Here is a 72,089-nt window from a genome sequence, read left to right as displayed (position 1 = left end):
ACTTTGTGCCAACTTTCATGAAAATCGGCCGAACGGTCTAGGCGCTATGCGCGTCAGTCATCCTAACAGACAGAGATCCGGACAGAGAGAGATCCTGACAGACAGAGATCCTGACAGACAGAGATCCAGACAGAGAGACTTTCTGCTTTATTATTAGTAAAGATTACCTACTTTACATTATCATTACTCATGTTTCTTATGATGATAAAATTTGTTTGTAATTTAAAAGTGAAAAATAAAGTGATTTTCCAGTTCTATTAACATGTGCCAATTACTGGATCACAAGGTGTCATACACTGGGGTATGAGGTGTCAATTACTGGGGATTTTGGTAACTTTTTATGTGCATATTTTTATAAAAGTATCGATTCAAATAATTTTGATTTTAGTGAACCAAATAGATACACAGATGTGCACTCTTTGAGACAAAAATATTTGCAAGAGAGTATTTTTTTTCTAAGTACTGAGAAAACAGACGTAAGTTTAAGGACAAACTCTTAAAGTGCTAATTACTGGGGTCTTTACCCTAGATAAAATTAGTACCAATCGTGCTTGGGAACTAAACCCTATGGGTACCGCGTTAGGCTGGCCACCTAACCGGAACATATGCCTAGCACCCCAGAGCCTTTGTTCAAGAAGACTGAGATGGGCTATGGGGGGGGGGGGTGCCCAAAGCGGGTAGGTTTTCAAAGAACGCTCAAAAACTAGTTTTTGGCTTTTTATATTAACAATTTTATTTTTTTTCCTAGCAGGGTTCTTGAATTTCAAAATAAAAAGAGAATTTTGTATTATTTTAAACCCAATGTTTATTTATTATCAAACTTTACAAACATTTCAAAAAACCCGTTTGCCCTACCAGGCAGCCCAAAGCGGTTAAACTTAACCAATCGTTGTTTGGTACATTTGCCAACCAAATATGAAGTTATAAATGACGAAAATAGTTGATTAGTCACCTGCAACTATATAAAAAAAATATAAAACTTATCCAATTTAATTTCGGCACATTTGTTTATAAAATATAAAGAAGAAAATGATTAAATTAATAGACTAATTAATTGCCATCCTAAAAAATAACTTTTTAAAGTTATACCTATCCTATTGAAATAGAATATCTAAGTCAGCACAAGAGTCAAGAAATTATAAGTAAATATATGATTAAATTCTATACCCGCTTTGCTCGACCCGTTTAATCCAAAGGCACGTTTTTTTATTACAACAATTATAACCTTAAATTGAAAAAAAAAAAATACACACGAAGTGACTATCGTAGTTTGTAGGTGGATAGTGTCAGAATGGCGTATTATTATTGACATCAAAAAAATATGCTGGTCTTCGACTTATCTCAAGTTACGAAACTTAATTTTTTTTTTAGAAATGTATCTTTTTGTTTTTTTTTTTTAAATTTTACGCCATGCTGCTTCACTGCTTCTTCGCTGGGACTGATTTCAACTCGGGAGTGTTTATGTAAACACGACATGCGTATGAATCGTCGCTTACACACCATGGGGGGGGGGGAGACATATAAAGGCTTACCCATTTTGGGCCACCCTCCCCTAGTTGTTCTGCAAAAACTGCAAAAAATGCTAACTATGTATTTGTTAAACCCGGAGCAAAGAAAACCATTAACTATTACTTAACTTTTATTTTGGAAGTTGATGATACCAGTGGAAACACAAAAAAATTTAAAATTTTCGACCCATTTTATTAACATTATGCAGATGATGTTGGAATTGTAATTTTGAATGAAATCATAATGATTCTCCTTCAGCCAACGTTAAATAGACACTGCTGTATTCTGTTCCCAATATCATCGTTAACTTTATACTTAATACCATTTTCAACGTAATGATTTCTAATTTACCAAAATTTATCTTTTTCAACTGTGTTATGTTTATTTAACAATTCTTTATACGTAAAAGTAAATACAGTCGGACCTCCATATATCAAAGTAGCAAATTGGCGGAAAAAAATCGATGTATAGAAACGATTTTATTTTATCCTAAAAATCTCCTAAAACATTAAAATTAAAGCTAATTTTCGTGTATGAAACCTAATTTCTAATTTGGATTAATTGAAAGTTAATTAAAAAAATAACAGAAATTACATTTTTGCGCCTTCATACATCTTCATTCTTTGTCAATTCAACTTGATCCGCAACATTAAGGGATTTTCGTTTTGACAAATCGAGAGAAAAGTAAAAAATTAATCTACTTAACTTGAATGATTTTCACTGCAGCTAAAACGACTAGGAACGATAATCAACAGACAAAAGGGATGACTTGAAAATGATTTTACAATGTTACTGGTTACAACTAAGATATTTGAAATAAACTTGAGGGAATTTAAGTGTTCTAGAACGAAACAACGACCTAGCTACACATTCTTCAACCCCAGATTCCTTATGAGTTTCGTAGCAACCTTTAGTGAACATAATTTTCTCCCCTAACCTTTATTTTTCATGAGACAAAGTCTAAAGAGGAAAAAAAATCTACGAATGTCTCGAAAAAAAAAGCGATATGTAGAAATGTTTTCGATTTATAGAAACAATTTTTCTATGTAATGAACATAGAAATTTGCTAGAATTTCGATACATAGAAAATTTCGATAAGTGGAAGTTCGATATATGGAGGTTCGACTATATATGCATATAGTTTTGTATCAAATTTTACGGATAAAAAAGTTCTTTTTTAATGATTTTCCGTCATTTAGATTTAAATGTCAATATATATCTCATAAATGGAGGCATATTTACAAAAAAAAAAAAAAAAAAGCTGAAAACACTAAGTAAGACCCCTTTTTTAAACGTGTTTGCTTAAAAAAAATATGGGTGGTCCAATGCCCAAGTATTTGAATAGTGAGTTTTTTTTTCTTTTTTTAACCGAAGAAAACAATATTTTAAGATTATTTAAAGCAATGTTTTAGGAAATTATTATGATGAACCCTTTATTTATTAATAAAGTTCAAGAATACACAAGTCAATAACTTGATTTTTTTCTGTTTCAAAACTTTTTGGCAGTTGTCCAAAAACGATCTTTAAGAGTTTACCAACCCTGTATTCAAATCAGCATAAAAACGCTTATACAGTTGATGATTTAAGAAATTTTATTTATTTAAAATGTTTACATAATAGATTCGCACTTAAAATCACACAATTTTTAACATGAATTACAATAAGATCAACTCAGTGTACTAAACGAAAAAAAAAACTGATTATCAATATTACACAATGTTTTTTTTTTTAAATCCGGTAACAATCTCCTTCAAATCAAACAACTACAATCCTTTTGTCAACATAAAGCTAGAATAACACTTTTCAAGTGTTTATACTGAAAGTTGAAACTGTCGAAAAAATCTGCAAACATGGTATAAATAAGATAAATAAATACCTTTGTGCTGAATAGTAAAGTCAGACCAAACAACGTAAGTAGAAGCACAAATTTATAAATTACAGCAGACACGTGTTTCGGCGTTACAGGGAACGCCTTTTTCAATGCAAAAATAATGAGCTTATGGATGAAAAGACATCCGACAAAAGCCAATCTGCTCTTGGCTTTTGTCGGATGTCTTTTCATCCATAAGCTCATTATTTTTGCATTGAAAAAGGCGTTCCCTGTAACGCCGAAACACGTGTCTGCTGTAATTTATAAATTTGTGCTTCTACTTACGTTGTTTGGTCTGACTTTATGGTATAAATGTTTCTCGTCATAAATCAATGAAGAGCTGAAATTCGAATTGAGGTTATGCTTTGTTCACACTAAAATAAATAAAAATACCCCTGAGTTATTCTTAACGTGTGCCGCAAATATAAATATCAATAAATTTTAATGAGATCAAGTTTCTTGTTGTTTTTCCACAAAAGTAAGCAAATAATATTTAATGATATTAAGAAGGCGTAATTGTTTAACAGTTTTTTTTTTTTTTTTTTTTCAGAAAACTCGTTAATGAGAATATCATTATTTATTTCAGTCTGAAAATAAAGAATATTCAACATCAAAATTTAATTAGTCAAATATCTTCAAAGGGAAGGAAAAAAAAAAAAACAGAATAGATGCCGCATTCTTTTATAGCAATCAGTCCATAGCTTTTCAACAATTTCTTTCGGAAAAAAGTTCGAAGTTTCTATAAATTAAATTTCGTCGGAACCCAAAATAATTAAAACCCTTTTCATCTTTTTACATTGTGAAATACGTCGTAATGCGGTCTTTTGTAATGAAAATGTTGTTTTTTAAATATATAAAAATTACAGTTGTGTAAAGAATTTTTTAACTTCAACCTCGTACGCAAATAGATACTTATGAAAATTTATCATTGGTGTTTTTGATAGCGTTGGGAGTGAAAAAGAAGTACTTTTGATGTTGAAATCAGTTTTCTCAAACAAAAAAGTGATGAAAAATATCTTTGTTTGTCTTATGTAGAAAATGTATTGCCTGAATTTAACAATAAACTGAAGTAAAAAGTACGTTTCAATATATTAAATTTCAATTTTGAGAATTTAGCTATGCAATTAAAGCATTTTTACTATTCAATTTTGATTTTTCGTGACAATTTGTAGTAAATAATTTAAATTATTTTTTCTTTGATTTTGTTTTTACTTCATTAAACATAATAAATAAATAGATAAATAAATATGAGATGAATTCTAAAACACTTGATGAAATTGTTTTTTTAGTTGTTCAACAATTTATATAAAGAAAATATCAAAGTAACAAAATCTAAAAGTAATATGTAAAACTATATTATGTGACGGAGAATATTTTCAAATTTATCAACATCGATTTTTTTCTAAATCAGCTACGAAGGTATCTCAGTAGACTCAGCTACAAATGGCCAAATATATTTGAGTGGTTTTCCAAAATCCTAACAATATCCTGTCTGGGTAGAGTAACACTTGAAAATTGTTTGACGAACAAAATTTGTTTGTTTTTTAATTGTTTTGAAATAATTCTTCATAATGCATTTATATTCACATTAAAGCATTTTTAAGGTTGATAAGACAAAATAATACCATAACGTAAAATGCTGCAAATAATCATGATGATAATTGTACGGGAGCAAAGTGGTCATAATAACTATAACTTTCTTACCACATGCTAATTATTCATTTCTTTTTTATGAAATAACCTAATACAGTAAAACCCCTCCTAACGGACACCCCTCAAGTGTGGACACCCCTCTTATGAGGACAATTTTCAATTCCCCTATTCCAATGCAAATAACATTATTAAACCCCTTACCTGCGGACACCCCTCTATTGTGGACAAACAATTTTGTCCCGTTAGTGTCCGCATTAGAGGGATTTTACTGTATTACATATATACTTGGAATTACCTTATTGTTATGAGTGCAAATTTCGTCTGTTTTTTTTTCCTTCCATTCCCTTCGCAGAAAGAAAAAACCCGAAAGAGGGTCTTATCGCCATTCATGACGGCAAAAAGCCCAAGATGAATTCAAGACGTCAAAATTCAAATTAATTATAGGGGCTCCATGCTGGTTGTTTTTTTTTTATTTTTGAGTTAACCATGATAAAATGTGAAACCGATAAATCATAATTCTTGGTGAGATATTCACAGCTACAGTCAACTGCAACACTTGCCTAAATTATGGTCGTCACAGCATGTGCAAATCTGCACAAGGCGTCTATACCAAAAATGATCGCACGTCGTCTGGAATTGTCAATAGACTTCAATTTGCGGTTGGTGTTCGCAGGGAAGGTGAAGAAGAAATATGTCAGTGTTGGAAAGGTTAGTTTCAATATATTTACTCTGGTAAAAGAAAAGAAAGAAAAAGGATTGATTATAAGAAATCGAAACAAGGCTTTCTTTCACGAATTACAGCTTATCCCTATGTTTTGTCGAAGCTGTCCCAGCAATATATTCATTCAATAAAGCAAGTTTTAAACGAATGTGTATCACGTTTGATTCAAGTAAGATTTCATGTTTAGTTTCTAAATTTACGTTACAACATGGAATGCTATTAGCTCCAACAAAACGTTTAAAATGTCTGTCTTTAATACTTAGTTTTTGTTTTTTTCGCCATAAGTATAGGTATGATATTTTGATTTTAAGCTGATAACAGTAAAACCACCAATTTTATTTTCTTTTACCTTAGTTAGTTTCAAAGAAGTTCCATTTAACTTGAGGCTTTTCATTTTCTGTTTTCTTAGAAGCCCAATCAATGCTAAACATGTTCCTTCCCTTTTAACTGCATCCAGAGACCGTTTGTATCAAGTCAGTCAAAGTTAGAATTAATGTAAAAATGTCAATATATATTTATTTTTAAAGTTATTTATTACATATTTGGAGCAAGATTATGTTCGTGAACTGAATGAAGTTGTCTAAATAAATTGTAGAGTTGAAGAATCGTTGATGTTTATTTTGCTCATGTTAAATACTGTATATTTATGAAGGGGATATATGTTCTCATATGCAATGCCTGTTCTGTAGCTTTTCTGTTTATAATGTATACTCAAAACTTTAAGCCTCAAATCTCTGTGTTTGTTTCGCTTCGTATATCACATATCTCTATAAATATTCAAATTCTATACTACATTTTCTTTTAACTCTTTTAAAAGAAAAAAAAATAACAACACTAAGACGATGTCTGTTATCACCCGCCATTTTTTCAGCAGTCTAAAAGACCTTCAGTCCTACGCACTATTTGGGATGAACTAAGACTCCTATATATACGAGCCGATGCATCAGCTTAAGGTTAGCCATTTTGGATCGAAGCGCGTGTTTGAGTGGTTGTCTTTTTTGGCAAGGTATCGCGTTTGGTGATTGTTCACTGTGAGCAATTTTTAGGGGCAAGTGAATTGTTTATTAAATAAAACGTTACTTTCGGCAAATTTGGCGAAATCCGAAACTTTGGTGTGGTAACCATAGCAGTGCAACAATGAAAAATCCGATCCAAAATGGCTAAACTTAAGCTGATGAGTCGGCCTATCTATATAGCGGCTCTAGGATGAACCGGGCATTAACATGACGTCATTCTCACGTATTTCTCAACTTCTCGTAATATACCGACAGCCCTGTTATCTCATGCAAACTGCAGTTTCGTACTTGTTATGTACTCATCAGTCTGGAATAGGGAATAATCGACAGGACGAAATAGAAGTCTATATATTTCATGTAGTTCTCCCTTAGTCCTGGCTTACAGACGGTAACTTAATGCTTTGACTTCAATTCACAAGTTGAACTGAGCCATATCTGCGGACACTAGTTAGAAGTTAAATTTACTTCAACTTCCTGTTTGTTGGCCGTGTCAGCTTCAATGCGATGACATTCACCTTCAGTTCGGTTATTCCTTATTCCATACTGATGAGTCCATAGCAAGGATGAAACTGCAGTCCTGTCTAAAGGGATGCTATGCTATTTACAGTCTGAGCAAAATAACTTACTAGCAGCGTATGAAATAACTTTATAACAATTGTTAATTTAAATACAACTTTAATATTTTTAAAGCGTTGATATTAAATGAACCACATTTGATTTTAGTTTAATAATGAAACAAAATTATAACAAACTTTGCTGAAATAAAGATAAATTTTTGAAGTTCCGAAGCAATTAATAGAAAAATTCCTTCCTTAGCAATCCACTACACTAAACTAATTTTACAAATAGTTTTCATACAACAAATGAACGAGAACAAGATAAAAACTTCTATCATGAATTTCTCGAAATGTCGTTTATTGAATATTTTACTCTTAAGCTAATGGGGATGAAAAATAAAACTTCAAATGCAATTATTGGAGAACGCATCAACCATCAGAGAACGAGTATTTAATTTCTCCTCTGATCTAATTCTTGAAATCCAATAATCTCCTTAGAATATGTCTTCATTACTTGAAATTTAATCTTTGAGAGAGAAATATAACATCTGCAGGATGGCTTCATAGCTAATCCCAATTTAGTATTTTGCAATCCAGCAAAATATTTTATTTATCAAGTTACATTTTATAGCTCATAAGAAATAACTTTTGTCCTACATTTTTTCTGTTGCACATTTTTCGTTCGCATTTATTAAAGAATTCATTTTGGAAAGATATTAGTTGAAATATGATTACTTAAGAGCAATATTTAGAAAATTCTTAAGACATTAAAATTAAGTCTTATGTAGCCATGTAACAATTCATGCGTGCGCACACACAGATATACTGATGTGGACAGGTAAACGGTAGTTTCTACAGAAATGAGCTTTTGAGTTATCTGAAGAAGCGCGTTTTGGATTTAGTATTAAGAATAGGGAAATGTAACGGGGTTTTTTTCCGCTATTTTGGGGGGAGGGGGAAATAAGCAAGTTTGTACTATAAAGCTAACGGACAATATATGACAAAGATGCAAAAAAGTATCTGCAAAAATGTGCCCTCAAACTTCCAACGAAAGTATATACATGTGTGTGTGTGTATATATTAGTTATGTAGTTATAGTAGGTCAATTATAACTTGTCTATTTGTTGATAGAAAATGTACGTCGATATTCATAAGTCAGAATTAGAAAACAAACCACTACCTACTAAATTGCAATGCTTTATGAATGTTTTATCATCAAACGTTATTTCAAAGCTTATGAAGCAATCGAATCTGATTTATTATTTCTTCCTCACCTTTATACCATACAAAAATTTCACAAGACATCTATTAGTTATCCGTTCATTTTTCTGCTTCTAGCACAATTGTTAAAAATTTTAACATCATACTCTAAATTCTTCTTTGAACAACTAGTGAATATGTCGTCAAGAAAAATTATTTTGGATTATTGATAAAAATGTTGATGTTAAGAAATACAGAAATTTCTTTGTACAGAAAAGTAGCAGAAAGTATAATAACATTTGCTCTTCTCTAGAAATTGATGGTACTGAACGTTGTTAATATTTTCTCTGCTAATGTTAAATTACTAATATACATAGTATATTTGATATTTGATTTTCGAAACATTTGATTTTTAAAACATTTTTACTAATATTCTTCTAAAAGAGGATTTTCTTCACTATTCGCAAACATTTAAAAAATTTCAGTGATTTCTTTAACTTTAATGAGGAATAATTCCCTAAAATTTCTAAATTTTGAATTTTTCATGACTTTTTCAAAAGTTAATTCATGTTTTCAACAAATCCATGGTATTGCAATGGAGGCTAATTTTAGCTCTACATTAGCAAACTTTTTTTACCCGCATGACCCCGAGTTTCAATCAGTTCCTGAAATCAGTCTTGTGATTAGTCGAAGACCGGATTATTTTTCTTATTGTCTATAATAATGCGCTGTTCTGACACCATCCATCTATAAACTACAATGGTCATTCCGTTTTTTTTTTAAATTTTTTTTCATTATTTAAAAAATTTAGTTAAACCTTATAATGATTGAAAAAAAAGCATGCTTTCGGCAAAGTGGGTAATGCGAAGCGGGTATACCCGCTTTCTATATGTTTTGTTGGAAAATGTACGGAGTTTGATTTTCTATTTCAATAGGATAAGTATAACTTTCGTTTTTCTAAAAAAAGTATAATGGCAATTAGCTAGTCAATTAGTTAAACTTACCTGCTTTACCCGAACAGCTTACCCGCTTTATGCCCCCTGGTAGGGCGAAGCGGCTTTTTGATTTTTTGTAATGCTTTATAATAAAAATATACTGGGTTTGAAATAGTGCAAGAAGCACTTTTCATTTTGGAATTCAAGATATCTTCTAGGGAATAAAACCTAAATTGTAACGATAAAAAGCCAAAAATTACAACTCCACAACGTCCTTCGTTAAACTATCCGCTTTGGGCCACCTTCCCCTATACATATGTATTAAGACATTTTTTTTTATTTCCTGTATATAAATATAATATTGGTTAAAATTGCAAACTAAGATTTATGACAAAATTCGTGAATATAATTTAAAAGTTAATGGTCTGCTAAACCTTTATAAGAAACAAAAGAATTTGTAATATAATGCTTTTTCCTATGAAATTTTAGTGCCTTAATTAGCTACTTGAAGTTATTTTCCCAAGAACTCTTGTTAAAACATTTGCTTCACTTGAAACCGTTTAAACTTATGAAACAATCTTATTATCAGACAAGATCTACGTTAAATCGCTATCATTGGTGCAACGACTCGGAATGCATTTAGAACTCTTCTTTTGTCTCTGATTTTTTTTTTTAATTTTAATACTTGTGCATTTTCATTTTAACTTTACCTGGAATCACTTAATGCCATGTTGAAATCTATTTGGATTCGTTTTACCAGGAATGGATAAGGTTTATAGTATATGCATTAGGTTGTCCCGTAAGTAATTATCATTGTTAGCCTTCTGTCTTCTGCTAATTTATACGAAACTCCTGCTTTGAATTTTGGGTTAAGGTTCTCATTAACAGTTTGAAGTTCAGCATGTAGTGCATTTGCCAAATCCATTTGTTTAGAAAATGAGAAATCTTGTTCTAACAGCCATATTAAATAAAAAGAAGTCTTAACCTTATGATGAAGCTCATTGTTGTATGGCAAATTAATTGTTTAGCAGTCAAAACGATTCCTCTGCGGTAGGCAAGTTGTTTGTCCTGTTTATATCCAAATCAACATATTATCATAAAGCATTAATATACTAGTTTAATTACATTAAGTAGGAAAAAAGTATGATGTCCATCTCATCGAGTGTAATATGTTTAAGGAAGTACGATTAAATTTCGAACATGATTTTGAAAACAGAAAAACGGTCACTATAAAAGCAAAATGGTGTGCAAAGTGTGAGTTAAGCTGTATGAAAAATGTCTTTATGCTTCATAAATGAGGATTTTGAAAGAAATAAACATAATAAAACCTTTAAGAGAAACAAGAATATGCTTCAAAATATCTTCTCCACAAAATGATTCAAGCATTGCACTTCAATTTCCGTCTTGAACTTTCAAAACTAACATTTTGCATTGTATCAAAACTGCAAAAGTGCTTAAAACCGAAAAGGCAGTTAAAATGTTTAAGCAATTCTTGAAGGAAGCAACCAATTTACCAGTCTGAATTCTTACTTTTCAATTTATATCAGTTATCTTATTTCCAATCATGTGGCTGTAATACTATTGAATTAGGCAGAAACTACTTTTTGAACATGCTTAGTGATTGCAATACCGGTATACCTGCATACCGAACAACGGTATTTGCAGCTATTTTGCATTTTCGAAATATTGGTAGTTGAGGGTAGAGTACTGGTATTTTCGGTATTAACTTAAAACAATTCATAGCTTGTAATTAAAAAGTTTTCAATTTAAATAAATGGATAGTTACTTTCATTTTAAATATAAATTTCTTTTTCGATGAGACACATTACCAAGATCAATCTATTGAAGTGAAAATTTGGCTTCAAAAGCACAAAATTATAGATTACCTACGAATAAGTAGCAGAAATATTGCATATTGATATTTTTTTCATCACTTGACGGTGTGATGAATCGTACTTACGTGAGTTGATATGAACCACGTTTTTTAAATTTCCGTTTTTTAGACTCGCCCTCTTGTACAAATTAATTTCAAATGTATAAAAGTGTTAGAATTTAAGCGTTGCGCTATGAGAAGTTTATTCCAACAATCACTTGCATTTATTCATTATGATATTGAAAAAAAAAAATAATATTTGTCTCGATTGTACTGAATTTCGAGAAAAACTTTTTCTGGTTAGTATAACCAACAGTAATTTGTTGTCATCGGTATTCGCGTGCTGTTCAGTTTTACACTAAGCGAAATAATATGTATAATGCCTTAAAAATTTGCAAAGAAAAAAAGGCATAATCAGTTGCAACATATTTTCAGATATTTACGTAAATGTAAAGAATTTCGAAAAGAAAAAAGAAAGAAATTAAAGAGATGAAAGTCATTGTAAATTTCAAGCCAAAAGGTTAATAAAAAGTAAACACAAAACTATTTTGACCAAGAGGAAATCGCCGAAGATAATGTTAATACTGAAAAAAAAAAAAAACCCTGTCGCTCGACACAGAATACAAATAAACAACACATGAAAGAACTTACATCAGAAAGAGGGGAAAGTACATCCGGAGCGAGGGTGAGAGTCGAACGCTACTCGCATTTGTAGCACGCTGTATCGCACGCTGGTGGCGTGCGACACTATCCCGAACTGACAAAATGGCAACTAGTTCTTGTTATATTGAATTTTGATTACTGTCATGTTTTTAGTGACACTCTCTCGGTTAAGACAAATCGATTGACGTAAGAATTACCAAAATTGGCCAAGGCCTTTAGCCTCTGGAACGCCACACAGGAACAAACATACATACATAAACACATTACCCTCCTTTGCGTCGCGCACGCGCAGTTGGGTAAAAGAAAAGCTACTCACAACACAAAAGAAACATCCACATTCAAAAAAGTGATTTTTTTTTTCAAAACCAACAAGTTAAAGACCGAATTATTTGAAGATGAAGGACTTTCAGGCCACTGTGACGCGCGTTTTTAAGAGTGCCACCGTCCTGCGTAAATTCAGAAAGAATATATTAAACTGCAGGAAGTTTATTCATTACTATGAGTTCCAGGCTTAGTGAAAATTAGCATAGAGTTTTTTTGCTATTACTGATTTTTTGTTATGATATTTGTTCCTTTATTTTCTATTCGTTCACAATAAGTAAATAATGCACTTTTTAAACGAAATAATGAAATATGACAACGAAACATTATGTTTTTGAAAGTTACTTGGGAAATTTCTAAAACCGGTATTAATACCGGTATCACGCTAAAAAAATCCAGTACCGGTATTGCATTTTGGTCCGGTATTGCAAGCTCTAGACATGCTACAAGCATTTCTGTCAATTTCTTTAAAATTTATACACCATTTGCAATTCAGACAAATAGAGAACATGAAATACACCGCCAAGGAGAATATAATTGTTATTGTCACTTTTAAATGAAATATAATTCTGCTCAATGTTTGAAAACTTTATTTGAAGCTCAGTGAATGTTTTTAACGATGCAATAAATTTCGATATCATTGTTTAGAGTTACATTTAAATCAAACTATATAAAGTCTAATTCCATTTCAGATTTAACATAGTTGAAGTTTTAATTTGAAAACTAAGCTTTAATATATTTGAAAAATGCTTTATTCCACAACTTTCTTGATTGGTGCATTTGGAATATGATTTTGAAACAACATTTGATTTATTTTATCCCACTTGAATCATAAGTTTGAACTTCAAAAATATATCCCAGTGATTGAAATGAAATTCAAATTTTCGAAAATAGCAATTTATATAAACATGCTTTGATGAGTTTGGTAGTAGTGATATTTTTCTGACAAATGGCGAAGCATTTCATTGCTATTAATCCAAAAATTAATCTCAGTTGGTAACGAATTCTTCTTGACACTGACAAATGTTTCGTTGTAAAACTGCTGGGGGGATCAATGGTTGTAAATGGATTTGTGTTAGGATTGAATTCGAACGGAGAAGATTCATTCAAGAATTGTGACAGCATTTTACTATCTCTCGTATTTCCTATGATTGAAAAGTAAATCCATAATCTTCGAATTAATTCTCGCAAGCTTAATTGGCTGCTTTTCAAAGGCAAGCGAATGTCAAATACTGTTATCAAAATTCTGCCACCACTTTAGGGACTTTTCAATGAAACGCTAAGGAGGCAATTCTTCCTTGCTGGCATCCTGCAATTTTAATTATGCGTCAGCTCTTCCTGAAGGCTCATTATTTATGAGATTTTGTGCTCACAGATTGGCGGCAGTTGTGGCTCGATTGACGAATATTTATGCGATATGTAAATTGGCTTCTGCCTCAATGCAGTTTTGGAATTCCAAAATCTTCAACAAATAGATAACAAGAGTCCACCGTTTGTTAACCGTGTGATTTGTGTCTGCGTCTCGCGTTCGATTTCTAAAATTACCGATTACCGTCGAGAGCTTTTAATTAGTCTGTCTTGGAAGACGGAAAAGTATCGCTCCGTCACATATTTCAAATTTCTGCTCTTCCAATATATATATATATATATATATATATATATATATATATATATATATATATATATATATATATTCATTTTGTTTGATGAATTGTGAGGTCATATTTTCCAACAATAGCTACATATGAAATAGACCTACATTTTTAAACATGTTTTATAAATAAAAAAGCATTGCTAGTTTCAATTTTAATTAATATTTACTTTTTCACTTTCGCTTGGAGCACCAAAGCCAATTTTCCACTAAACTTTTATGAAATGATATTCTATAAATTAAAGAACTATTAAATATTCAAATTAGGATGTATTCATTTTAAAATTTTCCATCTGTAAAACTTTTTTTCCGCTGTGGGAATCATACTCTCAACCAAATTTACTAAATCATTAGTTTTTAAACAATACAAACTTAATTTAGAACAAGAAAAATCAGTAAATAAAAATACTAATACTGCTATTATATTATTAATACTATGAACTATTAAATAATAAATAAATGAATTAATTGCCTAAATAAGATCTTCCGATAGATCAATTTCAAAAATAAATAAATAAATGAATAAAATAAAACAAAAATAAATAAATTTTTAAAAAGAGAAAGAAATGTAACTGTATTAGGACAAAAAAAAAAATTTTTAGATGATCCTTAAAAATATTTTTAGCCATGTCGCAGTCGTAAAAAAAATGTTTAATAAAAAAGCATAATTAAAAAAAAATAGAAAAAGTTTTTTTTTCGAATTTAAAATTATTAAACATGTATAGGAACTTCCGCCGAAGAATATTTTGATTTAATCACAAAATATAATTTTGACTAACACTTATCTTATACCCACGAAATCAAATATTTTCCATGAAATAAGATAGCTCAGCATGTGGTTCATACCCAGAAATCCTAGGATTACTCTCTGTTAGGAAGATTCCCTTTGTATCACAGAGCGTGGAAGCGAGGAGTGCCTCTTTACTATCTCGTCCTCCAAATCAGCAGAGTTCGCAGAGAGAGCACAATGCTAAGTACCTCGTCAAACATTATCCTCAGCTACTCGAGAGCTATAGATTTGTAACTGTTGATAGCATTGTCACTGACAGTTGGCAGATAGTTTCCAGTGCATTAAATTGGTTGATGAAGAACTGCTTGATTGGTAATAGAATGTTTAGCAAGGTTTTTAAATCTTAAAACGTTTCATATGTTTATTAGTAGTGGGGTTCAGATCCGCTCAAGATTTAACAAAATATGTTCTTTAAGGTATTCAGGTTTGCCTGTAGTTGTCTTTAATCAAAGTGATTTTTTTTGTTTAGTTCTAAGTATACTTACTAGAACTCTTTTAATGTATTTATTTCGCTAAGGCTCTAAATTTAAGAAATAATTGTCAGGAACAATGGAACTCAAGACTAAACTTTGACTTAAAAAAATGGATATACGAATCAGTATTGCGAAAAATGGTAAGGTCATCACCTGATCTTAGACGTTAAGTTTCATTGCTGAACCTGTTTAGGTGTCACGCTCTTTTTCAACAACTAATATACATTGTTGTTTGTTCTTGTCATGTTTGTAGTTATCTTTCTAGAAGTCAAGGTTTCCATCATATTTTTTAGAAAAAAGACCCTTACAGTTTTGAAAAATGTACGTTAAAAAACATTTCATTTCACTTTAAGTAGTAATTTCGATGAAACCTCAGAAACATTTCATTAGAATTTTTTTTTTCTGACATTTGAGGAGATTCTTTAAAAGAAGATTGACAATTAAAGTAAAAATAGATAAGTTCAAAATATAACAAGAACCATATGTATATTATCTAAACAGCTAATTTCCTCCATCCAGAATCACAATATGGTGCAATCAATGTTGTAATGAAGTTCTTATATCAGAATTCAAAATTGTACTTCTGCTTCAAAATAGTATTTTAATGACCATTTTTGCCTTAATTTTTAGTCCTTAGCTTTAACAACGCAGATAAATGTAAAAAAACTAAGCAAACAAATATTTTAAAACTGTAGTCTTGTAAATGCATTTTACTTTTAAATTCATCAAGAACAAGGTCTTTTAAAAGAGAAAAATAGAACACTAATTCGAGTGACACTTGATTTGATCGACTAATTCCTTGAAAAATTTACGAATCTTAAATAAAATACAATGTTATCTGATCATTATCTAATCATTGGAACTTACTAATTAGAAACTCCGAATTTCAATTATCTACACGGATTCGATCTTCGGTGTGGACGAAAAATATGACTTTTCTAGTCCTATCTATGGTTATCTTTAAGCATCAACCTAAAAAAAAAATGTGTAAAAATTGGAGAAAAATACTTTGAGTTGAAATTATTAAGTTTCCTATGTAAGTCACATTTTTGTCATACATTTTCAAAGGTAGAAAAAAAATACGAACAAAATAATCTTGAAACTTGCACTACTAAATCAAAGTATTACAAAGTAATAATAATAATAATAATAATAATAATAGTAATAATAAGATTATTAATACTACTACTATTACTACTGCTGCTGCTGCTACTACTACTACTACTGCTGCTGCTGCTGCTGCTGCTGTTACTACTACTACTACTACTACTACTACTACTACTACTACTACTACTACTAATAATAATAATAATAATAATAATAATAACAATAATTCTATTACTAATAATACTACTACTATTACTACTGATCATACTATTATTAATAATACTAATAATACTACTACTAATACTACTAATCATACTATTACTAATAATATACTATTACTAATAATTTTACTACTACTACTACTACTACTACTACTACTACTACTATTACTACTACTACTACTACTACTACTACTACTATTACTACTACTACTACTACTACTACTACTACTACTACTACTAATAATAATAATAATAATAATAATAATAATAATAATAGTAATAATAATAATAATAATAATAATAATATAAATAATAATAATAATACCTCTACTACTACTACTACTACTACTACTACTACTACTACTACTACTACTACTACTACTACTACTACTACTACTACCACCACTACTACTAATAATAATAATAATAATAGTAATAATTATAACAATAATAGTAATAATACTAACAATACTGTAATTAAAAATTTCAAAAAAAAAAAAAAAAATTTGATTGAGCCTTTCAACAAGTCCGAAAAAAAGTGAGCAGTTTTCTTGGTGAAGTTGCGAGTAGCATATTGTGTCATTAAACATCACTATTTCGATATATTACTTTTATTTTTCATCCAATAAATCGATAAATAAATGCAAAAATATATAAACTTGCACGACTAAAATAATTAAATAAAGTACTCTTCTGAAATGAATAATACGATTCATTTTTCTAATGCACTGAAACAACTATTTTATAATTTTATTTTCTCCTACATTGCAAAACAACTTATTTTTGCGTTTCATTCTAAAGTAATTTGTTTATGTAAATACACAAAAACTATATTTACCTTGAAGGTAGTCATTAGAAGTCTTCAAAGAGAGTTTAGTATAGCTTTTGTGATTATTCAACCAAACTTAAAACATTTTGCTATTCTGCTTGTCAAAACTTCAATGATCTGAAAGACATTTCCAGAAATTCTAAATTGCATAAAAACATTGGAAATAATACGTTCTAATAAACTCATCAATGTTTACTTGTTTCTTTTTCTTCGCCGTTAATTCTAATTACGAAAAAATTGCTTTTACAAAAGCATAATGTATTGAAAGGATTTTTCAAGTTTCTTTAAAGGTATGTAAAATCTTAATTGATTTCAAGTTACAAATATAATGTATGATCATTTCAGCAACGAAATATGTTTCAGTTAATTTAGTTGATAAGTAACGTTTTTAAATTTAATGTCATATTTAATTCAAATTCTAATTTCCTTCTTTATAAACAGCAGGGGGAAATAATTTTAATAACTTTTGAGGATCAAGATTTTTTTTACGCTATTGAAAGAAGAGATTAATTTTAAAATGTTTCCTTTTAATTTAGATGAATCAGATTTATGTTTCGCATTCTTTACCACAAAACAAAGTGCAAAATAATTTATTATGCTCTGTTAAAATTTTGCACAAACAGAGTTAGGTTACACATGAAAAGTAATGCAAAATTTTCTAAAAAAATAAATAGCTTGCATATGATATGATTAATAGTTATGTGATAACGCTCCTTAGAGAGTCCCAAAGTTGTATGGGGAAAAAAAATTGGAATTTCAACTCGCATACCATGTATTATTGTGACATTTGATGTAAATAATTGTCTTGCAAAATTTTAAACTATTTGAAGAGTATTAAGTGACAGCTCAATGTCATTAAAAGTTTCGAAAACCTAATTTATTGAAATTTTGGTTTTTCCCATTTTCATAAAATTTACACAACACAAGAGCATTTTTTCTGGTACTTTTCTTTTAATAATGAGCAATAATCTCAATCTTAAATATTATTTTGCTGAAATTACTTATTATTTTTTTTTAAACTGCCATTCCGCCAATTTCCGGTTTGATGTTCCACTATATGAAAAATGAGTTGACGCTGATTTCTTCTTCATTACTAAGTTGCAAATTAAAATTATTTGCTAATTTAACTGCTCTTTAGCAAAACCATTTACTATCTTTAAGTAACTCAGGACGATACCTGAGCACAGAGGTTACCTAATAGAATTGGTCGGGAATGGCAACAGATAGGTCATCTGTAAAGAAGAAAACTATGATTTATCACTCAATGAAGCATTTTAAGCAAATTAAAGTCAGTTTTTGGGATAAAGGGAAAGATAATTTCAATGCTTCAACTTATATGTTTCCGTTTCCTTTAGATGAATTGAGAGAACCCTTTTTGCGCATCGTGTAAGAGAACTGGGAATGAAAAGAACCACTTTATACACTAAAAATTTTTGTGTAACGTCATTCCATAAAATCGGTGGCAGTTTAGCTTTTTCACTTTAGCTTAGCTGCTCTTTCTCCTGCTTTGGAGTAACTTAACTGATATTACTGGTGTAAAGTTACACATCACTTGTGGAAGGTAACGCTATAGTAATTTATCTATATGGTAATGTAACACTTATTTATGCGAAAAATTACAGCAGTATTTTCTGTGTGCCTACAGAGAAAGGTTACGCATTAGCAAAAATTAAGCATTCATATGACTTTCTTGCAGGATTTATCAAATTCATTCCTTTTAACAACCAATATACATCAGTTATTAATTTATTTTAATACACAAACGAGACATTTTTTTTACTAAGAAAGGAAAGGATCTGCGTGGTCTCAGAACCCAGAACGTGAATCTCAGACAGGTCGCAGTGCAAAAAGTTTTACCTCTCGGCCAGTATGGACGTTTCACTAATAAAAGTTTACCTGCTCTGCGCCGAGTGTGATCTTTACGTATGCGCGTTGAATTATACAGAAAACATAGTGAAAAGTTTCTCTAACAATTATAATTAAAAAAATGATGCTACATGCTTAAGAATTCGTGTAACGTTACACTCATCAATGCTGGTAACCTTACACATTTTATTACAGAGTAACTCTTAGCGAACAAAATCATATTTACATTTACCCCAGATTGTTCCCATTCACCCTGAGACTAGCAGTCGAATGGAAAGAAATATTTTCTTCTATATATATTAATGCAGGTCGCCATAGACATATTCTGTTTAAAACATTTAGTTCTGCACCAACAATGTTCAATTTGCAGCCCATAGGTCACGTGCAATCAGTTGAATCCTACAAATGTAATTTTAAATTACTTAAAAATAAAGATATTTTAAACTAGCCGCTAAATTTATGTGAAATGTCCAAAAAATGTAATTGAAATCAAAATTTAAATGACAAAGAAAAAAAAAACAAAAACGGGAATCATTACTAGCTTAGTTGTTTCCAATTTCCACTTATTTCCTTGTTTGCGGGTGACAAGTAAAACCAGCTGAAACCATTTTTTTTTTTTTTGCATTTGTAGACCAGCCTGAAGAAGAATGTGTGATCTTCACTTTTGATGTCATTTAAGTGTAATATGCAAGCAATGGTGATACCTACACAATTGCGTGTAAACACGTAAAACTCTCAAAATGCCTTTACCGTAATAAAAAAAAATATGTAACGTTACCGGTATTAATGAGTGTTACGCAAGGGCATTCATATAGGAGGCAAGTGGGGGCTCAAGCCCCCCCCCCTCACTTAGAAATGAGAACTTCCTTGCTTTTATTGCTTTTTTTTTTGTAAAAATGTATAAAAATTTCTTTTCCAGCTATTAATGAATAAGTTATTACAAATGTCAAATTTTAATAACTCTAATCTGCACTGAAATCGGTTTCCATGGGGAAAATATTCTGCTAAACCATGGGGAAAATTTTTGGAGCCCCCCTTAAAATTTTGCATATGGGCGCCCTTGGTTTTGTAACGTTACACGAATTCTAAAGTGTGTAGCATCATTGTTTTAAAAACTCAAATTATTGGAAGAACCTTGCACTATGGTTTCAATAGAGTTCAAATCGCATTAGTAAAGATCAGAATCAGTGCAGAGCAGGTAAACTCTTATTAGAGAAACGAAAATTTCCTCGGTAGTCGAGCGGTAAAAGATCTAGCTTTGTGACCTGATGAGATTCGCGTTGAAGGTTCAGATGGCGCTCATTTCATTTCCTCTCGTATTGCAATAAAAATTTATTTTTTGTATATTAAAATAAATAAATGATGTATATTAAAATAATTGGTTGTTAAAAAGCATGAACTTGACAAATCATTCAAGAAAGTCAAGTGAAAGATTATTTTTTTCTAATGTAAACTTTCAAGAAATTTCTCTGTAAACATACAGAAAATTCTGGTGTATCCTTACGCAAAAATGTGTGAGACTTACGCTATAGTTACATTACCATGATGTAACCTTCCGCAAGCAATGCGTAACTTTACACCAGTTACAACAGTGAAGTTACTCCAGAGCAGTAGAGGAGATTAAGCTGCTACCGAGTTATGGACCAAGGTTACAAAAATTGTTTTACAGTGTTCTATATGATACCTAGTCTTTACTCACCAACAGTTTAGTTTAAAAAAATACCGCAAGGGTGATGACAAAATGTGTTTCCATTTTCCCCGTGTTTCCCTTTACGCCAACTGTTTCTCATTGATTTTAACAGTTAATCAGTATCTTTAAACACCGTTATTCCTAGTGCTATAAAAATAAATTACTGTTAAGGGATGAAGTTTTAGGAAGGCTTAGAAAACACTGATGTTAAAACAATACCTCCCTCCCTCCCCCAAAAAAAGAAGAATTTTGAATACGATTTTACAAATGAAATATCTCACATCTCATTAAAAAAATATTTAGCTTTAAAAAAAATTAGTTTTTAAAACATGGATTTTTGTGTAAATTTTAAAAGCAATTTGACCGTCTAAAAAAGATAAGAAAATTCAGAGTGTAAAGTTTTCGTAAAAAAAATCGCCAATTATTTCATGTTTCTATCAAATAGTATTCCAACTTAAAAATCATCCATCTTGTAATGACTTGCATTGGTCTCCTCCTGATAATACGACGGCATCTTTCTAATATCACTATTATCACACTTTGTTGATTAAACACAATTAAAAGTTTTTAGTTTGCAAACATGCCACAAGTATCTTGTACATCAAATTAAATAAATTATCTTTGAATCAATACTCAGAAGCATATCGCAAGGAAAAAACGACAAATTATACCACAATTAAACTGCGAACATGGCAAATTGTAAAATCTTTTAATTCAACTTTCACTTAAAGGTTTTCAAATTTGTACTAAAGTTAATGGCAGAAGTCTTTATTTCTAACGAAAAGATATGTATCGTCTGCTCAATAACTGCTATCACGGTGACTCATTGCACACGTTTTCTTAATATCAGAAAGAGATATTAAATCGAGCTTCGAGTTTAATTCCTTGATTCAGCGAACCTGACGTGCACTAACTGTGTATACTGAAATTAAAATCGATTTCCGTAAAATGTGGCAATCAAATGTTATCGTTAAGGCGGCTCCCTATTTAGTCAAACATAATACCAATTCTATATGTCAGCAGCCAATTTCCAGTAGTAGTGCACACAAATGTGCAAATTCCGACACGATATTTACTTTAACGATTTAGCATAACCGATATCGTCGGCCACATGACATCCATTGCTGGAGGAAAGGAAATCGTGAAAAGACGGAAATAGTTGTTTGTAGTAACTACTATAAGGATTTGTTTTCTGCGGTAGACATTTTGTACTTTTAAAGAAATAATTTAAAAAAAAAAACATGATTTTTTTTTCAAGTTGTACATAAGTTATTACATGAGTTCAAAAAAAAAAATTTTTTTTATTGAAAAATTCTCGATATTTCATAGAATTTAATGGAAAAAAAGTTGCTGAATTAGTACAGCTGTCAGTGTTTTTCGCATTTATGAAAGCATTGGATATTCCCAAAGAAATCCTTTTACAGTCGAGCCCGCTTAGTGAACTTGCCAATTTTCCACTAAAAATTAATTTAATAAGCGGGATATTCCTTTAAAGGGGATTAAAATAATAAACTACGGTTTGTTACATTGAAAATGATTTACATTAAGCGGGATATTCTTTTAATCAATATTCTAACAAAGGCTTGACTGTATTTGCATATATTTGGCGGTTAATACATTTCCAAGCTAATGGGTAATAATCGATCCAATATGAATTAATATTGCGTTGGTTAGAAAAAAAAACATTTGGATGAGGTTTCCATCGTGTTGTAGGAAAATTGTCAGCTAAACGTTTCTAACGTACAAAGGCTCTGAATAGCTCCATAGTAAAAGGACATGCATCACAACATGAAATATTTCTGCAATTTCGATTGCCATTGGTGACTTAATGCCCTCCTTATTTCAGCAAGGTCATGAAAGTATGAAACAATTTAAATGCTTATTCATTCGTGTGGAGAGTGGTGAGCCGAAAACTAATAGTGGTGAGCCGAACTCTTGAGAACTCAAATTACTTGCAAAGAGAGTGCTACTTAGGTGCAGAAACTAATCAAGAAAAAAACCTTTCCTAAAAATTATCTAATCCACATACTTAGAAAACAAATTTTCATCCAAGTAAGAGCACTCTACTAAAAACGCATCTTAGTAGAGGTTAAAATAAATTAAATGCGTAGATGAAAACTTGGGGTAAAGCGTAGGAAGGGCTTCGCTTTTGAATTGATTAAGGTAATGAAATGAGCATAGTTTCCTACTTAATGTTATATGTAAAAACTAGTTAAAAATAAACATATTCAGATTAAATACAGTTTATTTAAAGGATATAGAGATTTTAATTACAGATAATGAAGTATTTAAAGATAGTTTAAAACCCTTAACACAACCGGCGTTGTCTCAGTTGTATTTCAGAAACTAGCTGCAAATGCTCTCTTTTATGTACAAAAATATTACGAATGCTTCAAACTCTTCCAATAATACAATAGGCATTTTTGAGTTTCTGCTGTTTTAGCATCAGTAACTGTATTTGAATTTTTTATTTTTAAAGTGGATCAACGTTACACCAGCTCACACTTCTAGGTATAACTCTTTAGTTCTGGTTTAAAATAGTATAATTTTCTTGAAAAATTAATTTTATTACTCAGCACGATGATTTAGGAAAAGTCAAGATAGGATTAAGATTTTTATGGAAATACAGATGAGCAGTTAGCAAAAAAAGCGTGCTCGGTGTCAAACTGACACCTTCCATAATTCTGGAGTAAACTCGAGATTTATTATTTTTAATATTTGCTTTAGTGCGTAGTGGTGCTGAGCTGCCATTTATTGTATACTAGAATTTCAAGGGAAACAATGCACTATTTAATATTTTCTCTCTGTGGTGGGAAAATATGCAGTTTATAAAAATAGGAATGGATGACATTGGTAATTAAAACCGCCCACTTTTCAACTCTTGCAACTAAAATTACAATAGTTAGAAAATGAGATATTTCAATGTAACAATCCACTTTTTAAAATTGAAATAAGTAAAGCTTTATTTTAATTCTTCTTTTAAGTGTAAAACTAACTAAATAAAAGCGATATCTTAATTTCTTTGAACAGGTGTTTCTAAAAATAAAAGTCTATGCTTTCCATTTTTCTGAAATACTTTTTTTCTTACTTTTGTAGAAGTTAAAACACATATAACTTGTTTTGTTTCATTAAATAGTGTCATTAACCAAAAATATTTTTATAATCAGTTAGTAAGCAAGTTAGCTGTACTAACTTGTTTTAAAATCACTACAAGTTAGTTTATTTTTATACCAAGTATATCTGTCATAATGAGCATTTATTATGTATTTTTGTCACGTAATTCACTCATAAATTTAACATATTGTATATAAAGTAAAATGCTTTCTTATTTAAACATGCTCTTTTACGTGCAAATTTAATTCTTAACATGCAATTTATAATACGTTTTCTGTAGTTTTTACTTTATTATAAACACAGTTTAAAAATCTATTTAACGTTAAACAATTTAGTTCAGCACGTTTAAAAAGGTAAAACAAAGTTATTTTTCAATGAAATTTTAGTTAAAAATGAATATTTTTATCTTAAAATATTTTCGTTGTTACCGTTACTTGTGTTCTGTTTCAAATTGAGTGATTACAGAGAAAATTTAATGTCATACTCTTAATCTTTGAAGGTAGATCCTCACTAAGGAAAGCTGTGTATTTTCAAAGCAGTTAAATACGAATTATTTGCAAATAAAGTGTATTTTGCTATAAGCAAATTTAAATGTTTTTTTCTTTTTTTTTTGAGGAAAATGAAATTGCATTCATATTTAACTATATAAGCAAACAGACTTGTTGTATAAAAATATTTTATGCAACATCGTTAGTAAATTTTACTTAAAGTTTCAAGAAATAAAATTTTGTTAGTGTTTAACAATTTTATTTTTACGATTTATTCTTCATGTAACGACAAATCCAATAATTTTATTGGCACTGGTTAATTGTTTAAACCTAATCATTACAATCGTTATTTATTTATTTATTGTGTAGATACTGATTATTTGTTTAAGAGCTTCGTGAGAATTTGTCGCGAGCACTTTACCGTACACATTTAACGGAAGAAAATTTTACACTTTAAACTACGCAATAAATATTTCTTAGTAACAGTAAAAAATGTCGTGCGTTCAATTCTTCAAAATTGATCGCATGCCATTATTTTTTGTTCCATTGAACTTTTAGAGAAAATTTCATTAAAATAGATGTAACTCTTTGTTAAGTGTTTTTATGAACTAGGTTTAAAAAAAAAACAAAAAAACAATAAAAAACATTTTTTTTTTGTGTGTGTGTAGGTGAAACAATTAATTTTTCAAAATACGGAACATTATTTATACCAATAGACTCAATGTGTTTTTAGAAATGTTCATTTTCCAAACTATAAATGTGTTTGAATAGAATGATCGAAAGAAGAATTTGTTTGATTTACGGTTTTAATTTTAGTTTGATTCAAATTTCAAATGTTTTCAAAAGGTAACGTACACTCTTTCATTAATAGCTTATCGTTTTAAAACCGAAAGACCAAAATGTATACAATAATTAAATCAATCTGAATTCTCTTAGAAAAGCAAAATTGCTACACTAATGTGGGCTGACGTTTCTCCATTTACATTTTTCTTCATGAGCATTGTAATAGGAATTTGAAGTAGTCTCTTGGTTTGCGTTTTCTCCAAATTGGGGCGATATCAATGACAAAAGCACTTTCTTAATGTAAAAATGGAACCATATCTAGGGTCCTAAAAATAACGAAATGCGGCAAGATTCCCCAAGGAGCACTCAAATGCACGTTCCTAGTTACCAATGCACGTGCTGTTCCACATTAACATTCGTCGCCATGTTGGCTTTAGTTTCTCCCCCGAGAATTTAATCCTCTTAATCCCTGCAGCCGAACATTTAGTATGGAGATGGAGGGAAATTTAATCTAACAAATTAGCCTGCTCCGGCAAAATTGCAACTGCACAATTTTATTTTGTGCGATTTCAGAGCTGGCGATGAACTGTTAATGAATTAGATGACTTCATTCTACTTCACCCTCTTTCGAATTCTTCGGGTAATCTGATGATTTTTTTCTCGCCATTTAAATTTTTATTCGGCAAAAAAGCTTTAGGAGGATACTTTGGAATCTTTTAAAAGGCAGTGCACAGATTGAAAGTGCTTGATTGATAGATGTACTTTATAAAATTGTACTGCTTACTTTGAAACTTCGGGCAATAATATCTAATAGAAAATGCAGGGTCATAAAGCTATCAGTAAATTAAAACTTAAAACTGTTCATTAAATTGTATGCAAGTTTTTTACGTGGGATTCAAATAGCGCTAAGAGCATTATAAAGAAATGCGCAATGGAAATCATTTGCACGTGGGTTGAAGTAAGAAGCAAATACTTCTTAAAACTGCAGTGGTTTAACTGATTTACAAGACTTTTGCTGAAATCATAAAAAAAAAATATTACACTAAAGGGATTATGTACGTTTGGCTGGAAATAATTGCAAAAACTATTGAAAAAAAAATAAATCGGAATTGGCGATAGTTCTTTACATTTTGGCAATGATGGAGAAATATTTTTGTAACTGGAACTCCTTAGAAGAACATTTTAATTCAATTTTACTTGAGTTTATTGAAATGAACGCCATAATTATAGGTACGATTTTGCAAGACCCTGGGCGAATCATGGCCAGAATTTCTAAGTTCTTTTGAATTATTCCCGAAAAACCTCTTATCAGTTAAATCCTAGGACGCTTAAGAGTGCTGATTTTCTAAAAAAATGAAGAAAAAAGGACACATATTCAGTCTTTAATCATTAAAATATGTTACTCTGAAAGTTTGTAACTCTGCTTTTGTAATTTCATCCGGTTAATTTGGGGACATCAAATTAAACACAGTTTTATGATTTTTGTAGTGCTTATTTCGATGTCTAATTATTACAGGACATATTTCTTAATCTTTGCAGAAAGATTTTACGTTTTGTACGTGAATGAAAATAAATATTGGTTTGCCACATTTTCTCATCGAAAACTTTCATTGTCATGCAGCTAATGTCCTTTAGAATTCTTTAGTGTAAATTGCACATCAGAACAAAATTGAAGCGGTGATAAGCAAAAGGATGTAAGTGGACTTTTTATAGCTTCGAATAAAACACGATCCAAGGTAGGCTTTTATTGATTTTTTTCTTCTAAACCATGCTGTATAGCAGCACCCACCAGAGATACTAGTACCAGATCGTGACCCTAAACAAAGGAGATATTTTGCATCTAATTTTACTAATTTATTCCAAATTTATAATTTTGGTCCTTAACCCATTTGCTTCTCACTGCCGCCATTGACAATATCACATTTGTTCAAGGATGACATTTCTCCCCTTATCTGGAAAACACGTTGAACTATGATTGTACTTCAAGTCTTAAACTGTAATAACTCATTAAATGTGTTTTAATGCAGAAAATAAGGAAATTTCTTGATTTCGAAGAGAAACAAATTTGTTTACCGTTTAAATATTCGATCGTTTTTAATTGGAAATCTTAATATAATTTCTAACAAAAGCCCACTAGATAAAGAGCTTTACTTTATCTGAAGAAACACATTTCTAAGTAAACCGCCAATAAAAAAAAAGCTGCAAACTCAATTCCCATGCTGAATCAAAAAGAGCTTAATTACAATATCAAAATTTCTAAGGATCATGTAAAAATATGTTTGAATGACGTTTTACAATGACTTCATGCTGCTACCATATGTATATGTATCTTCATTCATGACGCACAATTTATATGCTCAAAATGTAGTTTACCATTAAGGGGGTCCCCGGGACACATTTCGATTTTTTTAAAAATACTTCAGAGTTTAGAAATTTTTTCCACTGATTCACCATCTATTTAATAAACAAAATCATAACATAAACATTTTTAAAAAAAATTAATTTAAATTTAATTTTATTATTTTTTTTAATGGAGTTGCTTTAAATTGCTATAACTAAAAATATTCTTGGTCAATTTTCAATTTTTTTAAAAAAATTATGCACAATTTATTCGGCGATTTAAAAAATATTAATTCAATAAGAAATAAAAAAATATTTGAATTAAAATTTCGAAAAAATCAAAGATATATTTTTTTTGTAAATCATATTTTTTGCAGTAAACTCCTTTTTTTCAAATTCGCTGAATAAAAATTAAAGTGTACTGTTTGAAAAATATATGCTCCAAATTTCATTACTTCATCTTAATCAGTTCCTGGCTGATAAGATTTTGAATGCAAGAAATCGGGAAAAATTGCATCATGGAGAAAAACGCGTTTGAAGTTTCACAGTTATTTGCAATACAGGGTCTGTTCAATAAATGTCGATAGTGCTTCGTCCTCCATCCCTCAGGCGCACTTGAATTCTATCGCCTGCGGGCAGCTGTTAAGACAAGAGGTGGATTTTTTTGACGTGTGATTTTTTATGGTGTCCTCGCGCCAGCAGGGAACGCTGTGAAGTTTTGCTTTAAGCTCGGAAAATCCGCGTTTGAGATCCTTGAGCTTATTAATAAGGCTTATGGAGATGATGCCTTAAGCCGCAAAGGAATTCTTGAGTTGTACAAAATGTTTAAGGCGGGCCGGGAGCTCATCGAAGAGAATCACCGCGTCGGGCACACGACGACTGCTCGAACCGATGCTCAGGTGGCCAAAGTAAACAGTTTTGGTCTCTGACAGGCCTTTAACCATTTCCTTTATTAGTGTTTAGTCGGAACCGTCCACATCATTGTAACAAAGGATCTTGCGATGATGAAAGTGTGCGCGAAGCTGGTGGCGAAAGTCTTGAGCAAAGAACAAAAACTCGCGGTTGGAAATTTCTCAAGAAATTTTGGACAGCACAGATCTGGCCCCTACAGCCCAGACCCGGCTTCACCAGATTTTTTTCTGCTTCCGCGAATGAAAAGAGAGCTCAATGGACATCTGTTCGACTCCATCGAGTCGGTTCAAGAGGTAACGACAAAGGTTCCCAACAGTATTCTGGAAACCAACTTTCAACGGGCTTTTGACGAGTGACAGACGCACCGAACTAAGCGTATCGATGCAGGAGGAATGCATTTCGATGATTATTAAGTAATTGTAATGATACCTTTGGAACCAGTCCCGATACTTATTGAATAGACCCTGTATTAGTTAAACGCATGCAAAAAAAAAATGTTTATTTATTTCGTTCTAATTAATATAGAAACAAGATTCAAAGTTCTTTTAAGCAAAGCGAAACGGAGTAATTTTTAAAATGATTTTAAAAGATGCAAAATTTGACGATTTTTATGTCCCGGACCCCCTTAAAATTAATTCAAAAAGAAAAAAATCACTGATTTTGAAAGTCTATTTTGCTTGTGATAAGGCACCTTGTGCATATAATGAAACTTCCAGACACATAAAAGTGATTTTTATATAAATTATCTTGTGTGTTTATCTTTTATTTTACTTAATATTTTTAGTGTCTATGTTTTTAATAATAAAAAGAAGTTTTTGAGTTCCCATGAATTTTAATTCTACCGTAACATGTCTACATTCAGTCAGAATGTTTCTAATTTCGAACAACTGTTTGCCCCGAAAACACACATAAAAATATATAACTAAAAAATCAGAATATCACTTGATTTTTTCACTGAAGTTAGGAAATCTGATATTCTGGCTGACTGCTCATTCCTTTGCAAATATTGCACATTATTCCTTCATATTCAGCAATATTTCCTGCTTGCTTATCCATCACTAACGGCAGAGAATTACCAAAGTTTTAGTTTAATCCATAAAAGTTCAGCAAGATAAACTATGATGGATGTATTTGACTTCGCATTATCATAGGTAAGCTCTGTTTCGCAATCAATCATCGGAGTAATTTGAAGGTATCACACGTCAAAAATGAAATACTTGGTTTCTTATGTGAAATTGTTATTTGCTTAAATTTTAATGTGTTAAAATGTAGTATGTTCTGGATTTTTAGATATTTTTTCCTATAAAAAAGATTAAAATGAGCTATTGTTTTGAAAGTGATAGTTTTGGTTTAGTTTATGTAAATATTTTACATGCGCGCATGAAATTAGATATAGTTGTACTAACTTAACTTTATGATTTTTTTTGTAAAATGCATTTGCAGACTGAAATTCAGGAAGGAACTTGCATTATTCACAAAAATAATATCAAAAAATACTAAGAATGGTAAAATGATATTAGTATTCAATTGTGTTAGGTCTTTAAAAATATTGTAATTTATATGACTGATATGATTGACATACTTTCATAAAACCCATACATGACTTTCATAAAACCCTCTTGCATTTATTTGTGTATTTATGAACATTTGCTCAGTTTTAATGGTTGTGTTGACGAAATATATTTGACGAAAAATTATTACGACTCTCATTTCTTGAAAATAATCTCGAACTTGCGAAACTGTGTTTAAAAATGTTCTTGTATACAAGGTGTTCCGTTTTAACCTGCAAGACCTTTATTTTCGCAACTGTTAGTCCTAGATGTACACCTCCAATTGCATAAATGTTTAAAATCAGATGCAGAGTTAAGATATTGAAAGTTTGAACCAAAAAATAAAAATGAGTCAAAAAATACAAAATTTAACTTTTTATACGGGCTCCAGTTCCCCTAACTTATATTTAGAGAAATAATCTCCATTGACAGCTACTACTGACACAAAAAAAATATGACATTTGTGTAATCGAATCTCGAGGAGATATTCCTTTTCAAAGTTTTAAGGGACCATACAGAAGATAAGATTGGAACTTACCTCCCTTTCAGAAGAATGACAGATCGTCAAAGTAAGAAAAGTGGGGTATTTATATTTTTCATTCCTCTTCAAAAATAAATGCAAATGTTATGCCGTGATACTCAAAAACACTACAAAACCTCGAACAATTTGAAAAACCACACTCTATGCACAAATATAATTTTAAACACATGTAACCGCTATATTTTCCCCAAAAGGCATTATGGACGGCGAAACGCTGCGTTTCATATCTCGGTGAATATTGATCGTACAAATTTCAAAATTTCTGTGTTGGAATTGTTTTTCAATGGAGATTATTTCCCTAAATATAATTTATTGGACATGGGCCCTGTATAAAAAGTTTGATTTTGGATTATTTAACTTATTTTTGTGTTCACTTCAAACTTGCAATATCTTAACTATGCATCTGGTTTTGAACATTTTTGCAGTTGGAAGTATATAAACATCTAGGACTAACGGTTGCGAAAATAAAGGTCTTACAGGTTAAAACGGAACACCACTATATACAGGATGAATTTGACCTAATCTGCCAAACAAAAAGAGGTGATAGAAAAGCCGTAAAAGGAGATTGGAATTACTCATTATCTTTTCCAATCCCTAACCCTAATTAAAATTTAGAAAGAGCAGAAAAAATTCTATGAAATAACCTTTTTTTTCATCAAGATACATTTTTTTTTGTGAACAACATACTTTGAAGCATTCCAAGTACTCAAAGTTGAAATGGTGTCTAAATCTGTAAACTGCAATTTCAAAAACAATAACTTGAGCTAAATTTGGTCAAATCTATCAAAAATTAGTTGCTTTCAAAATTAGCATTTGTAAAAAAAAGGGACTAGTAAATGTGTCACAATTCTTTAAGTACAAGATCCCCTTCAAAATTTCAACCTTCATCTATTTTTTGAACAAAACACAATTTTATCATATTACAATAAATTGTGTGTCATAATTATGATAAAATGAATTATTTTTTTCCCATATTTCTAGTCAAAATACGGTCGGACGTAGGAGGAACTCGTGCCGCCATCTTGGAATTAAGGTGCGTTTTACCATTTTCATATCACAAAAACTATTTACTTGGGGGGCAAAACTATTTTCAACCTCGCGCCAGGCAGTCGCGCAGCAAAAATTTACTTCCTGGGGTGAATCATAACAATCATTATATGGATATGAACTGATATGTTAGAATTGACAATATAAGTCAAAATCAAAGAATCTTTGACGTTGATCCTTAAAGCCTTCCTCGTAGCACCCTTAGGGTTTTTTCGTTCGTAGACGCCATTTGTTGTTTTCGATGCTAGCGCCACCTACAGGTGTATTCTAATTTTACCAGTGTGGGGAAAAAAATAATGATAAAACTAATTGTGCAAAAAAATTTAACTATCTTCCATTAATTTTTTCATTCATTCTTTTTTTTTTGTAAAAATTCTTAATAAATGTAAGAGCTGATATAGAAACCACGTACATTGTTCTATCTTAGCTACAGGAAACTACGTCAGTAATCCCTTTTGTTCTATCTACAAGAAATTTCGTCAAAATCCTTTTAAGGAAGTAAACTGAATTGAAAATATATTCATTTCAAATGTAAACGAGTGTTTCTCGTTCCGTTCTCTACATTTAGAAGCATCTAAATAGAATTTATCTTAAATTCAGCAGAATTTCAATTTACGAGTAAAATCTTCAGAAGAGAAATTGCGATGTTGACTAAGTTTATGCTAATCAATATCCGGCATCAAATCATGTTATCAGACTTCATTTTCTCTCTCGAATTTAACGACCGCCCAATTCTAAGGAATCTTTAGATGAAATTTTAATTATCTGACGGAACGAAGCTGAGCATTCATTTTGTAATGCAATCTCACGGGCTCCTTTGTTGCGTACTGACAGTCTCCGAATAATTTTGAATAGTTTGTAGTAGTTTCTCAAATGAATGAATAGAATTTCCAACGAACTAGTAAATATGCGAAATAATTTTTGCGGTTTAGGGAAATAGGTTAAGGGTTTCTGGATATGAATTTATTCTGGCGGAATCATTTCCACTTCGAGTAAGCATAACCGGTGCAATTTTGTCAGTAAAATAAAACAAAAGAAAAGTGGTGTAGTTGATTTTATGAAAACAATGTCGTATATATCTGAGAGCAAATAAGTATGCTTGCACAATAATGATGGAACAAGCCTGTTTCTAGAATAACACGAAGTTTCAAATTTAAAGGCATTGCTTTTTAAACTACAGTGAATCCCGTATTTTACGTCACCTGAATTTACATTTTCTTGAATTAAACGTTAATCAATCGGTTCCATCATCAGTTTTGCTGCTATGTATTTCCCGTATTTTACGTTTTTCCCGTATTTTACGTTTATTCCGTATGTTACGCTTTTAAAGGAAGCCCCTTGTGAAACTTAAAATCGCGCTTTCACTGTAGTGTTAAATATATATTTATGAACAACTTGTCAACTTCTATCATGTAAGTAAAATATTTACAACATGTATAGGCTATTTTATTGGAACACACTAAGTTCATAAATACATTTGAGGCAGTGAGAAGCAAAGGGATGTAAATGGACATTTTCCAGTTTTGAGTAAAACGCGTTTAAAAATAAGGTCCTTAATAGTCTTTCATTGAAAAGCTTTTTCTAAATCATGCTGTATAACAGCACCTACCAAGGCTACTAGTATCTCCTGCCCCCCCCCCCCCAAGACCGAGAGGAGGTTCACATACCATTTGTATTGTTTATCTCGAAATTTTAAATTTTGCCACTTAGATTTCTTTGCTTCTCGCTGCCTCATTTCAGTACTTATCCATTTATCATTTTCATTATTTTTTTGTTAGAAACAGCATAATAAAAAAAACTAACTTTGTTTATTATGAGCACGTGTTTGACTTCTACTAATTAAATTTTAGCTATAATTTGTAATTTAGTAGATGAATTTGAAAATCTCATCTCCGTCACTTCCGTCTCAATTAATTTTTCGAGATAGACAAAAAACTAAATTATTCAATATTCATCTGATATAGAGGTTTTTTTTTTTTCATTTTTACAGTATAATACGACTCTGCCTAAGATTTTATCCCCTGTATGGAAATATAACACTTCTTGTTTCATTAAAAAGATAGTTTTAAAACTGAACTGGTTTTTGATCTAAATGAGTTAAACATCCATTACTTCAACAACGGAAAAAATATTTATTGAAAACTGGAAATAAAAAGTGTATATAAGTGCGTGTACATATATAATAAAATTTCTACAAACTAAACAGATACGGATATTTCTGCCCCTTCGATAGTATTAACAGTTCACAAAGTAAATTTTATAGCTAAACTACATATACCAATTCAGAAATGCTTCTCTTGATCATTGTAATATAGGCTGTGCCACATACAAATTTCTTCATAAAAGACCCAAAAATCACTTGATCTGTAATTTAACATTTAATAATGTCTATAGTTTTCTTGTGATTTGAGACAACTTTTAAAGAATATGCTTAATGCTTCCAGTATATGATTCCAATCTCTATGGCAATGGGGTCACTTTTGTTGTACATATTTTTGACAAAGCGAACATAATTTTGCTTAAACTACCAATCAGTTGAGATACTTAAATTTTGCCAGGTGTCAAACTTTTATAAGCAAAACTAGTAATGACCTATATGTACTTTTTTTTTCTTTTCTTTTCTTGTTTTTCCACATGAGCATTTTGATAATGCGTTTTTGTAGTAACACTCTGGCCACCAACTTTTGAAAGAAGAAATCATATTTGTTGTGACATTTTTTACAGTGACTCTCTATGATATAGTTGGTGATTCTAATTGGGGGCCGTAAGTGCATATACGGTACGGGTGCAAGTTTAGTTAGCCAACAAATAATCTTCAGAGTATGAATTGCTTTTGAACTTAATAGAAGTTTCAATGCTTAACATTTTCTACACTTATGGGGAAGATATGACTTTTTATGAAGCTAAAAGATGTGTCCGCATCAGTTGAACTAGAAAGTAAAATAATTTCAGTTTGGTATGAAATGTGAGGATAACTGGCTTTCGGACTCAGCAATTTAATTTCTACAAAAGTTCATATCAATACTGCTAGATTTGGTTTGTGGATAAGGCGCAATGAATTCTAAAAACATTACTTTTGGTTTCTTATTTTGAATCACTGGGTGCCACCACAGGTGCAGAAAGGTAAATAGCAAAGTCTCTCTGCAATGAACGACAATTCAACGAAGTATACATTTAAAATATATAAATATTCACTCTCGTTTTAATCGCTATTACATTGTTTGAAATCCATGGTAAGGGAACTCCCGTTGCAAAGAACATAATTTGCGGTTCCTCACAATTTGTTGCATTGTGGTTTTTCTGAAGTAATATTTAATAGTTCATTATACAAATTATAAAAGGTTGTTCTCCTTTTTATTTAGCGTAAGAAGACGATAGATACGAAATAAGAACTAATGCATTTTTATCGCAAAATTGCAAATCTTATTCAAATTCAATTCAGCAAATATTTGTAGCAAATTAAATCTTAGATCTATATCGTTTTAAGACTCATTTTTAACGGTACTACTATTCAGGTTGAACTAAATTTTTTTATATATTTCTAATAATATGATGTGAGGAAAGGAGAAATTTTCATCGATGCAAGTCATGGATTCCCATAAAGATTTCAAGAACGTAAATAAAAAAAATAAAAATTAACTTTTCATATTAATGATAGTTTAATTTACTTTAAATGGCTGGCATTCACCAACTGTTTTTTAAACCAGAAAATGAAGTGATTACCGGAACATTAATGAACTGACACCAAAACACTAATGAATCAAAGAAACAAAAAATTAACTGTTTTTGAACTTGTACTTTGAAGAAAATTTAATTTCAATTGAACAAATATTTAAAAAAAGGAATATTAAAATTTTTGAAACTAAATGTTTACATATAGTGGTACTTTATGTTTTCTAAATATAAATCTAACAGATTTAACGAACTCCAACCATTTCCTTTTTTATGCAAAGAAGTTTGTAAAAGTTTTGAATTCCTTCATCTATTTGTGCTTGAACAAATACAGGTTTTAAGATTTAAGCCTTTAAAAATGTTAACTTAAAAGCAGTGAGCAGTGTCAATTTGAAAACATTGAGCTTTATATGCGCATTTGTGACATCCATATTTATGAATTACTCTGCACGTTTAGTCTCTTTCCAACAACTATTGATTTCGGTGGAGAGAAATTGATTGTTTCTACCGTGTGATTTCCGAAGAATATATCTTTCGAAACCATCGCTAAACTTGAATGTCTGAAATAAGCAACTGAATCTGTTATGTTGTTCTTCTTAAAAGGGTTCACGTTTCCCTTTCTGAGCGACCTTCCATCCCTTCTTATTACAAAGCCCTGATGAAGATTAAGTTTTAATTCTTCACTTTTCGGAATTCATTTTAAGAGATCTGTTTCGCTTCAAATGATTCTGATAATACCCTTTTACTGAGCTTGCTGATGAAGATGAAATTTTAATTCTGCTGTTTTCGGAGGACATTACTAGACTTCTCCAAGAATTCCTTTTACAACCACGAGTAATTGCAAGATCCTTGCAATTCAGACTGTTTTCAATCTTTGAAATGATTTACTAAATGGCCCTTGTTATGCAACATTAATTGAATAAAAAACTCAAAAGATATATGGAAATACACAAGTGTATTTAATATTTATTCTCATTAGTTTTTAGAAATATAACTCGCAAATTTCAATCAAATACATACTAAATATTTTTAAAACATTCAATCATAAACAATATAAATACTTAATATTTCTATTATCTTCTCAATCAAGATGTGATAATAAATGCATTGTATTTTAATGTTTAACAATTTCGTCCTATTGCTAGTGGTTTATATGTTAAGTATTTTATGTGTTTAGTTGCTTAATGTTAACTGGAGGTATTTTACCTACGTTGGTCAATTGCCGAAATTGGACCATAGGCGCAAAACTATCACAAAACACTGTACAATATTTTATTAGTTCAAAAGCAAAGCTTTGGGTTTGCACGCTATGAAAATGATGTTTGTTTAGTCTTCAAATTGCGTAGCTTGTGCTACAGCGTGAGCTGTGTTAAACATTTCAAAAATTTTATTTCGAGAACTTTTATTTTGGTGAATACTAGAAATACTTAACTGGAGAAAACCAACGTAATTATAGCACAAATATACAGATCACTGCAGGCATATATTTTGGGGTTTCATAGAAAGCCTTTTTCAATGCAAAAGTTATGAGCTTTTGGATGTAAAGACACCTCGTAGAAGGATTACGTTGGTTTTCTCCAGTTCTTTCTCAGCACAAAGTTATTTAGTTAGTTCTTTCTACAAAGACTTGTTAGCTGAAATAATTGTTATTACGGAATTATTAATGATATTTAATAGGTATTTCAATAATGTATTTATATGAGATATTATGAATTTTGTTGACAAAATATTAGTAGAAAAGTTTAAAAAAATGCTATGATATCCGTTATTCAAAAGACAAATATAATTTATGAAATCATTTAATGTAAAACTCTGTTTTTGCTGCAAACAGTTTTCTGTTGTTTTTTAAATTCATTTTCTTTTAATAATTTAAACGTAGAAGCATATCAGGTGAACCCTGATAGTAAATGGTGCTGACTGGATTCTGGAAGCTATCTTTCAAAGGGTATGGTGTAATCGTTTTATCCAGGGCTGCGGAGTCGGAAGGAAAATGGCCGACTCCGACCCCGACTCCGACTCATGGGTTTTGAAACGCCCGACTCCGACTCCAACTCCGACTCCGACTCCGGATTTTTAAAAAAAAATTTAATTGCATTTTTTCAACTCTCTCTCTCCATTCAAGGGAAGGGGGAAAACCTCTTAACAGAGATTGAAATATTAATTCCTTTTTATGAAAATTTCGCATTTTGTTTTTTATTGTAAACCCAAGACGTCATACAACGTTAGAAATTCAATTTAAAAATCAAACTTTCCAATAGTTACGAGTTAAAAAGTGAGATGACTTAAAAATCCCTTTTAAAAATTTTGAAAATGATTATCTGTAATTTGCCCCACTTTAATGTTTAACAAATATATATTGATCAAATCGTGTGCTTTCAATTTTTGAAAGCTGTAACTTGAGAGAAAAAAAACCTTTTTTTCTAAATCCAAGTTCTTGAGAGGGAGTGGTTTGCCCCGGGTGACATCCATCTGGTAGATGACCCCCAAAGTTAATTTCAGAGTTTATAAAAAATATAAATACTTTAATTCTGAAAATTTTCTCGAATATATTTTAAATTACATTTCATCAATAAAATTTCAACGAAAATAGGGCACATATACGTCAGGAGCTAATTTTACACAAAACGCGGCGGTATACAAATTTGTACGAATAGCTTTTACTATACCTATATTTCTGCTTCGCTAAATTTTTAATTTACATTTTATTGGCTGCTTTAGAATTAACCTAAATATGAAGATTTTAAGATTAACTGCAATTCTTGAGTCTTGTAATCAAGAAATCATTAACACTTATTTTGTTCCATACTTTTAGTGAGAACCAAGCTTACAGAAATAGTCTTAATAAAGAAAAAAACATTAGATTATTTCATCGAATCTTTTAGATTCGTGCTTTCGAGCCAGAACTTCTTTGAATTTGCCGATCACACTTAAACGTTTCAACCTTAGCTACGGGCGTCGACTTACTCATTTGTTACGTTTCTTTTACTATTTTAAACTGAGATAGAACAAAACACTATATTTCTATTTTTATTTGAAAGTGATTACTTGAAAATGTTATTCAACAAAACCGTTTGCTGACAGTTGCTATTATTTAAGTTAAAAAGCAAGCAAACTAAGGAACGGCTACAGAAAGTTCGGTAAGCATTCAAGCTAGCTGATTGCCATGATGGCAGTTATTTTCTCATTAGTATCTTTTTATACATGTAATCGAACCAATTGGTAATCAATTTTTAAAAAATGCAAGGAGAGTCAGTGAAAAGGAAAGAAAAAAAGAAGCCCGGAGTCGGAGTCGGCATGTTTTCTAACGACTCCGACTCCGACTCCTTTATTCCAAAATCAGTACGACTCCGACTCTTCGACTCCGACTCCAAAGCCCTGGTTTTATCGCACCTACTGAGTTCCTTCAGAAATGGTGGTTGCTGTATTTTAAATTAGAACTCAAGGATTCAAACGAAAATTTGTGTACAGATGTTTTGTGGTGAAATTTTGTACTAATTGGTGTACGCTTCAAGCAGAGAACTACAATCATAATTTTACTTGGAAATCACGTCATGTATATCTAAAAAAATACTGGGATGATTCACACAAGAATATTTACCAAGAAAAACACCCATTTGTGCTGTTCAAATTTTTCTTCTGATTGCTCCAAATCAGTGCGCAATCCAATATTTTTGTCTGTGTTCTTTGTTCCACCTGAAAACTATGAAACAACCCTTAATTTATCACGCAGATATTCTTGCCTTTTAAGTTCAATTACCTACCTACCAAATAATACAAATAAAAGTGCACTAAATTTTGCAACCATCCTTTTTAAAAATTTATATGATTCTTTAATTTTCAGGTGTCTTTTCAGAAAATCGCACTATAAGACGAATATAATAATATACGATTGTAATATACGATTGGAAAATACGATTGTAATTCCCTCCTTTGGTAGCAGCTTCATTTTACAGATGTAATAAGTACGTCTTTCTTGTCAAAAGATCCTTATTCGTGGGAGATCATACGTTCCTAATTTACAAATCAAATGAAAAAATTATTTTAAGTTGATCTATCCGATGTTACAAGCTATAGGTATCGCAGTGATAGGCTTAATGGAGCTGAAATAACACAACAATTAATAGGAAGTCAACGCCAATAGTATGATAAATCCGTTCAAAGGAAAATAAAAGAAGGAAAAAAAAAAAAACTACACATAAAACACTTATTAAAACTAAAATCGCAATTCTTAAAGCCAATTAAGTTTTAATTTTGAGCTCTTTATATAAAAGTTTTTTTTTTTTAATGATGATTGGCATTTGGAAAAATGTTATAAATTTTTTGAAATTGATTGAGATTTTTGTTAAATTGTTAATAATAAATGAATTCGTCATGAGAATATAAAAGTTATAGAGCTGAGAATTCATCTGCACTTAACATAACTCTGAAACAATTTTCGAGTTTCACATTTTGGAAGCAATTAAACAAATGCAACTGATCATACATATAAAATTTTAATGCTCGTACATATGAAAATATGCATATTTCATCTCTACTTAGAACTAGTTATCCAAGTTATGATTCTTCATATCTCTCAAAACAAGGGCGTTGGACTCAAAGGCCTTTGTTCGGACACGGAATCTCAGAAGATAATACGAGCGCTTTCGAACTCATACTCTGATTCTTATTCACCCTTGAATAACTAAACGCCACGAAAACTTATGCCCGTATTCCCAGCAGAAACACTACGCCTACGAAACGCAAATTCAGAGAGAGAGAGAGCAACTAGAATATATATGGCCAGAACTAATGTGTTCATGAAATATTCGTTCCCCTTTTCCCCTATCTCGGGAAAAGGCAGCATCGCTCAAGAGAGAACGAGTGCCTCGAAAACGCACGCAAAATAAGTAAGTATACTTCGCAATCAGTCAAAGCGCCAACTTGAACTGGACACACCCAAAAGTTTCCTGTTTACGTCCTGGCCCCTATCATTAGAGGCAGGACGCAAGGTTAGTAATCGCGCCAGCTTTCAAACCTCTAGCGATATGGCCCTCCTTAATTGCGGCCGGAGCTCCCCCTCCTTGCTGACCCCCCACCTCACGACACTTTAATTTCGCGTTTGTGCACAACTTGCTAAAAGGGTGTCTTACACGCCCCTGAGTCCACGACACATGATACAAAGGGGTTAACGATATGATACCTGTCAAAGTGGGTAATAAGCCGTTTAAGAATATTTAAATCCGATTAGGATTAACTTTATCTTGACTTAAGACAATTATAATTAGACAAAGGCTTTTAGGGCTTAGGTAATGTATGCCGAGGTAAGTATTCTGTAAGAATATTTACATCGACGAAGCAACTTGATCCGGATTTCCTGCTCTAAATATTATTTATACTTCTGCCGTGGGATGGTTAAGAGCTGTATCTGCAAAAATGCGTGTTTTTTATATTTGGAGAAACGGGATTTGGATTTTATTCTAATAAAAATATTGAAATGTTGGAATTTGAAGTGTTTTTCGTGCTTTATTTTCAGTAGAAACCAAATAAGCAAACATGTACAATTCAGCTAAAGTACACAGAGACAAAAAATGCAAAATAATTCAATTTAAAGTAAAATTTACAGGTACTGTTCTTTACCTTCCTACGGCATAGTACATCAATGAAGTAAAAAATTTTTCAATGTTTTGTTCGTAAAAAGAAACTAAAAGAGGTTTTTCGATCAAAGATAACAATTTAACATTAGCATATGCGAAAATATTCATGTTTCAAACAAGACACTTTATTATGTATTAAAAATAGCCGTACTATGTTTTAAAAGTTGAGAAAATCCAAAATATTGAATGCAAAATTTAATTTAAAACAACATTTTTTTTTTTTTTTTTGATTAGGTAGGATTTCTTACAATATTTTTCACTAAAAATAATTTATTTTTTTCTTTAATGTAGCAAATAAATGCAAAGATTATAGAATAAATTTTATGATATATGATATTTAAAAAATGACAATTTTTCGTTAAATAAAAGCTAGCATAAAGTTAAAAAGAGCTGAAACTCACACACATTTACACACAAAACAAGCTATTTTAAATGAACAGCATCTTTGTCTCCTCTATATAAAGAATGATACGAATTTAACAAAAATAAATACTCATATTTTAGAAGAAAAAAAAAATATTCAAACAATTCTTATTTTAGTTTTAATGCCAGAAGTTTGGTATAAAAAGTCGCAACATATGTCTGATTTTGAAAAATACCTCCAAAAGTAATGCAACGTCCACGAAAATTGAGAAACCTAATCTACCGAGAAAGCTTGAACTTCCCTGCCATTTCCTCCCACAATGGATCCCGCAATATGACACTTGTCAAACCCAGAACCCCTGAAGGCCGAATTCGACAGAGTCAGCGGCTCTCTAAGTTCTCCGGTACTCGACCAACCCCTTGAAATGTAAAGCCCTTTTCGAGAGAGGGAGAGCCCTACCCCGCTTCTACACTTTCTCTCAGATGACAAGGCAAATGGCTACTGCAGACTCTAAACCAGAGGAAAAGGGTTTCTCCCCCTTGTTTAACTTCCAGCACCTCTTGTAGGCTTTAGTAAAAGGCCGGATGCACGTAGGAAGATGGCACAGCTTGCCATTCTTTTAGACAATGCTGGTTTTTGAGTAGAATCGACTTTTCCTAAATCTATGTCCAAGAATGAAATATTGGGGAGAGGCAAGAATGATTCGTTCTTCTTCTAAAAGGTATCATTTCGGCCAAAACTATTTTTGATGTTGTAAAACTGAGGCTTTTTAAATATTTTTCTGCATTAATGTTCTGTATAAAAAATGTATACTTGAGTTAAATTTTTAAAAAGGATAGCAAAAAAAAAAATCCAATTAGTGGCTGGAAGAGTAGAACAAATACAGTTGGCTTTTTGTATGACGATGCTCTATTTAATATATTTATTTTTATTAAAGATACAAATAAAAATTAGTTTAATCAACTTTATAATCCTTATATAGACCCGAAAAAATTAGTTGTGTCCGGACTCGAGTTAAATGCACTTTAAAATTTTAAGACATGTTAGGATCTGAATTGTTTGAATAATTTTCCAAAACATGTTTTAAGACCTAAAGCAAGTATTTCGAATCTTTCCAAACCTCATCAGTTATTTCTTTGAAAACGACTCCTTTCGGATGGCATTTCATTATTTTGCCCCTTAAGACGTCATTTTCTTCATGCCCCATTCACCATCACCGCCTAACACTTTTGAAATACCTGTTTCCAAAACTCGGTTCGCGCAATTAAGACGATTTATCGCACTGGATCCGCCCCTTCCCCCCTTCATTTCACTTCCCAGTACAGAAAAATATTGCCAAACCAATTTAATTTCTCATTGCCCATTTTCCTGCGCGCGATAAAAGGAAGGCCATTCCGACACAGGCACCAGGCTAGGCACATTTACTGGGTGGCCCTGTCCGAAACAGTCGTTGCCTTTTCCTCTCTCCTTTATGGCTCGTTTGAGGGAATGTGGGATTGGCCCGCTCCTGGATTAATTCCGGGATAAAATGCCGGCACGTGGAACGTTTGCCGGAAGCTTTTATTTCCGCCCGTGAAAGGGTTTCGAGGGCGTTAAACGCCGATAAGGTCGGTTGAGCAGGGAACGTTTGGCTTCACAAGTGCCCCGTCCTAGTTTCAGACATTATAGCAGTCATACTCTGTGGATCATTAGGTACTTGAGTTTAAGAGTTTCTTTGCATCTTTTGCCAGATATTGTGCCATTTGCTTTTTCCATTTGATTCAACAAATGAATGGAAAATAAATTGTCATTTATGTGCTCGGAAATTAGTTAGGAAATTTTAGTCTATTTCTTGCAAAATTTCAGACACATTTCAAAAGATTTTAGTTATTTTCATCATACAAATTTAACGATTTTTTGTCAGTTGCAATAAATCTCGAATGACTTCAACTGCTTCATTTAGAGAAATTTGAACCCTTTGAAGTTTAAGGCACATAAAGTGACAATAAGTTTAACAGTTGAGTTTAACTGAATTGTATATGGAAGCAATTGCTCAGGAACAAGTTTTTCTTTAACTTTCAATAACATAAAACCTCGACTGAATGCAACTGTTTCATTTAGAGAAATTTCAATTCTTTAAAGTTTACTACACATCATATGACAAGAATTTTAATAGCTGAGTTTAACTTAGTTGTGTATATGGAAACAAATATTCAGAAACAAATCTCTTTTATTTCACAAGTAATACGAATTTACCAATCTTATAATTTATCCACCTATCAGTTGTAATTACTTATCCTCTATATATCATGCTGATTAAGTCAATTTTAGCTAATATTAAAAAAAAATGCTTTAAATTTTGTCGCTTATTGTATTTGCAATATTCATACTTGCTGTCATTAAAGTTACAACATCATCACACTATTGTCTTACATTCATGGAGATACTGTTTAATATTTCTTAAATTACAGGAATTGTTAGCAGCAGGAAAAAAAAAATGCGTCACATTAATTTTAAGTCTTATTCATTTATTTATCTTCATAAATTTTAAAAACTCCACGCACTCTAAAATATATGAATGTTCCCAGTGCATATAGAAATAATAATAATAACTATCTTTTTTTCACAAACAGTCATAATCTACAAAATCCGAAAAATTTTCCAAATGATTTCTCCTTTTAAAATTCAAACACCTTATTTAACGAAAGTATATCTCAAAAGAATTTTTTTTACTTCCCTTTATGTCTTAAAACGAAAAATAATTATAACGTTAAGTCAAAAGAATGTGCTTGATTTAATCTAGAATAACTTTTATGCGAACCCCCCCCCCCCCCCCCCCCCCCCCCGATTTTTAAAGAAAAATGGTTTGAAAGCGCGAATAAAGTATAAATATAGATAACATGAAATACACCGCCAGCTCAGTCATTCAATCCGAGGACTGCAATTTCGTGCTGATTAGCACTCATCAGCCCGGAACAGGACGTACCTGAGCTGGAGGTGGAAAACCATTTAAGATAGCCAAGATTGCCAAACAAACTGGTAGCTAATATAGAATTAGGACCGATCAGTTGAGTGACCGAAACAATGGTTCGGTTCAACTCGAAGATTGAAGGCAAGGAATGACTGAGCTGGCGTCGTATTTCATGTATTTCTGCCTTAGCCCTGGCTATAGGGCGGTAACTTACTGAAAACAAAATGGATTACCAATAATTAAGTACGTATGATTGTAGATAAAACAAAGGGAATTAGAAAAAGTGGAGAATAAGAAAATATGTCTAATTTATTGTGATAATGATGTTAATTATCTAACGGAAATATATACATGGGCAGTTCTCAAAAGGTGGGAGCAAACACAGATTTCAACTTTGAAGATTCAACACCAAATAACTTTCATTTTAATTAACTCTAAAATTTTTGAGGTAAATTATAATGCTGTATAGAGACAAGAATTGACATAAATTATGGAAAAAAAGCTCTTCAAATGCGCTTAAAAAATATTTTTTTTGCTAAATGGCACAATTTTGGACATACCAAAACGTTAACTGAGCAAATGTACCATTAAAAAATTTTTTTTTTAATTATTTCCATACGTTTCAAAAAAAAATTAAAGGCATGAATCTTACACTGAATAATTTTTTGTTAATATTTTACACAAGTAACAAAAGTAAAGACAGATTATTTACTTTGTAAACGATTTTAGAAAAAAGTAAGTTTGAAATTTGATGCATGTCCAAAAGTTACGATCTTTACAATGCTATTATTTGAGAACTAAGTATATGATGTTTTCGTTTTAAAGGTATTTATCGATCCTCAGAATCAGTTTTTAATTGTTTAAAAGTGTTTTCATAAGCTTTTATGCAGTATCTTAGAAGAAAAATAATACATACATGTGAGATGTCCAAACGGCGTTACGATCTTGACGCCGATAATTCTGTCCGTTTATTTATAATTTTTTTTATAATAAACTGTCTTCTAACATCAATAAAAAAGATTATTATGATGTTATCTTTTTTAATCCATTGGTATTTTGCATAATTAATACGTTACACATTGAACAATACATAAATTACAGTAGAAACATGGCTTCTTATGATCGAACGAAAGCCATTTTGCGCGAAAATCGCCAAGCAAACCTCCGTTGGCGACAACACAGTATACGATAAGCTATAGGTTACCAGAGGGGGTTTCCAGTTTGACAAATGTAGTTAATCGTCAGCTGCACCAGTTTTGGCGCCTTTATCACCTGCGCTAGCAATTTTTTTTCCCGCCGCTTTTATTATTTAGAATTTTTTTTTCTCTTCTTTCTTTTAAACATAATTTAACGATCTCCAAAAATAAATACGAATTTATTTTTTCAATAATTTTTTTAGACATCGTTTTAATTCTTATGACATTCGAAAAAATATTCATTATTAAAACTGATGTCACTTTTTACATTCTTTCTTAAAGCATATTTTGTTTATTTTTCCTTTAAAAATATATATGTCGTATTTGTCTCTATTTTTATTCCTTATTTGTCCCGATAAATCAAACTGCAAGTTTGTATAATTATTTCCATGAAGCTTTTTTCTACCTTTCATCAACTTCTTCAAAATCATTCCAAAACTTTATTATATGTAAAGAGCAGTATGTATAGCCATTCAAGTACTTCATTAATATCCTCTTTATCATTAAATTTCAAAATTCAAAAAGTAGTAAATAAAATTTTCATTGGAAAAGTTAAAAATCAGATTAACAGTTGTCAAAAATGGTGAAACTTACATTATGATGATGTCCAAAATCCGTTACCTACAGGACAACAATGTCCAAAATGTGTTACCTACAGACTGCTGATTTAATTTGCTAATTAACAATTTTTACAAATACCTGCTGTCTTTTCATGTTCATATATTGTGTTCTAGGTATGCATACTATAGAATAAAAGCAAAATTGATATCAAATTCGAAAATTTTTGAAATTGCTCAAAGTTAACTTTTTTGTTCCCACCTTTTGAGAGCTGCCCACTTACAAGTAATTTAAATCTACAATAAAATTCAAATCTCGCAATAGTAAAAGATTTTTAAATATATACACAAACAAGAGAAAGATAATTTTAAAAACAGTATTAATTATTATCATTGTTTTAATTAATCACAAAAAACTAATGCCTGTATCTTGCATGTAACCAATCTGCACGTAGAGATGTAGTTACTTACAAACTGATTGGATATTCAATCTTTAGTCTAATTTCGAACACATTAAAGAAATCCAATTCGAGTCTTCAACTTTATCCGTTTACAGAATTAGAAAATTAAGTAAAAATCCATGTCCGTTTTACTTAGCATTTAATTAACACTTATGTTTAATTTAGAGGCCCAATATAAACTTCTAGGGTACTCCCTTTTTGAAAATTGGCAATTAATCAGCAGAGAGTGGGAGGCCCCATCTGGATCGAGTACACCCCATCTCCTTAATCTGTCCCTTTACTTCTTTAATCGGGACGACGCCAGCAGTTTGAAAAATATCTCAACGTGGCCTGTCCATATCACAGTATCCGTAACTCTTATCGGATATTAGAACTGTTTAATTAGAATGTCCCGAATGTTTGCAGTAGGGCAGATGGATGGGGAGAAGTAGAAGAAAAGAGAGTTTTAAGGCGACCAACAAGTGTCATGGGAGTCATTTATCCAGGCTCTCTCTCCCCGCTTTAATTGAGATAGGCTCAAGCCCGAGCTTGGAAAAATGAGAAACTTGGATTCATTACCGGAATGGAAAACTTTTCCCGCTCGATTCGTCTTCAGCTCCTGAATCTCAGATTCAGTAGAGATTCCATCTAAAGGGAGCACCAGCAAAACACTCAAGTCGTGAATTCTTATTTGTTCGTTTTTTTTTAAAGCATAAGAAGATTCAAGCTTTTGTATGCAAAACTAGCGTCCAGTAATACATTCAATTGAATGCATTACGTTGTATTAATTGCGTTAATTTAAAATATATACTAATGGAATCGTACACTAATAAGATAAGACAAAATGTTATTTAAAACCCCTTAGACCTGGTGTCCGGTATACCGGGCATAAGCTATGTGTAGCATCCAAAAATTTATAAATTATTAAGTTACTTGATTTTTTTTTGTAGTTGACTTTCTAAATTCTGCCTAACATTATCTTGGTAAGACTTTTTCGTTTCGGGATTGACAACACTAACAAATAAGGGAGATTGAGAGCGGCCGAGTTTTTTAACCATGGGATCTCGTCGCAAAAACGATGTTTTTGTCTGATTTAAAAAAAAAATAGAATTTTTTATTGATTATTTCAGATCCCTATATTATCTTTTAATATTGTTTGGAGAACATTTTACATTTAAGTTTGTTTGACGTTAGATTGGTTTTGTTTGGTTAAGTACTTCATAATTCCAACTGAAGGGGTTAAACGCATCAGAATGACTTACGCCAGAGTTATGTTCATCTGACACTGTGATAATATTATTTATTATCTAGTTTGAAAACTATTAAATATATACAGCTTCAATTTTGGACATACATTTCATAAACAACCAAATACAAAGTATAAGTGAAGTGGATAACCTACGAAAATAAAGCACAAATTATCATGAAAACAGTGAATGTAAATATCTTAGGGCTACAACTGAGCCTCTTCATCAGTGCAAAAATGCTCAACTTGCGACAATGAAGTTATGAGAGAACAGAATCAAGTACAAAGATAATAATTCAATGTAGTACTGTTTACTTTTAAACTTGACTTTTAGTTCTAAGTATCACTTAAAATTATTAAAAATGACTTCATTTATGAAACTTTTTGATAGTTAGTTCAATGGAAATATTATTCTTGTAAAATACTAGCAAACGACCACGATAATAGTAAAATCTTCTCTCTCTCGACAACGGGTTTTTTTCTCCCTTCACAGAGAAAATACATGGTTATACTTCGGGTCAGTATGATGGTATTCATATTTTTATAACATGATTTCGATATCAACAAAGAATGTCAGAACTAGTTGTGCTAAAGTTTAAGATTTGTGTTGTGACCAAAAACCGTGGTGTTAATTTCAGTTGTAGAGGTTGTAGATGTTTGCTTGCTTTATTGTTCCGAATGTGTTTCACTGCTCTGCAGTAATTATTTAACAGAGTTCTTAAACGCTGAAAGTTATAACTAAGTAAGTTAGAATTTCTAACGTTAAGAACATATTGTTCAGTAGTTATTTGATATCAAGTATAACAAGAGCACAATATCAAGGAAAAAAAAAAAGAAATATGGAACGAATCAAGTTTCTTTTTTTTAGAAAATTAAGGAGAGAAAAGTAAAGATAAAAATGTAGCTGTGTTAGTTCATTTCTCAAGGTTATCTTCAACATATCAGGCGGTGAACAGTAGGTTTATGATGTTAACAATGCCACTAATAGACTCGTTGGTAATCGGAAGATAGAATAGTGTTTGACTGAGGTGCATATAGTTTAGTTATGAACCGCACATACTTGTTTTCTAATATTTTTGGTGCTACTTCTTAATAGGAGGCCTCCTGTGACAAAAACAGTTTTATGGATTTTTTATTTTTATTTTTTTTAAAATTAGAAAATGTATCTTAAATGTGTTTTCAACGTTTAAACTGATGTGATCATATTCCTAAAAACATGAGTTTTGTTATTTTTCATTCTGAATCACGTCAATTAAACGTGACACAATCAATTATTTCTTATTTGGTGCTTTTACTCTATATATGTCCAGATATAATTCACAAGTTAACTTTTGTTTGGTCGAGATCAATTTTAATGTATTTGTTTCTTTACATTCTCCAAATAGATTCCTTATGCTGTGTCAAACTAACTTTGCGAAAGCTTGTGTCGCTAAAAGACGACCGAAATTAGGAAAGGAAAGCTCCCCAGTCTCTATCCCTCTCTCTTTGCATTAAAGAGGAAGGCCTGTCTTGGATTCACTCATTAATCGGAAAGCAGATCCCTGTTCACCGGAAAAGAAGGATCCATTGACGGCTCAAGGAACGTCACACTGCTACTTAGTAGAGTGAAAATTTAGTTTGTTGACAAACAGCTCTTAGTTCTTTCCTCTGAAATAGAATTCCTTGGAGAGAAGTAGAATTTCTCCAAGATTAAAACATAGTTTCGATTAGGTAATGTACTGGAGTCGGTTTTCTTGAAATAACATGCAGAAATCAAATGTTGTCTTGCATTGAAATATGAGATTTGAAGAAGATGAAGCATGCATTTTTCTGGATTGGTATTGAAAGAGGGAAAAATAAATGACAATTACTGGTGCTTTGAAATTGCCAGAGATACGACAAATCATTCGAAGCAACGAAAAAATCATGAGGGATTAGTTCGTATGATTGTTCCAATAAGATTTTAAAGTGATGCAATAGCGTAGAAAAGAAAATATTCATTGGAAGGAAAAAAAAAAATTTTTTTTCATTGCCGGTTTGAAACTTATGTTCAATGATATTCCAAAATGACCATTATAAATGTACCGCTATTCATTTATGGTGCTTTATCTCAGTAGATTTTGATATGGTATATTTAGTAAAATTTAGATTTAAAAATTAAAAACATTATGTTTGTATTGTGAAACCCTACTTAAAAATAAATCATTATTTACAGAAGTTGTTTGCGTATGTGACGTTGTGATATGTCTTGGTTACAAAATTATTCTTTTACCTAAAATTTTACCTAATGATCATCTTAGAACCATTTGCCTTAGACACGTTAGCCTAGGGTTGAAACTAACAGTTGAAAGAAGAAATTTGAATCACATAGTATCATTAATTCCTTCCCTGCGTCGCCTGAACACAGTAAGGGTCACAACTATTTGCAGTTTTTGTGATGCCCGAACTGACTTCAGCCAGTAGAAAAATATATTTTCTATTTTGTGAAGAATTCCCGAACTGAGTTCGTTTCAACTTTAGGACACTTAACAAACTATTTTCCTAACAGATGACCTTAGAGGTTCTTTTATTTCACCCCTAACGACTACAGTGCAACTTCAAACAGTGCGATATGGGCTTGTGTTGGCCAGTGCCGTGTTTTGGAGTCTTATCTGTAAAATTTGTTGATTGAAAATCATATTGTTGAGTTTTTACATTATATTTTGCTAGTTATATTATATAAAGCAGTAGAGTTTGTTTGAACGTGCTAATCTCAGGAACAACTGGTTCGAATTGAAAAATTCTTTTGTGTTAAATAGCCCATTCATTGGCGAAGGCTACATGCTATATAACATCACGCTATGACTAATCGGAGTGAAGCAGCAATAAAAAATGTTATGAAAACAGGAAAATTTATATTAATATTATGAAACCGAAGAGTGTTTGTATGAGCGCGCTAAAACCATTTTGTGTTGAATAGACCCTTCATTGGCGAAGGCTACATGCTATATAACATCACGCTATGACTAATCGGAGTGCAGCAGCAGTAAAAAATGTTATGAAAACAGGAAAATTTATATTAATTTTTTTAAAGCCGAAGAGTGTTTGTTTGAACACGCTAATCTCAGGAACTAATGATTCGAAAGGAAAAATTATTTTTGTGTTGAGTAGTCCATTTACTGGGGAAGGCTGTAGGCTATTTTTTAAAATTAGATTGACCGAAATAGTTTTAAATTTCAAATTAAAGGTTTAATTAATTGTTTAGTTCGATGAATTCCTAATAGATGGCGGGGTAAATTAACTCTTCGAGAGGGCGCTGGCCGACAGTGTCTATAGCTGCGAGGAACCATGCCCATGCTACGTTGTTGTGATCAGCGAATAAATTTTTGAATGCGTTTTTTTTTTTTTTTTTTTTTTTTTTTTTTTTTTTTTTTTGCGATGTTCAGGTACATAATTTGATTTCGTAGGATTTTTCTACTGTGTTTCGTTTCTCTTATTTCTTCAACGTTTGTTTTTGTTCTTATAGTTGAAGATATTTACTTATCTAAGCAAATAATTTGATTTGTCGTATTATTCAATTGTGATTGTTGTTTATAACGTTTTTATTATAGCATTCTTTATTTGGCGAAACATTTTTAATTGCAGGGGGAAAACCACTTCACTCGCTAAAGGGCAGAGTTACGGTAGCGTGGTTGCTTGGCACGTTAAGCGATGAACTATGTAGTTGAAGGATTACGTTGAGAGTTAAAGCTACTGTTAATATTTTATGTGCTTTAGTGAATAATTTTAAATTCCAAAGGGCCTATAATAGGTCTTTTGAAAAGGTGTGTACGCATTTTAGTTGAAGAAAAATGATCATCTCACATCAGAAGGGGGAAGGGGGGAGCGTGTATTTTTTTTGCTCAACGGACATCCTATAACTTCTTAGCACGGGCATCGCAATGCGGGTACTGCTAGTAATAATATAAAGAACCAAATTAAACAGTCAAAAAAAAAAAAAAAAAAAAAAACAGTTTTAGTAAATGTTTCTGAAATATATGTCACAGTTAAAGGGCTAGTCACAACCATATATTCTCAATCATAAATAGCTTGATTTGAATATAATTCAAGACATAAGGCGTCTTGCATCTGCATAACCTCTTTAATTGAATATTTTATCTAATTCTTTGTAGGGAACAAATAATTGGTGTTTGCTTAATACATTTGCACGTGGGAGCCATTTCGACACGTATAGCTGCACTTTAATCCCAGAATTTTAAACTTTAGCTTTTATTCTCGTGATATATTCTAATGTAAGGAACCATTTTGCATCAAAATAGCAATTATCAGCACTCTAAAAACATTTTGTGCTTGAAAAATAATAACTTGCACATGTTGCGGGCATGCAAATCCTTATTTTTTAAGTAATATAATGCATTAAAGAAAGTTGACACTTCATATTATTAGATATTCAATCCTTACGTTCAAAAATATCTCAAATAAAAGCCTAAGTTGTAAATTGTGGAAAAAAAAAAATGAAAAGATATGAATAAAAACCACTGATTGATAAAAATAGATTGGAAATTTGATTCAAATACTTATTGATTATACCTGATGCTCTCAGCCAGTACTAAGCAAAAACATCGCTAACATAAAAATACATCATTTCCATGTAAAAGTACGGAAATGTTTTACAATGCATTCTTTGTTTTCAAAGCACTATCTTAAAAGAAAGATAGTTTTTTTCACTGCGCTTTTGAATGATGTGAGATATGATAACAAAATACAAACTATCCAATTTGGAGAACATTCGCTAATATATTCAATTCTATGACAAAGTATGAAAATCTAATTCATCACGTTTTGACACCTCTCTTGGTTTTAAATCACTAGGGTAATACACAAATGTCGCGTCAACTTGTTTATGCATTCACCAAACCATACATCACTGCAGTTTCGTGGATTCATTTTTTACACTGAATTCCGGGGCTCGGGAAGCTAACTCTTTAATACAGTGTCGGAGTTTTCATTTCTTTTGCGCTGGTAGAGCCCCGTACGAAAAGCCAATATAGCCTTGCGCTATTCTTCAAAAAAGGAGTAGCTTCATTTACACAAAGAAACCATCTGGATACCTTTAATAGCCAGGCAGCCCCTCCGTATTCCGAAAGTCACCATGAATAATACCCATGGTTCGAAACCATTTCGAAGATGGCCTTCTCCTTCCTCTGAGGGTACCGAAAAAGTAATCAAGGAAAAGGGGGTCGGAAAGACTTGGAAACTTCCGCTAAGTAAATAAAATGATTTTTTATTTTATATTCCGGGTTTTGGTAGGGGAGAATTTATTTCGTTTCTGCCATTCGAATTTTACTTTAATCTACGCCTTGCGCGCGCTCTCTCATATCGTTTTCATAAATGTGCTTTTTCTTCTATTTATTGCGTCAGATACAGAAGCTGGGAGATATACGGATATAAGGCCTTATGTAAATAAGGACTCTGGGGTTAGGCGGGAGTGCTGAAAAGTTTTTCTTAAGTTCACCCGTATTGGGGATGGCTCTTGATTTTTATTTCGGCTGCCGGTAAGTATGCGCGACATTTTGATTTGAATTTATTGTCTTTGCTTGTGGAAAGAGAAGCATTATATAGCCGGAGTAATTTATGTGGAAATGTATCCCTGGCGTTCAATCATTTTAAGTTGGCTTTAAATGACGTTTCAGGTCTTATGAAAAAGCTTTTTGGCAAGACGGACTTAAATGAAATGCGATATCCATTTCGTCAAGGATTTTGAAACATAATACTATTTTAAGAGAAGGAGAAAAAATTAAAATATTACTCTTTTCCTCACTTTTGTTACTTCCTTTTACAAAAAAGGAAGTATTGTATTCGCGAAAAAATTTTCACTTAAAAATCGACCTTAATGTCCATTTTGCTCACCCCCGAATGAATGTTGATTTTTTTTTTCGACTCGACCACACGTGAATAAGTGCCAAAGAACGTGTAGACACGCGAAATATCCATTTTGACGATTCCAGAGTTAATTACAACGAATTTTCTCCTGACGTCTGCATGTAGGTATGTATGTATGTGCGTATGTATGTCGCATAACTCAAAAACGGTATGTCCTAGAAAGTTAAAATTTGATACTTAAACTACTAGTGGGGTCTAGTTATGCACCTCCCTTTTTGGTATCATTCGGGTGTTTCTAAAGGGGTCTTTTGCCCCCTATTGGGGGGAAATCATTGTTAATTTCGATGTAAACTCAAGTGGTGTTACAATTCGGCGAACACTTGGTGATTTTTTGCTTTTTAAATCTGGTTTCAATTTGGCCACTGTTGGTGATATTTAGAGAGTAAACTATTGAATTACACTAAAATTACCAATAGTAGGAAAATGACATTAAATTGGAGTAAAAGGAAGTTATGTGAGGCACACCGTTTCTGTAATAATTCTTGACATAAGAGGCAGTGAGAAGCAAAGGGATGTAAATGTCACATTTAGGAATTTAGAGATAACAAGTACGGATAAAATATTGGAAAACCTTTCCTCTGTTTTGGATCAAGCAATAGAACTAGTAGCCATGTTAAGTGATAATATACAGAATGGTTTTGAAACTTTTTTCAATGAAAGTCTACCTAGGATCGGAACTTTAAACACGTGTCCCTCAAAACTTAGGAAACATAACTTTTATCACTTTGCTTATTGTTGCCACATATGGTGCTGTCCGTTATTTGTGAATAATTCGATAGAACTGATGTAAGATTGTCTTTTGACCTCCTAATCCCTTAATTAGCAAAGTAAAACGTTCATGCACTTTCTCACTTTGGAATGCAGTTTTTCTTTTCTTTTCATCAAGCGTAATGCGCAACGGGACGTTTTATTAGATTTATTGAAAACATTTGAAAAATTATTATCTAACAAAATAAACTTAAAACATTAAGTATTTTTCGTATCTGGTTTTCAAAATTTGTTTTCGTATTGAAGCATTAAATGTGTATAACAAAAATTAGCCATACATTTTATATTTTTGTTCTCGTTTTAAAGCAGATACTTTAATTTTACTTTAGGCGCGTAATACCGAGGGAGAGAACGCAAGTTAAATGAAATTCATAACATCGCATTTACTCTTTAACATTAAAGAACTCCAGCCGTGAGAAAAATAATCATTCCGAGTAGAAAAACTTTTCGTTTTGTTTTGTTTCATTAAATATTTTAACGATTTTGACAACTATTATTATTTTGTATAACATTTGGTGCTTAAAGTAAATAAAAAGATAACTAATTTCAACTAAAAAAACATTTAAAATATTTTTTGAAAGAATTAGGTGTTTTCAGTATAAACAATGATCTAATATAGGCGGTATTACCTTGAATTGACTTGATCAAGCAAATCAGTAATTTGTTTACAACTATATGGTTTTTTTCTGAAAAAACCCAATAGGTACACAAAATAAAACATTGCCATCAGCAAAATGGTAAAATCCTTTTAAAACAGATTTATCATTCTCAAATAAGTTCAGTTAATATGTTATTTTCAATTTGTTCTTTGTTCGTTAAAGTACATTTGATAGCATAGTAGGAAATAATAAATTTCTCAAAAAGTGAGTTTTATATTTAGCAACAAACTGACACTGAACACATTATTTATAGAGGTGATACAAATTAAATACAACACATACCATAAAATTTTCACAATATTAAGTGGCACATCAGATAGTTTGCATAATTTCCGGAAGATAACTATGAATTACGTGTTAGGACTTCTATTGGGTATTTTTAACATCATAGACCTAATTTGTATTTATTTTTTAAGAAGCTTAAATCAGTCATTTGTTCTCAGCTATATAGTTGTGTGCTGAACAAAAAAAATAATACATGAACTAAATCAATGTACATCGGTAAAAATTAAAAATTATTTTAATAATCATGTGACACTTTGTGTACCAAACCCAGTAAGTTTGTTAATTTGAATAAACATTTAAATAACTCCAAAACAAAAATAGAAACGAGAAAATAAAAACGAAAAAATACAATATCCTAGCATACGTTAAGCAATACACAGATTGCTATATAACTTTTTTAAAAGAAAAAAAGGCTGGGTGCCGTGGTATTTCGGCTTTGGTCCCGCTTACAGACCCGTGGTCCAAGTGGCCAGCCGGTGGAGTTTCGAGATGCAGAAAATCCACAATGCCATGGTGTTAAAACCCCTATTGCAGTTTCGCTTCGAAGAGACCCCGGGTGACTCCATCTGGTGGTGGAAAACTGTCGAAGTCTCCGTGGGATGCCATATCGGAGGATCACGCTAGATCTTCAAGAGACTAAAGCTCCAATAGTAAAGCCACGTTAAAAATAGAAATAAGAAAAAAAGATTTAAGAAAATACAGCCTTTATAAAACTCCAAATATATCGACGGACTCCGATTTAGGCTGTTACATGTTCTTACTTATTACTATAGAGAATTAAAGAAAATTTATTTTGCAAGTGATAACTTTATTTTAAGCGTCTAATGATTTCGGTGTTCCTCTAAATGCTTTTGAAAAATTTAATACTTTTATCTTTGAGTAATATCTATATCTCAAATGTTATTTAGATTAAACTGAAAATAAATATTTGAACTTTTTATACGTAGAAATCATCAATAAGGTTCATTTCTTGTGAAATGTTTTCATTCAAAGTATACGAAAACATAATGCTAGGCTAATATTGAACATCGGATATAATATATTTTAAATTGCGTGTCCTAATATTTCAAGGATTGTAATTCATGTTATCTGAAATGATATACTTACCTCTTCCTATTGAAACTAAACAACGGGTTTGTTTGGGGCGTCTGATTTACGATTGAAGACACGATGGCAGATCAGCTTAAGTAATAGCCTATCATTACGGAAAAGCGTAGCCCAATTCTACTCAATACCAGGATTGCTGGAATGCTTCATAGAAAGGAGGGGGGATTGCTTTTCCCAATAGGGATATAAACAGTGAAAGATATGACCAAATAACATTTGAATGCAAGAATACCCATAACATTGAATGGGCATTCATCCAGCAGTGGTATTAGTTGGTGAAGGATGTATCCGTGATGCGATGCTCTGTAGGTCAAACTGGCAATTTGTGGCAGCGCAAGAGAATGAAAAAAGGTAAGGCCACTAATGACAGCATTGTCAGTGATGTAAGTTGAGGCATTGTCAGTACTACAATAAAAATACTTCAAACGAAGAAGAGGGGGAAGAAGAAGAAACATAAAGGTTATGTCACTCTATAATTTCTGAAGTTGACTTTTTATATCTTACTGAAACTTTTAATAATTGTAAATTTGGCATGGTGGTTAAATTTTGGAGAAAACCAATTCATTGTGGCAACATCGTGACGTCTGAACCATATTAGATAGTCTTTGGTAGGAAAAAAGGCAGATAATTTAAAAAGAAAAAAAAAATGTTATCAAAATCTTCTGTTCTCAGGGCGTAGGTTGGCACACTTAAAAACTGAAGGGTCAATTTTTCTATTAAAAAAGCATTGATAAAATTTTGCATGGGCAAAAGCTATTGTTTAATATATGATTCACAGTCGAATCCCGACTTACGCGAAGGATGCGTTCCAAGACTCCTCGCGTAAGTCGAAATTTCTCGTTGTGGAAAAATGTATGTAGAACATTTTTTTTAAAGCATACCAAATTCTGTTAGACACTTATAAACACCCCTCAAACTGTTTAAAAAAAATTCCTAACTATACAATGCAGTTTCTTAAATAAAGAACCAAACTTTTAACGTATTTAAAAATAAAAAAAAACTTTTATTCAACATGAAATATTTTAATTGCAGATAATGAATGGGAGGGATAGACATAAAATAAAACAACACGGTACGCAAAGTATGTACTAATAATAAAATGCTGAACTATAATAGTACTGTACAGTACTATTATAGTTCAGATATAGTCACTATTATAGTATAGATGATACAGTAATAAAATTTATGAGTTAAAAAATGAAGATAATGATGATTTATGCTCCATGATCAGATCGTTATTCTCATCTAATGCATTTTTAAATACGATTGCTTCGCCTTTTCTTTTATAAAGTTTCAATTTAATGCAACAGCCCCTCTTTCTTATCTCTTTAATCCACAATACAAGAGCAGCTTCTATTTTAATAACTAGCTGCGTGCCCGGCGTTGCACGGGCTACTTAAAAAATGAAAGAGATGTCCAATTGATGTTTTTGTATTACTCTGACATCAGTTTCTAAAGCGCTAAGGAGTAAATTAATACGCGTAATGCAAGGTTTGCAAAACACCAGCAAAGCATATTTTTATCAAAAATCTCTTTAACGTTAATCATAGTTATCAATGATACAAGTTATGAGTATTTTCAATTAGCACAAAAGATGAAAATATATGCATTATCAACTATGATTTGTGCTCACGTTAAAATGAATTACATCTGATAGACTATATCTGAACTATTTATGTACAATTACAATCAGCTTTTTACATAGAATGACACATAGTTTTGGGCTGATTACGTGAAACTAAAGCACCAAGACTAAATAACTACCAATAAGCATTAATTTAATACCAAGTCATCAAATTCCTATTTAGCTTTAGTTAAAATCCTTAAAAACAATCTTTCTTTGTTCAACTCTGTTTCATAAAGAAATCCAAACAATCTTAATTTAACATGTTCTTTTAACGATATAAACTGTATTTTAAAAATAGAAACAGGAAGGAAAAAGAGAGTTATTACAATTCGAAAACTCACCCATGTGACGGGAAAAAGTCCAACAAAATAAACATAATTAGTCGCACATCCTAAGTGTACCGAAATATGAGGCCGGTGATTGATAAACTTACACTACAATCAATAAACATATCTAAAGAAACAACTTTCAGATGCTGAAAAGAGTTAAGAACGTTGAATGTAAAAAATAAAAAAGGACAGACGATAAAATAAAGGCTATGCCCGAATAGGGCAACCAATTTTAAACTAATTTAAAATGAAATTCATGATGGAAACGTTGTTTTAAGATTTGGACAGCAGCCAAAAAAAATATTTTTAAAAACAATTATTAGAACTTTACTTGCTCACGCATATGCAAAATGGCAACAGGAAAGAAATAAAAATTCCTGAATAACGTTATGTTAATTAACGTTTTAATTAATAACTCCGCTAATTAAAGTCGCACAATTACGAGATTGGTCCTATTCTTTTCTTTGGAAAATTTCGAATTGATCGGTATCTCGCTTGACTCTCGATTCACAGCGGTTCTCGAGAAGATCGATCTTCAGACAGACAGACAGACGGACGCGAACAGATTTTAATATTATAGTGGACTAGCCTGCGTGCCCGGCGTTGCACGGGCTACTTAAAAAATGAAAGAGCTGTTCAATTGATGTTTTTGTATTATTCTGACATCAGTTTCTAAAGCGCTAAGGAGTAAATAATTACGCGTAATGCAAGGTTTGCAAAACACCAGTAAAGCATATTTTTGGTCAAAACCTCTTTAACGTTAATCATATTTATCAATAATACAAGTTATGAGTATTTTCAATTAGCACAAAAGATGAAAATATATGCATTCTTAACTATAATATGTGCTCACTTTAAACTGAATTAAATCTGATAGAATATATCTGAAATATTTATGTATAATTACAATCAGCTTTTTACATAAATGCACACACTTTTTTGTTGATTACGTGAAACTAAAGCACCAAGACTTATTAAATACCAATAAGCATTAATTTAATATCAAGCCATCAGATTCCAATTAAGCTTTAGTTAAAACCCTTAAAAACAATCTTTTTTGTTCAACCCTGTTTCACTTAAAGAAATCCAAACTATCTTAATTTAACGTGTTCTTTTAACGATACAAACTGTATTGCAAAAATCGAAACAGGAAGGAAAAAGAGATTTATTACAATTCGAAAACTCACCCATGTGACGGAAAAAAGTAAAACAAAATAAACATAATTAGTCGAACATCCTAAATGTACCCAAATATGAGGCCGGTGAATGATAAACTTACACTTCAATCAATAAACATTACTAAAGAAACATTTTTCATATGCTGAAAAGAGTTAAGAACGTTGAATGTGAAAAAATAAGAAAGGACAGACGATAAATGTCCGAATAGAGCAACCAATTTTAAACTAATTAAAAATTAAATTCTAGATGGAAACGTTGTTTTAAGATTTGGATAGCAGCCAAAAAAATCTCTTTTGACACAATTATTAGAATTTTATTTGCTCACCCATATGCAAAATGGCAACAGGAAAGAAATAAAAATTCCTGAATAGCGTTATGTTAATTAACGTTTTAATTAATATCTCCGCTAATTAAAGTAGTACAATTATGAGATTGGTCCTATTGTTTTCTTTGGAAAATTTCGAATTGATCGGTATCTCGTTTGACTCCCGATTCGCAGTGGTTCTCGAGAAGATCGATCTTCAGACAGACAGACAGACGGACGCGAACAGATTTTAATATTATAGTGGATTTACTTTGCTAGACTGCTCTGCAAGCTCCAATATTGAAACTAAGTTCTGAACTTTTACGGATATCTTTTTGTTTTGACTTTTAATTGTAGGTATGGAAGATTCACTCATATTAATGTCGTGCTACTGTCGACGTTTTGTACTTGCTCAAGCATATCGAGAATCTTAGGCTCTTTTTTTCTTTTTTTTTTTGATCAGAAACTTTCTTTTTCTTCCCATCTTCACAAACTTTAAATAAAGGTGCCAGAAATTTAATATACTTTAGAGTGAAAAAAATAAATAAATGAAAGATGCTAAGTGGTTTTTTGATGCACTAACAACGCGATGCATAGATTAGTTTGAAGTGAGAGCTATTGCTATCTGTGAAGCTTAAAGGGATGTAATAACATTTACGAAATAAATATTCTGTAATCAATAACGAAGAAGATACTTCCTTCCAAAAAAAAAATTGTGTTTTAAACGAAAATTTAGTGTTATATCTAAAATTCGTTACACGGGAAAAATTCGCGTTGTAGCCATTTCGCGTAGGTCAAATCGCGTTGTAGCGGGAGTTGACTGTAGTATAATCCGGTGAAACATCATCAATATACATATTAAAGAACATATATATATTTAAAAATAACTCACGTATAAGTAGTACTCATTTCATTTGGTGCGAAAGCGTTTTGCATTTTTTTTAGAAAGTCTTATGATAATGGTTGCACAACTTCTTGGTTTTTGTTTCATCATGAACATCGTTCTTATAATCGGCCAGAATTCGTATTAAAAATCACTCTTCTGTGCCAAGTATTTTTTTATAGCTTTTTTTTTTAAACCGTTTAACCGCCGAACTATTGACGGATGATCAAATTTGAGTAATTTTTTGAAATTATGTCTATTTATGTCTAGTAAATACAGAAATAAAATAAAATTTCCAGAAAAAAAATTTTTACTATGTTTTTTAGTGTGTTCCATTTTTGGAACATTGGCGCTTTGCATGAAGTTTTTTTTTTTAAGAGAATTTTTTTAAACTAAGAGATTTTGAATGCGGTTTTTATCTTAGCATACTTTATTGCGGAAAAAGTAATATTTTAAATTGCATTTATGTACATATAAGAATTCAGAAAATCCAATACAGAAATATCTAATGCCCATGATATGAAAGGAAGCATTGCTGGTGAAGTCGTTTCTCGCAATGGAAACATTTCTTAGTCGTATTTTTTTTTGCACGCCGCGCAACGTCCTTGGGATGCAGATACAATATAATGTCCGTCAGACATTCTTGATCGTTTATGTAAAGGACAACGAGGCCCTAGATGACTTTCTACTCGTACTTTTCTTCTTAGGAGGACAGTTGTTATTTCTGTTCAGAACTCTAAATGCTTCATCTTGACTTCGTGTAACTCACAATGAAGTAACCAACTAGCTACAACTGAAATATTCAGAGCATTACTAAAAAGTTTCCACCACCATTTTTTACTCCTCAAATGAGGTCTGTAGCTCCCAAAAAGTTTATCCAAGACGTCCACCCCCTCCCCCCCTTCATTGTATCTCTTGATAAGATGAGGTTGTGGCACATCTATCTTGCATTTCTGCGCATTTGAGTAACATTTTACAGATACAAGTGGCTCATGTGTATAACAATTAGATGCTACTGTAACCACTGCATTATTATTCCAGCTGCACATGTACACTGATCCATCAGATCGATAGTCAAAATTTCCTCGATCTTCTTTAGAAAGGGCTTTTTTGGATTTCAGTGGACAATGGCCAGTTCGGTTTTCACGAATTGTTCCTGTTGCTCGTACACCTTTTTTTGATAGCTGAGAAATTAAATCATATGATGAAAAAAAGTTATCAAAGTATACTTCATGCTTAGACGTGTCAGTGAAAACTGATAATAGATCATTTACAACTCTGGATCCTAATTGCACACCAGGGGATCCTTCTTTTTTACCTGAATAAATCTCCATGGAATATGGATATCCACTTGAAGAGCACAGCATCCAAATTTTGAAGCCGAATCTTATTGGTTTTCATCTAACAAACATTTTACATGAATGCCGACCGTAGTAGGGGACCATAGATTCATCTATGCTCAATTTTTCATGAAATACACCAAATTGTTGAGGGTTTTTACACAATTCTTCGTAAATAGGGAAAACGTTTCTTAGTTTGTCATTTTGTTTTAATTCATGGTTGTCCATCAAATGAAAGTTGTTTTTTATTTTTCGAAAACGATTTTGAGGCATAACTGTTGGTACAATTGGCACAGATGTATCATCTTCACTGCTCCAATACATATCTTCAGAAGGAACAGAATGGTACCCACTCAATAGCAACAAACCAAAAAATTGTAGGATTTCATCTCTGTCAACATCTATTCTTCCTCAGTGATATTGCCTAGTTCATCAGGGGGTAATTGGCATATATCTACATCTGACAAATCCGAATCTGACGATGTCTCTAAATAAGCCACAGCTTGTTCCACAGTAAAAACTCTTGTGGACATTTTTTAACATTTATGAACAGTTGGTATACGTCAAACAGAATTTCGTTTCGCTCGAAAACAAAGCTAGCGAATTATTGAACTGCATTTAAAATATGAAGAATAAAGCGCTCACTAATATTATTTTTTATTATCACGTGACAATGTAGCTGTCCGAGCAGGTGTGGATTCGGAGCCATATAGTCCGTCAAACAGAAGACTTATTATTTTCTTTGCTAACGAAACGTCATATCCTTTCAAAATATAAACTTACTTGGTTTTGCCAACATCTACATCAGAGTACATTCAAAATGAGAAAAAAAAGAAACATATATTACGAAAAATGAAATTTCCCCTTGGAAGTCGAACGATTTACTTCTTGGAAATTTGACTCCCTAAAAGCGCCAATGTTCCAAAATTGGAACATGCTATTTTGAAGGGGTACACCTTTCGGAAATATCATTGTACATTTCTACAAGCATTTTAAAATCATATATTGAAGTATTTTTCACAATTATAATAAATATCATCACATTTTCTGAAAAAACCAATTTTTGGTAAATTTTATAAGAAAAAGTTGCAAAAAGCTAAAAAAACACTCATCTTTGAAAAATCGCAATAAATAATTGAAAACATATAAACAATCAAGCAGGAAATCAAAAAATACTTTGAAATAAGACTAAACTGTGTTAAAAAAAACTTGTTTATTTTAACGTTATTTCTTGGGAAAATTTTCACTTAAATATGATGTTCCATTTTTGGAACATTGGCGGGTAAACGGTTAATAAACGAAATTATTCTCTTCTTAAATTTAAAATTTAGAAAATCAATTAAATTTGATATCAATACATCTTGGTTAATCGAGTCTAGAAATTTCATTTCAAAAGCTGCTTCAACTCCAAACAGATGAAATATTATTTCATTGACCTTCACTTTCAGAAGATATATTATAAATAGCAGTTTTTGTTAAACCTGTATAAAGCTTTGCAGTTTCATTAAAAAAGGTCAGTTCATTTTTAAAATTACTGTTTCTAAAAAATTCCGAATCAAATTTTAAATTGGCTTATTTTGGAATTGTGATGAACTAGATAATTTTGATAGAGATAAAGATTCCTATTTGTCCCTAACCAAATCAGTTACTTTTCTTTTAAAAGAAATGCTTTATTTAAGGTAGACGAACACCCCAATTTTCGAAAAAAACCGATTTTGAGATTTTGAGAAATTTAGAGAGCCCTAGTGTTCTTCTTGAAAAATCCGCAATGGTTTTTTGGAATCGACGAGCTATAGGGAAAACTAGAAAAAATTTACTAAACTCAAATGCACTGCTTATAACTGAAATATTGGAGGGTCAAATCATTCTCTGGTATCTCACAAAGAGATATACACAAAAAGGTTTTAATATTAGCAAAAAATAAAGGCATTGGAAGTGTTAAGGAAATAGTAGTTTTTTGCTAAAAATATGGAATTAAAAAAAAAAAACTATCGATTTTTTTTCAACAAATGAGCAGTCAAAATGTGTTATTCATGTCATATTCAACAATCGTATACAGTTTCAGAAAAGTGCAATGAATATTGAAGAAAAAAATATTTAGGGTGTTTGCCTACCTTTAGGAGATAACCTCAGTAAACCTCTTACTCTGATTTAGGTGCGTCATCGCATCTAATACTAATTGTAAATTTTCATCTCGAGACTAGTGAACTCTTTAAATGTCGAATATTACATGCCTTTATGACGCAAGTATAGTTCCTTTCCCTTTAAAAATAAAACAAATAGCAATAGTTTTAGTTCTTAAATGCAATCACATGATCTAAATATTAGCAATTCTTTTCACTAAGTAACTTTTCAAGTTGATAAGGATGAAATTTTGGGGCTACAGGTTTGTTAACAAACAATACCACTTTATAGCTAAATTCCATACTTGATCATTTTTTTTTGGGGGGGGGGGAATCTGTTCACAAGGAGTTTATTTGTCGATAAAAAATGCTGGCAGATAATTTTTACTTTCAAATAGAAACAAATAGCTTTTTGGAGCTCAACTGAATTTTGGCTCCGCTACTATTGACACTATTATTCTAAAAGGAATTTGCTTTCATGGAACTATACACAATATCTCATTGCCTACTCCTCGGGGTCAGCCGAAATATTTTAGAAAAATAAATTCACCAGAATTTTGTTTAAAAGTATGAGACAAAGATAGCTTATAATCGGTCTTCATATTTTGTAACATACTTACGAAACAACTCCCTAGTAAAAGTAAGTGGCTGAAGTCCCGACCGTAACATAATCTTAACTGGATGTGTTGATATGGCACGCTCGCTTACTGGCTGGAATGAACAAAGATAAACCATACATATGAAGGCAAACCCTTTTAATAATGAGGCTGCATTTGTGAAATTTCTTACATTCTGAAAATGCTCAGGTCATCATCTGAAGTGTAATGACCTCTTCACTGTAAATAACCCTCTTTCTGTCTTAAAGTTGAGCTGGATTTGGAAATATATTTCTCAGTGGCGCACCATTTTATATAGGTAGGTCTCAAGGTTTATGATTGGTCAAATGAGCTCAGTAAGTATAGATTACTCACGCCACCTGTTACTCAAAACACAGGCATTATTTGTTTTCGAAGAAAATGTTTTAAAAACCTATTTACCTTAAACTGATCAATTTTCCAGCTCTATAAGCAAATACTTCGAGAGACGCCATTTACATGTCTCCTTCCTAACCCTTATAGCACTGCCTTGAAAATTTGGATGGGTACATCACGATCCAGCAAATCCTTATAAAAAAAATAATCTTCGCAATATATTCTAATTTATAAATTTTGTTTAAACTGTTAGAAAATAGAGCTAAGAATATGTCTCCTTGATTTTCGCCATAAAATGTTTTATGCGAAAAATCAATTACAATTTTAAATATTTTAATTTCGTAACTGTTCTACTTGTAACATTTTGTGAAACCTATCAGACTTATTCTACTGGTATTATTGTTTACAATGCACTTACCTAAGCTTTTAGTGCTACCTATCTCACACATATTCACATACATAACACATATATTTACAGGGTGTTCCGTTTTAACCTGCAAGACCTTTTTTTTCGCAATCGTTAATCCTAGATGTATACTTTCAGTTGCAAAAATGTTCAAAACCAGATGCAGAGGTAAGATACTAAAAGTTTGAAGCAAAGATAAAAATGAGCCAAAAATACAAAATTTAACTTTTTATACGGGCCCCAGGTCCCCTCACTAGTATTTAAAGAAATAATCTCCATTGAAAACTATTACTGACACAAAAAAACTTGACATATGTGCGACCAAAATTCAAGGAGATATTCGAGTTTAAATTTTTAAGGGACCATACAAAAGATGAGATTGGAACTTATAGCCCTGTCATAGGAATGTCAGGTTGTCGAAGTAAATACAATAAGCATTAATATTTTTCATTGCTATTCCAGAATAAATGCAAATGTTATGCTATGAGAAGCAAAAGCACAATACAAAACCTCGAACAGTTTGAAAAGTCGCACTATATGCACACATATAATTTTAAACCCTTGTTAACTGTTATAATTTCCCCCAAAAGGTGTTATTGATGGCGAGTGTAAAGTAGTGTGAGTCACTAAACGCTGCGTTTCATAGTTCGGTGAATATTGGTCGTACTAACATCATTTTTTTTTCTGTTGGAATGATTTTTCAATGGAGAAAATTTCCCTAAATATAAGTAAGGGGACCTGGGGCCCGTATAAAAAGTCAAATTTTTTATTTTTTGACTCATTTTTATTTTCTTTACACTTTCAATATATTAACTCTGCGTCTGATGTTGACCTACGGTTGCGAAAATAAAAATCTTGCAGGTTAAAATGGAACACCTGGATAACTGTATTTCCAACAAGCATTGTATATTGCACATTTACTGTAAAAAAAAAATGACTGGAATCTAAAAGAAGAAATACCACAATGTGCAAAATAAGCTGAAAACGTCGATTTTTGATTAATTTCACGAAACTTTGCGGCTTTTGTGCGAACTAAAAACTGTAAAGGAATGTAAATATTTTCAAAGATATATGAAGAAAGTATTAAAAGAAAGCATGTGGATGAACGTTAGCTGTTTTATATTAGTTATACAAATACTAAGATGAGAAATCTGCTAAAGAAAAATTCTGCTGAGAAATCTGACAAAGGCATTTTAATATTTCTTCTCTAAGCCAATGTTTTTCTCTTTTCCCGAATTTCTATCATATCTATATGAAATATTCGGAGCAAAGTCGTCCAGCAGATAGATCCTAAGGCATGGAAAGAAAGAAATTCACATGTATGGGGAGATAAGAATCTCGAACTTGTATTCCTTGGCAGATAGGATGTATTTCCTGAATAAATCTTTATGGTGCCTGGATTCCTCAATAAAGTACTGATATAAAAGTGCTTATGCGTTTATGAAATTGAGCTTATGTACAATTTCTAGAGAGCGGTGCAAATATGTGGTGTTTCTTTTCTCTCAAATTCCTTTGAAGGATTTTGTCGATGATGTATATTTATTTCGTTCGTTTTCTGGCAAATTATAAAACTAAATATTTATACATATGGTTGTAAATATCATTTGAAATAACCGTAATATATATAAATATATATAAAACGCAGTATTAAATATTAGATTTATGTAATCTGCAAAATAAAATTATCCTGTGCTGGCTTTCAACTGTTGTCTTACAGATTAACAATGTTTGTAAATGTCCACAGCATAACCCAGATGTGTGAAAAAAAATCATCATTACTTCTTACTTCTTTTGTGAAATTTCTGAAGTTATCTCAAGTTTGTCTATTTGTAAAGTAAATGAGCTCTTGTCACAAATGACACCTTTGTGACGCGTAGTGGTCACGATCATAGTTTCTGCATGATATTCTATGTTTGTATGTTTCTTATGTCTTGTCCTAAATAATTTCCGGTACATCTATACATATAACAAAATAAGATGTTTGTGTGTGTGTGTGTGTGGCGCGCTTCCCGGGAAAACGGCAAGGCCTAGAAAGATGAAATTTGGTATACAGGTGCCGTTTTTGCCGAAGATGTGCACCTCCGGCTTCGATTTTTGATATTTTAACTAGAAAAAAAGTTATTTAATGTTTTATGTGTTTTATTGCACTTTTTTGTACCTTTTACCTCACAGACCCCGAACCAATTGCACCACACAAATATTTTTTGTACTGTAGTGTAGGAAGTTTAATTTTAAATATGATGAATGAAAAAAATTTGAAGACAGAGCAATTTTTGTATTTTTTACGATTTTTAAAAAAAACCTTTAATTTGCAGTTTTCCCCGGGTTTTACTTTTTTCTAATATCATCCTGTGAGAAGTATCAAAGCCTTATTTCTAAAATTTAAGTTGGTTATAGTAAAAACATTTCGCCCTCTTCAGAAGAAAAAAGTTCTTAAGAATAAGCAATAGTTTTTTTTTACATTTTTTTAAGCTGAACACATCATGTCTTTCCACGCATCGGTCGAAAAAAGGTTCTTCATTCCTTTATGCCTCTGACGTCACTACTTGGATTTCGGTTCGATATTTACGACGGAATCTTAATCGCAAACAATGTTAATCTTTTTTTTTACTATATAGCTTTCTTCTACATTTTATGACGTGATGACCACGTGTTTTTCTGGCAGCGCTTGATTTTTTTCTTTCTTTTTTTTAATTTAGGGATTGCATTTATTTACTTTCCCCCCCCCAAGCTGGACGTTTTGCTGTATCTATAAAACGAAACATTTCATAGTTGTGCGCATTTAATTCAATAAAAACAGCGAGATTTTCTTTTCTTTGTCAAACGCTACTTTTTTCACACTACGGGAAATTTTGGAGATAACTTTTTTTTTTTTGCTCAACTTAAATAAAAAAAGCGTTTTTTTGAGTGATCTTTGTTTTTATTATGAAACTAGTGATACCCGCACGGTTTTGCCCGTAATAGAAAAATCAAAACGTCTTTTGGTTCGCCTGTATATTTACAAATATAGTATGGTGAATTCTCTCGCCAGTTGGCTAGTACCCATCTTACGGTTCCACGTTATGATAATTTCGTATCTCGCCAATTGGCTTGTGCCCACGTTACGGTTCCACGTTATGATAATTTCGTAATTTACTCGCCCATCTTATGATATTTTTTTTCCGTAAAATTGGAATAGAAAAAGAACCTCATCGAATTTTCGAAAAATCGCTTCAAGGTGCACACCCCCATGCTACATACTAACTTTGTGCCAAATTTCATGAAAATCGGCCGAACGGTTTAGGTGCTATGCTCCTCACAGACATCCTACAGAGATCCAGACATCCAGACATCCTCCGGACAGAGAGACTTTCAGCTTTATTATTAGTAAAGATGGGCGGGGAGGTTGAAATAAATAGAGGTGGATCATAAAGGTAGATAGCCGCCGAAGGCGGCAATATTGGCATAAAAATGTGAATGGCACAAAAAAAGATAGAGATGGATTGATTAATACTGCTGCCAAATTTATTTAACAGCCGCCGAAGGCGGGAAATGCTAAGTAAACATGTAAAGTTAGCCAAACAGCCGCCGTAGGTGGCTGCTTGCATAAAAGGCGAATGGCGTAAGAAGGTGAACCAGCTGGTCGCCGCAGGCGGCTAGTTTTGAATAAAATTAAATTGCTTCAGTCACTCGTCTGGTCAGTGCTAATTTTATATTAGTTACCTGTATGTTTGGCACTTTTGGCTTCATTAAGAGGTTTCCCACCTCCAACTCAGTCAGTTCCTATGCCGAGCTGATGAGTGCTAATAAGCACGAAACTGCAGTCCTCGGCTGGAATGTCTGAGCTGGTGGTGTATTTCATGCACAATGTATTTTGATCTCAGTGTTAGGATGCAACATTATGATTTTAATATTATCATTACTAAAAAATTTACCAAAAATAGTTAGTTTCGTTCATTGGTTTAGGTGAATGCAATAAAAACTTAGAAAACGTTATTAAAAAAGAAATCTTCTCGCGAACGAAAAATTTCACAACCTTTTACTGAATAAACTAGCACACATGCCAAGCAAATTCTTCTTTAGAATATTGCGATATTTTTGGAATGCATTATCCTTACTGCAAATAGCAATTTAATTTCTTAAGTAAAATGAAGTTACGAATATCTCATTTTTTTATTTATTTATTTCAATTCCAGGATCGTAAGCGTGGCTGTAAATTTTGCTTTTTTTTCTCACTTTTAATTCTTAGGGTGGTACTCTTTTTTGAAGAAGAAGAATGCGTCGTTTAAAAATATGAATAACTTTTATGCATAAGCATTTTTAATATAGAAATATGTGCACTGATCTTTCACAAATTACGATAGCTTTAACTACTTGAAAACATAGTTCAAGGAAAATTTTATTCTTGTTCTTTGGACAAAATTCAAGCTCCTTTTATAATTTCTCTTCCGATTGTTTGATTAACGAACAACACATTTTGGGTGAAACTTTACCTTGGTTGAGTTAGTACACTGTGGTAAATAAAATGAACGGATGGTAAATTTAAATACTTGAGAAAATGCACTACTAACTCTAAACGATGTTATAAGCGAAAAAAAATTCAAATTGCTTCATGCCCGTAAAAAACTTGAGATGCGAAACCAGAGGGTTAATTTTATGAAGCAAAGTTATTATTGTAAATTCGTGTTTGTCTTTATGTCTTACTATTGTTGATTCCCGGCAAGGATTAAGCTATTAGTGCAAAACTAATTCGTTATTAAAGGGGTTACTTAATTTACTCAATTTTTCAGTATTCCTTTTTCTTCTTTTCCGTATAACTCTAAAGCATTGCATATAATTCTAACGCAGTGGTTCTCAACCTTTTTGTGCCTGTTACGCTCTTCTAGAAGTTCACTGAAACCTACCAGACTCCCCCCCCCCCCGTACTTCCTTGAAACGAAAACCATAAGTTGGCGCTGGTGAATATCGACATTATTGAAAATATAGCTGGCGAATTCAAATTTAAAGTCTAATCTTTATAATATTAACGCAAAGAAAATGTCATCTAAAAACTCTTGGAATATGAAGGAATTAAAAATACTGACACCTTGAATTAATTTAAAAAAAACATAAACAAAATTTAAAGATGGATAATGAATACTTTCATAAAGTTTCTAAACCGTTTTGGTAAATATTGCTTTTAATAAATATTGCAAAAAAATCAGTTCAGGTAATTAATTAACTAACTCATTTGAAACTAAACTTCCCATGAAAGTTTTTAAACAGTTTCGACAATAATCCATTTTAATAAACATTATTTTGAACTATCCGTTAGCATATCTGATTTTTTAATTTACTTACCTTTATGTATCATAGAATCATAAAATACACACTAACATCACCCGTTGTTTCCTATATGCATGTACTTGCAAGTCGATTGCTACTCAGCCTTAGATTAACATTTTGTGGATGAAATCCAACATTATACTATTTTCCTCTTATCGAGTATCCTATTTCACTCGTCTTCTTGACACAAAGAAGTGCGACCCACAAAGGAAAGATACTCTCTTTTTACATCACAAAGGGATGCCTTCGAGGAGATTGCTGGAGAATAATAAGACCTCCCCGGCGTCCAGGACTCAGAAGATAACTCTTTATCGAATGTCACTTCTTCATATACCATTGGTGAAGAAACTTTCTAGAAAGCTGTTTGCTAAGCACTCGGTAAAATATTTAACTTACAAATTGGTTTTACTTTCTTAGATAGAACAGCACGATACACTTCACACCTATATGCAGACGTCAGAGGAATTTGCCAGGGTTTTTTCTATGCTATATCCTTCTGCATTTGCCTCCAGGAATTTCAGACTGGTTTATATTCTGGTTTTTCTATTTTAAACGCGAAATGTACATTTAGTGAATAAAAGAACCAGCCACTCTTGTGAAAAAGGAGAGGAGGTGGAGGGGGCTGGCTATGGTGTATTTATATATATTAAAAAATGAACCACCCAAACATTAAGACTACCCTTAAACAATTAAAGAAGAGTATATTTATGAGTTTTAGGGCAATTTTCCTTTCGGGTAAAAAATGAAGCAGTCTCTTGCTTTTTAGCATTAAGATTTCGATTATATATAATTGACAACAAATTTTCTCATTAAATAATAATGTCAATATATGTTACAACATCATTTTATGTTCAATGTGGTTAAATCTTTGTTTTACTTATAAGTTAGACGGACATTAACATATTTTTCAAAAATGGCAAAATCGCATTTTGACAAAGTTTAAAGTTAAATATCAATTTAATGACTGAGACTCAACTGGTACTAGAGTTAAAGGGCATTAAAGTTGGTCAAATATTGCATTTTCGCCTAGTTCAAAGTGAAATATTTCAAGAGGGACTGAGTGAAAAAAATAAAATTAATACAGGTAGCACTTCTTTATGATATGAATCTTTGATTCCAATTTGG

This window comes from Uloborus diversus, chromosome 5, assembly GCF_026930045.1.
Source record: "Uloborus diversus isolate 005 chromosome 5, Udiv.v.3.1, whole genome shotgun sequence".
In the NCBI taxonomy this organism is placed as follows: Eukaryota; Metazoa; Arthropoda; class Arachnida; order Araneae; family Uloboridae; genus Uloborus; species Uloborus diversus.
The sequence above is the reverse complement of the archived record's forward strand: the minus strand, read 5'-3'. Positions refer to the sequence as shown.